Here is a 72,089-nt window from a genome sequence, read left to right on the forward strand (position 1 = left end):
TAAGTCGGGGTCCCCACAATCAGATCCAAACAAACGCACCGCACAAAAGGAATTACATCATATGGATCAAAGCGAAATGTAATAATCATTTTATTGAAAATCAATAATAGGTAGATTTCTATCTAGGTACTGACTATGGACCCATAGTTTTGTGGTGAACTAATTGCACATCATCGTGAGGGCATCTAGGTTGATGAAGAGGCCCTGCGTGATTGACCCCCCTCTGACAGGGTGCTGGAACAAAGCTCCAAATGACTTCCCATTGGAACAAAGACTTGTGGCGGTGTAAAAAGTGTTTTGGGACTCCCTCTGGTGTTTTTAGGGTAGATGAGAATTTATAAGCCAAAGAACGGAGTTGGGAGGGCCACGAGGGAGGCAAAATCCACCAGGGCGCCCCCACGCCGCATCCAATTGGCTGGTGGATCCCTCATTAGGCCTCGCGCCTTCTTACGATGCTGGCCTTCTTTTGGTCTAGAAAAGATCACCAAAAAGTTTCAGGGTAATTAGACTTCGTTTGGTATGGAAAACCTGAAAAGTGAAAAACACGCATGAAACAACATCTAGCACCGGGCATTGGTTCAATAGGTTAGTGCTCAAAAATAATATAAATTGGTAAATAAATACCCCAAAAGTATTAGAGAATGATAATGTCGGGACGCCGATCCTAAGTCATAAGAATCCAACCCGTAACACATCACATCACTTTGCAGCCACAAGCACGGTAAACTCCATGGCAGCCACCTTACCTTGGCCGGGACCATTTGCGTCTTTTGGCTCACGTATATGAATGTGTCGCTAGCATTCAAACGACAAAGAACCCGGGTCGACATGACTAGTTTTAAACCCAAGTGGTACATCCATACATGGACATGCATACATAACCCAGCAAAGCAGGTGTCGGTCATCAGCGTGTGTAGTCGAGTCATAGCAAGCTACAAAGACTCCATTACACCGCGTGACATTTCCGCGAAGGGACAAACACAACAACAAAGAAGGATACATGCCGGTCAATCAATGTGCCCGGAGCAGTAGCAAGCTACCAAAGCTCGATGGAAGCACAAAGAGGCATTTCCCCGTAAAGAGTACTACTAAAGGCACACAACTAGGTGTCGAATCCCACACATATAATGAATTTCATAATATACACACAATATGCACAATATGTAAGGATACAACATGGCATCACAACATAACTCTATGGCTCAAGCTTTTATTAAAGACTCATAAGAGTCAATATAGTATGATATTACAAACGGGGGTCTCGTGAACCGACACTCAATTCATACAAACATCAAGCGGAAGCAAAACATGTATGGGTACACACATTTATTAAAAATGGCTGGAAGAGCGTGAAAAGTGACCACGACCCTACCAAAGGAACCAAACCTCTGTCTGGGATTCCCAAGCTATACCGGTCAACATCAAACACATCGTGTAGAAACCTTTAATGAGACTAAAATCTTGTCTGCGAAAACATAAAAAAGCAACCGTGAGTACAAAGGTACTCAGCAATACTTACATCTGAACTATCTACATATGCATCAGTATCGATGAAAGGATTGTGGGGTTTGATTGTAGCAAGCCAGCTTTGACTCTTGGCCTACCTATACTACGACTACAAGTTCTTTCTTTGAGGTGGGATAGCGCACACGAGTCCACATATTCACCAATCAATATACCACCATGGATCCACTCTCGTCTCCCTACGAGAAGGCCATCCATAGCACTCACACTTATCTTGCATATTTTAGAGTATCCATTTAAATTGTCTATGTACCACGTAATGTTTCCAATTAGTCCATATCTGAGGATGCGGCTATTCGAACAGATTAATTCACCCTGCAGGGGTATACTTCTTCACACATGCTCTCACCACTTAGCACCATATGCACGTCATGCATCTCGGTAACCTTCAAGCGGAAGCACTGGCGTGGGTGTCGGCCACGACCGTTAACCACACAAGACCCTACTCCAGGTTTATCGTGTCGGGACCCCGATCCTAGGCCATAGGAATCCAGCCTGTAACACATCGCATCCCTTTGCGGTCTCACGCATGGTTAACTCCACGACTCCAGCCATACCTTAGCCGGGACCGTTTGCGTCTTTTGACTCACGTATGCAATAGTGTCGCTAGCATTCCAATGTCAAAGAACCCGGATCGACATGTCTAGTCATAAACCAAAGTGGCAGTACCGTACAAGGACAGACATACATGACCCAACAAAGCAGGTGTCGGTCATCAGCGAATGTAGACGAGTCGTAGCAAGCTACAAGGACTCCATTACATCGCGTGGCATTTCCCCAGAGGGGACAGACACACAGCTAAGAAGGACACATGCCGGTCAACCAATGTGCCCGGAGCAGTAGCGAACTACCAAGGCCCATTGGATCACAAAGGGGCATTTCCTTGTAAGGAGTGCTACTAAAGTTCACGACTAGCTAATCGAACCCCATACATATCAAGCACGACACACGTACGCATGGCATACCGATATGTATAGATACATCGATGGAATCACAACATAACCATAAACATACAAGCTTTATTTAAGAGGGTCGGAAGAGCCACACACATAATATTACACATTAAGGGTATCACGACCCATAATAGCAGTCATTCAATTACAAGCCAGCGGAAGAGTTTAAAAATGTCTGTGTACAGACAGGGCAACTAGACGGCACAGGGCCTGACTATACTACAGATCCAACGTAGGGCCAGATCGTAGCTGGGACACCAGCTACTCGTCGTCGTCGATGTCTACGAAAAACCCTCCATTAGGGTCATTAGCAACCTCTGCAACATTTATTAAGCAAACATGAGGACGAAGGTACTCAGCAAGACTTTAGGATAACTAACTACTCATGCAAGGTATCAAAAGGTATTGTGGGGTTTCATGCGGAAAGCCAGCATTTGACTCGTGGCTAGACAACTTGCATTTTTAAATAATTTTGACAACTTGATTTCTCACACACGAGTCCACTAACACCACAACAATACACTATCGTGGAATCATTCCGTCTCCATACGGAAATGCCATCCACGACACTCACGCTTATCTTGGCAATTTTATGAGTAGCCATTGAAGTTATCTATGAAGAACATATGTCTCCAAGTAGTCCATATCCGCGGACGCGGCTATTCGAATAGATCATAACCCTGCAGGGGTGTACTTCATCACACACGCTCTCGCCACTTATCGCCATGTGCACGTCATGCACCTCGGCAACCTTCGAGCGGAAGCCTAGCGAGGGAGTCAGCCACGACCGTTAACCACGCTAGTACCTAGTCCAGGTTTATCGCCTATCTGAGAGTAATCCGTACGGAAGTCCGGCCGAGGTTTCCGCCACGGCCTCAAACAATGTGCGCAGGGTTCCCAAGCCCACCATCCGGGTGCCACTTGGTACACCGTGCCACTGCCTACCGCATCACGGCCCACCTCTCAGGTCAGCACCATGCACGACCTCCAGCATTACTATAAACACGAGAAACTACTTGCAACTCCTGGATCGAGTACTAAGCGATTAATAAGTCGAGAGGGTCAATTAAGTATCCCAACGTGTGGTAGTATCTAGTCTTGGATTACATACACGGAACTCAGTTCCTAAGGACGGTTCCAATGAAACAACCCGCCATGTACTCCTACACAGCCTTTCACCGGTACCTTTACCAAATCGGGTTCAACACACAACCTTTTGCTTACCGAACACATTCTCACAATTCTGTTCATCTCCCAGATGACAGACCATACACAACTCTAAGCATAGCATGCATAGCAGGATAAGGCACATCAAGGCTCAAGCAACTACCAGGTATGCTAGGTTGCAAGGTTCGGCTATTTACTGTGACAAGGTTAGGTCATGCAAAGGAAGTGGGTTCAACTAATCGTGGAAAAAACAGTTGAAGCATTTGATCCTAATGCAATAAATAAGTGCAGGAGCAAGAACATGGGATTTATCGGGATGATCAAAAATGGTTGCTTGCCTTGTTGCTCAGAGGAGGGACAATATCCGTCAGACGGATATTCGGTGGAATCCGGGGGTGCGGAGCCTACCGAAATGAATGGCAACAATCAATAACAATCATATGCAAACAAGATGATGCATGAGCATGGCATGAGAATGCAAGGTGACAAACTATTAAAATCAACATGTGTTAGGTTTGAAGTTGATTTGAATCACCTTCAAATATCAATTCAAACGAGGTATTCTCGAATACCGATTTAATTGATTCGACCTGATGCTCAGATCAACTTGTTGTTAACATGCATGAGATGTCATGTTAGGGTACTGATTTGTAATTAGGACAGTGTGTGATCTTGACATTCATGATGAAATTTGAATATTTTCCAAATTCCTTTTATAAAGTATTTATAAGAATTGGCTTATTCATTAATCTACATGTTTGGGTTCTGTAACTTTTTCAAACATGAATGAAAATAGCATATTCAGATTCCTTGAATTTTTCTGATACTTTTTCATATATCAATTATTTTCATTGGAGTTACTGATTAATTTCTATGAATTTTTGAAGTTTTAAACGTTTCTGGAATTTTTTTTATACTGGAAAATACTTTTATTGCATCAGCATGACATCAGCAGGTCCATCTGGCCGTTGAAAGTCAAACCTGACTAGTGGGACCCACTGGTCAGTCTCTCTGGTCAATTTTAGATTAAGTTTAAACTTAATTAACTGATTAACCTTACTGGACCCACATGTCAGTGACTGATTAACTTATTTGATTTATTTTTATTAACTTTAAACTTGCCAGAGGCTGGCCCCACCAGTTAGTGGCTTAGGCCAGCCGAGATCCACCGGCGGCGAGGTCGTCCTCGCCGGCGGGGAGCTTCCGGCGAGCATCAGAACCTCGGGGGGGGGGGGGGCTCGGAAATGGCGCACAGAGGGCCAATCGCACGGCTGAGACCATGGAAGGAACGACCACTCGATGGCGCGCACGATGGGACAAGCCCCAGGGGCTGGGGTGGCCGGAATCAACGCCGGCGACGAGCTTGGCGGCGACCAAGTTCAGTCATCGTCGTGGCCATCGGATACGGGGTCAAAACGCTCGGGGTTGGGCACCTAACGCACCTACACGACGTCCTGAGGCTGTCGGTAGCCTCAAACGGACCAGCACTTCACCGGAGGGTTACCGGCGACGAGCTGCAGCGGCGGTCCTTGTCGGGCTCCGGTGAAACTAGGGCTAGAGGAGGGGATCGACGGGGGAAACTTAGGGGAAAAGACCGCATGCTCACGTGGAGTGCAGTGGTGGCGCTAGTCTGCTCGGGGACGGCCTGGAGAGGGAGAACGACAGCGGCGATCTTCGGTGACCCGAGGAAGAAGACGACTGCTGCGCGTCGATTCACTGCATCTAGGCGTCGGGCTCGTGGCTAGGAAGCTTCAGGGGGTTGCGGCGGAGCTAAAGCGTGGCTCAGAAGGAAGGAAGGACGGCTAGAACGACGACGAGCTCGAGCTTTGCTCGGGCTCCAATGGCGGCAGAAGGAAGGAGGGGAGATCCGAGAGGAGGGGAGGAACTGACGCTGGGAATGGATAGGGGCGGCCTTGGGGAGCTTATCCCCGGCCTTGCCAGCACGAGGCGGCGACCAGGCAGGCGCACAGGTGCGTGGCCGCACCGGAGAACGCGGCGGCCACCTCCTGCTGCCTACTGGCGGGAGGAAGACGACAGGGCTTAGATGGGCTGGGCCAGGCTATAGGCGACAGGTAACCTCTTTTCCATTTCCTTCTGTTTTATTTCTGTTTTAATTTCTGACATTGATTTGCTATTTATTTCAGTTCCCAAACAAATTGTAAGAACTATGTTAAGCACCCTAGAATATTTGTTGGAATATTTCCAACCATTCCTAAAGTTTTCAACATTTTTGAAAGTTTAAAGTTTCTGATTTCAATTTTAAAATTTGAAACTAGTAGCTTTTAGCACTTATTTAAAATGCTTAAAGTGTCAAGAAAAATGCTTTCTTCATTGCTCATTTACTTTCATGATTTATGAGAAAGTTTGAACTTTTCTTGAGGCCATTTTGGATTCATTGATTTTGACTAGTTTGAGATTTCCTTTATTTAAAGTAATGGCTAGGGTTTTGAGTTTTTCCTTTGCCACTTTCTTGTTCTTGTTGACAATTTCTTAGATGCAATGCAAAGAAGACATGAGCACAAGACTAACTTGCTTAAGGGGTCAGGGATGTGACAACTCACCCCACTCAAAAGAATCTCGTCCCGAGATTTAGAAGTCGTCAGGAATAACAACGCAGGATATTCAAGTCGGAGAGGATCCTCTCTTTCCCAAGTTGCCTCCTTTTCAGAATAATTTGACCATTGAACTTTAAGAAACTTGAGGTTTCAACGTCGAGTGGTACGCTCAGCTTGATCAAGAATACGCACGGGGTATTCTCGGTATGAAAGGTTATCTTGGAGATCAAGCGTTTCGTGGTCCACTTCACGGATAGGATCCGAAAAGCAACGCCTGAGTTGCGAGACGTGGAAAACATCATGAAACTTGGAAAGATGCGGAGGAAGTTCCAACTGGTTGGCAACTTCTCCTCATTTGGCAAGAATGCGAAAAGGACCAATGTAACGAGGAGCCAATTTGCCCTTGATACCGAAACGATGGGTACCCTTCAAAGGTGTAACCCGAAGGTAAGCCTTCTCGTCAACTTCAAAGGTCACAACCTTATGATGACGATCATATTGGCTCTTTTGACGAGACTGGGCTGTTTTCAACTTTTCACGAATGATGCGAACCTGCTCTTCTGCATCCTGGATCATATCCGGGCCAAAGAGTTGCCTCTCTCTGGTTTCTGACCAATTAAGAGGTGTCCGACATCTTCGTCCATAGAGAACTTCAAAAGGGGCTTTGCCCAAGCTTGATTGGTAACTATTGTTATAAGCGAATTCGGCGAATGGAAGGCACTTCTCCCAATTCATACCGAATGAAATAACACAAGCTCGGAGCATATCTTCTAGGATTTGATTCACTCTTTCTACTTGACCACTTGATTGGGGATGGAAAGCAGTGCTAAAAGATAAGTGAGTCCCCATGGCATTCTGAAAACTTTCCCAGAAGCGAGAAGTAAAGATACTACCACGGTCCGAGTTAATCTCCAGGGGAACACCATGAAGAGACACTATTCGGGATATATATAACTCTGCTAGCTGGCTAGCTGTTATACTCTCACGAACAGGAAGAAAATGAGCCACTTTGGAAAGACGGTCAATGACCACAAAGATAGCATTATTTCCTTTCTTGGTCTTGGGAAATCCGGTAATAAAATCCATGCTAACTTTATCCCATTTCCATTCAGGAATAGCTAGAGGTTGAAGGGTGCCAGCAGGCCTTTGATGTTCTCCCTTAACTCGATGACAAACGTCGCAGTTTGCAACGAACTCAGCAATTTCTCTCTTCATCCTAGTCCACCACAACCTCTGGCGTAGGTCCTGATACATCTTAGTACTACCGGGATGAATGGTGAGAGGAGAATCATGAGCCTCCTTAAGGATCAATTGCCGCAGACGTTTGCTCTTGGGAACCACTAAACGGATCTGAAAGAACACAACACCTTTCTCATTGATGGAGAAATCCCTAGCGTTACCGCTAGCAATATTCTCCTTGATCCGGGATATACCTTTATCATAGGCGTGCACGGCTATGATTTGATCCCTAAGAGTAGGCTTCGCCACGAGGGTAGAAAGGAATCCTTGAGGAACAATATGAAGATTCAGCTTCCGAAAGTCCTCATAGAGATGTGGTTGACCTTGTTGTAGCATCAAATTGTTACAATAAGCTTTACGACTCAGTGCATCGGCCATAACATTGGCCTTCCCCGGGGTGTAAGTTATCCCTAAGTCATAATCCGAGATCAACCCAACCCACCGTCTTTGCCTGAGATTCAAATCTGGTTGGGTGAAGATATATTTCAGACTTTGGTGGTTAGTGAATATTTCTCAACGATTACCCAGAAGGTAATGTCGCCAGGTTTTTAGAGCATGGACCACAGCTGCAAGCTCAAGGTCATGTGTGGGATAATTATCCTCATGTGGACGCAACTGTCGAGATGCGTATGCGATCACATGACGATCTTGCATGAGAATGCAACCTAATCCTTGTCGCGAAGCGTCGCAGTAGATAACAAAGTCCTTAGAAAAATCTGGTGGTAGCAACACAGGTGCGGAAGTCAGGCGTCTTTTCAGTTCCTGAAAACTATGCTCACACTATGGTGTCCACTTGAACCTTTTATCTTTCTTGAGGAGTTCAGTTAGAGGCTTTGCAACCTTGGAGAAATTTTCGACGAAGCGGCGACAATAGCTCGCTAGACCAAGAAAACTCCTAACTTGCTTAACCGATTCAGGTTGAGTCCAATCAAGGACAGCTTGAACTCTCTCGGGATTGACAGCAATACCCTTACCAGAGATTACGTGACCCAGATAGGTCACTTCTGGTAACCAGAATTCACATTTTGAAAATTTGGCATAAAGGCGATGCTCTCGAAGTTTCATCAATACCAGCCTTAGATGCTCGGCATGTTCTTGTTCATTCTTCGAGTAGATGAGGATATCATCGAGGTATACCACGACGAATTTATCCAAATACTCCATGAAGATTGAATTCATCAGTCGAGAGAAGGTGGCTGGGGCATTGGTTAAACCGAAGGACATGACGGTGTACTCGTATTGGCCATAACGAGTAACAAAAGCCGTTTTTGGAATGTCCCCGTTCTTGATCTTGATTTGATGGTATCCCAACCTCAAATCCATTTTGGAGAAGACTGAGGATCGAGCGAGCTAATCGTTTAGATCGTTGATCCTGGGGAGCGGATACTTGTTCTTTATGGTGACCAGATTAAGTGGTCGATAATCTACAACCATCCGATCCGTTCCGTCTTTCTTCTTGACGAAGAGGACGGGACAAGCCCAAGGAGAAGAGCTAGGACGAATGAAACCTTTGTTCAAGGCCTCATCTAGTTGCTTCTTAAGTTCGGCTAGCTCCAGGGGTGCCATCTTATATGGTCTTCTGGCTATTGGGACAGTTCCCAGAACAAGATCTATCACGAACTCTACATCTCTGTCAGGTGGAATTCCTGGCAGTTCCTCTGGAAAAACATCCGGGATGTCACGGACTACCGGAATGTCTTCAAGTTCCGGAAGAGGGTTGGCATTCAAGGAATAGAGTTGGCATTTGGCAACTCGAGTAGAGACATTTACTATCTCACCAGAGGGATGGGTAAGCTGGACATTTCTAGAATGAGTATCAATCTTGGCATAGTGAGCTGACATCCAGTCCATGCCCAAGATGATATTAATATCCGAAGATTTCAATGCTATCAATGAGGCTAGAAAAACTAGCCTGTCTACTAGAATTTCATTGTCATAGGTTATCCTAGAGGTTTGCCATTTACTACCAGGGGTTTGGACAACCAATGGGATTGGCATATCACAAAAAGACATGTTATGCAACTGTGCATAATTTTCTGAAATGAAGGAATGAGAAGACCCAGTGTCAAAGAGAACGGACGCTGGGTGATGATTAACAAGAAGCGTACCCAGCATGACGTCGGGATCCTCTGCAGCTTCTTCTGCTGACACATAGTTCACATGGCCACGTGCAGGAGTTGGCTTCACATAGTAAGCTTTGCCCGACTTGGCCTTCCCGACGGACTTTCCGGGTTGCTTGGCACCCACATTCTGAGGACACTCACGGGAATAGTGCCCTAGTTCTCCACACTTGTAGCATATCACTTGGTTGGCACGTCATGCAGCATTACTAGCTGGACCACCATAAGCTTTTGCTGGAGGGTTGGCCTTATTCGTCTGCGGCGCCACGTAGGATGGCCTCGGAGTATATCTTGGCGGCAGAGAACTGTTCGGAACCCACAGCCTATGTTTGGGAAACGCGGAACCAGAAGACGAGCCAAAGTCACGGGAGTGCTTCCTTGTGGCTTCGAAGTCGGTATGACCAGTCTTGGCACTGATCGCCTTGTTGACCAGGGCTTGAAAGCTTGCACACTCATGGAGGCGCAGGTCACGACGGAGCTCAGGGCTCAGACCCTTACGGAATCTTGCTTGCTTCTTGGCGTCGGTAGACACCTCCTCTGTTGCATAGCCGGCGATATTACCGAACTCGCGGCTATAGGCATCCACAGACAACTTGCCCTGAGTGAAGGCACAAAACTCCTCTCTCTTTCTGTCCATCAGGCCCTCTGGAATATGGTGCAGACGAAAAGCTGCACTAAAGTCTGCCCATGTGGCTACTGGTTCAGCGGGACGCATAGCTTCAAAATTCTCCCACCACAGATTGGCGGGTCCTTCCAGGAAATACGCCGCAAAGGTCACCTTGTCGGCCTCAGACACATTCGCAGAGCGAATCTTGCGTGAGATGCTGCACAACCAGTCATCAGCGTCGAGGGGATCGACGGAATGATGAAACTTTGGAGGATTCAGCTTCACAAAGTCATTAAGGGACACTGGAGCATTCCTATGCTGACGAGCCGTATTCTGCTCAATACGCTCTAGCAGGCGGTTGGTCTCCCTTTTATTTCTCTCTGCCTCAAGCATCACTTCCACCAGAGAAGGCGGGTGAGGCAGGTCTTCCTGCGACGCTTGACTACCCTCGCCTTGCTCATGAGCAGGGGCACGGTTCAACCTGGTGAACACCATCCTGACAAACAAACTCACAGCTTAGACCAATATCATATCAATACTAGCTATGGATTAAGAATGTACTGAACACACGGAATGCGGAAATGAATATCCGAACAGCATGGTAACAAGCAACTTCTATATATACACCATGGTTCATACACACCCTTACATAGTTCAGTACAACCTTAACCGAAGAGCAAACTACTGAAATTATGAAACTACTCATCAGAAGCCTACAAGCTTCCTATACATTATTTATCTAGGCCTCTGGAATTCATTTCACATCACCGGCATACTTCACAAGTCACGCAGGACTGTGAACGTACGGCTACTACCATGCTATCCTTCCGCTCACAGCTCAGGCATCCGCATAGAACATCTCATAGAGATTACCTCCATGACCTGGAAGCTCAACCTGCGGATCAGGAAACACTCTTGCCTGAGATCCCTGGGATCCATAAGGACACGGATGTGGCCTTGGTCCCCTGACTGGTGGTAAGAGGGGTCCCCGAAGAGGTGTGACTCCTCCTATAGCTGGCCAGTCAACGTGAGCCGGAAGATGGGTCCTAACAGGGTTCAGCATCTCCATATCTCCATACCCTGTCTGGACTACCGGTGTCAGCTGCGTCAAAGCCGTCCACAGACGGGCACGGGTAGCATAAAGCTCCATGCGGAGAGCACGAGCATCCCTGTCTCTATTCTCTAGCATCTCAACAGTGGACGGCAGTAGTGGATCCTCCATAGAAGAATCAAAATAGACTCCACTGAGGTATCCCTCTTCACTAGGCTGAGAGGCCGGAACATAGCAGAACTCTGAATTCTGCAGCAGTGCATGTCTCGCTCTCATAATGGTCAGCATTGAATAGGCATCATCCTGTACTGCCATGTCAACAGTGACTCCCAACCCATAGGACCAATGGATTGGCTTCTCAGCTCCAGGGTAGTCTGGAAATACCCTAACAGTGCAGATGTACTGGCTCTGGTTGAAGTCTCGGTACTGTTCCTCCACTATGTACTCGGGGTACCAGCGGTAACCGCACACCGACATCACCCTGACCAGCATGGCCGTATGACCCGGTACATCAATGCACCTGGTCAGACGTACCACCTAACAAGAAGGACGGCCAGGCATCTGTAAATAGAGAGTAATGCAAAAGCATTAGACCTCTGAATGCAAAATTGGGCAGCATAACGGCTGTAAATGCTCAAAACCAAATTTTGAGACAACCCAAAATGGAATAGCGTAACCACTCAACTATCAAGTTCCACTCTCTGATCATCAAACTTACCTCTTTTTCCCAGGAATGACGGAAACCCAATATCTCTTGACTCGTAGTCCTATAATCTACCGATCAGAAACACGAGCCTAGAAGAAGATGAGTAACCTAGTCCTTAATTCCCGCAGAAAAGACGAGGATGACCAGAATAGAATAACTTGAGAAGAGAACAAGAGTCTTACGTTCCCTCCCACAAACAATTCCCTTATATATAACTAAAGCAATTCTAGACTCAACTTCGACCAGTTTGGCTTAGTAATCCTACAGTCAGTCAGGGTCTGATACCAACGCTGTCGGGACCCCGATCCTAGGCCATAGGAATCCAGCCTGTAACACATCGCATCCCTTTGCGGTCTCACGCACGGTTAACTCCACGGCTACAGCCTTACCTTAGCCGGGACCGTTTGTGTCTTTTGACTCACGTATGCAATAGTGTCGCTAGCATTCCAATGTCAAAGAACCCGGATCGACATGTCTAGTCATAAACCAAAGTGGCAGTACCGTACAAGGACAGGCATACATGACCCAACAAAGCAGGTGTCGGTCATCAGCGAATGTAGACGAGTCATAGCAAGCTACAAGGACTCCATTACATCCCATGACATTTCCCCAGAGGGGACAGACACAGCAGCTAAGAAGGACACATGTCGGTCAACCAATGTGTCCGGAGCAGTAGCAAACTACCAAGGCCCATTGGATCACAAAGGGGCATTTCCTTGTAAGGAGTGCTACTAAAGTTCACGACTAGGTAATCGAACCCCATACATATCAAGCACGACACACGTACGCATGGCATACCGATATGTATAGATACATCGATGGCATCACAACATAACCATAAACATACAAGCTTTATTTAAGAGGGTCGGAAGAGCCACACACATAATATTACACATTAAGGGTCTCACGACCCATAATAGCAGTCATTCAATTACAAGCCAGCGGAAGAGTTTAAAACTGTCTGAGTACAGACATGGCAACTAGACGGCACATGGCCTGACTATACTACAGATCCAACGTAGGGCCAGATCGTAGCTGGGACACCAGCTACTCATCGTCGTCGATGTCTACGAAAAACCCTCCATTAGGGTCATTAGCAACCTCTGCAACATTTATTAAGCAAACATGAGTACGAAGGTACTCAGCAAGACTTTAGGATAACTAACTACTCATGCAAGGTATCAAAAGGTATTGTGGGGTTTCATGCGGAAAGCCAGCATTTGACTCGTGGCTAGACAACTTGCATTTTTAAATAATTTTGACAACTTGATTTCTCGCACACGAGTCCACTAACACCACAACAATACACTATCGTGGAATCATTCCATCTCCATACGGAAATGACATCCACGACACTCATGCTTATCTTGGCAATTTTATGAGTAGCCATTGAAGTTATCTATGAACAACATATGTCTCCAAGTAGTCCATATCCGCGGACGCGGCTATTCGAATAGATCATAACCCTGCAGGGGTGTACTTCGTCACACACGCTCTCGCCACTTATCGCCATGTGCACGTCATGCACCTCGGCAACCTTCAAGCGGAAGCCCAGCGAGGGAGTCGGCCACGACCGTTAACCACGCTAGTACCTAGTCCAGGTTTATCGCCTATCTGAGAGTAATCCGTACGGAAGTCCGGCCGAGGTTTCCGCCACGGCCTCAAACGATGTGCGCAGGGTTCCCAAGCCCACCATCCGGGTGCCACTTGGTACACCGTGCCACTGCCTACCGCATCACGGCCCACCTCTCAGGTCAGCACTATGCACGGCGTCCAGCATTACTATAAACACCAGAAACTACTTGCAACTCCTGGACCGAGTACTAAGCGATTAATAAGTCGAGACGGTCAATTAAGTATCCTAACGTGTGGTAGTATCTAGTCTTGGATTACATACACGGAACTCAGTTCCTAAGGACGGTTCCAATGAAACAACCCGCCATGTACTCCTACACAGCCTTTCACCGGTACCTTTACCAAATCAGGTTCAACACACAACCTTTTGCTTACCGAACACATTCTCACAATTCTGCTCATCTCCCAGATGACAGACCATACACAACTCTAAGCATAGCATGCATAGAAGGATAAGGCACATCAAGGCTCAAGCAACTACCAGGTATGCTAGGTTGCAAGGTTCGGCTATTTACTGTGACAAGGTTAGGTCATGCAAAGGTAGTGGGTTCAACTAATCGTGGCAAAAGCAGTTGAAGCATTTGATCCTAATGCAATAAATAAGTGCAGGAGCAAGAACATGGGATTTATCGGGATGATCAAAAATGGTTGCTTGCCTTGTTGCTCAGAGGAGGGACAATATCCGTCACACGGATATTCGGTGGAATCCGGGGGTGCGGAGCCTACCGAAATGAATGGCAACAATCAATAACAATCATATGCAAACAAGATGATGCATGAGCATGGCATGAGAATGCAAGGTGACAAACTATTAAAATCAACATGTGTTAGGTTTGAAGTTGATTTGAATCACCTTCAAATATCAATTCAAACGAGGTATTCTCGAATACCGATTTAATTGATTCGACCTGATGCTCAGATCAACTTGATGTTAACATGCATGAGATGTCATGTTAGGGTACCGATTTGTAATTAGGACAGTGTGTGATCATGACATTCATGATGAAATTTGAATATTTTCCAAATTCCTTTTATAAAGTATTTATAAGAATTGGCTTATTCATTAATCTACATGTTTGGGTTCTGTAACTTTTTCAAACATGAATGAAAATAGCATATTCAGATTCCTTGAATTTTTCTGATACTTTTTCATATATAAATTATTTTCATTGGAGTTACAGATTAATTTCTATGAATTTTTGAAGTTTTAAACGTTTCTGGAATTTTTTTTATACTGGAAAATACTTTTATTGCATCAGCATGACATCAGCACGTCCATCTGGCTGTTGAAAGTCAAACCTGACCAGTAGGACCCACTGGTCAGTCTCTCTGGTCAATTTTAGATCAAGTTTAAACTTAATTAACTGATTAACCTTACTGGACCCACATGTCAGTGACTGATTAACTTATTTGATTTATTTTTATTAACTTTAAACATGCCAGAGGCTGGCCCCACCAGTCAGTGGCTCAGGCCGGCGGCGAGGTCGTCCTCGCCGGCGGGGAGCCTCCGGCGAGCATCAGAACCTCAGGGGGGGGGGCTCGGAAATGGCGCACAGAGGGCCAATCGCACGGCTGAGACCATGGAAGGAACGACCACTCGATGGCGCGCACGATGGGACAAGCCCCAGGGGCTGGGGTGGCCGGAATCAACGCCGGCGACGAGCTTGGCGGCGACCAAGTTCAGTCATCGTCGTGGCCATCGGATACGGGGTCAAAACGCTCGGGGTTGGGCACCTAACGCACCTACACGACGTCCTGAGGCTGTCGGTAGCCTCAAACGGACCAGCACTTCACCGGAGGGTTACCGGCGACGAGCTGCAGCGGCGGTCCTTGTCGGGCTCCGGTGAAACTAGGGCTAGAGGAGGGGATCGACGGGGGAAACTTAGGGGAAAAGACCGCATGCTCACGTGGAGTGCAGTGGTGGCGCTAGTCTGCTCGGGGACGGCCTGGAGAGGGAGAACGACAGCGGCGATCTTCGGTGACCCGAGGAAGAAGACGACTGCTGCGCGTCGATTCACTGCATCTAGGCGTCGGGCTCGTGGCTAGGAAGCTTCAGGGGGTTGCGGCGGAGCTAAAGCGTGGCTCAGAAGGAAGGAAGGACGGCTAGAACGACGACGAGCTCGAGCTTTGCTCGGGCTCCAATGGCGGCAGAAGGAAGGAGGGGAGATCCGAGAGGAGGGGAGGAACTGACGCTGGGAATGGATAGGGGCGGCCTTGGGGAGCTTATCCCCGGCCTTGCCAGCACGAGGCGGCGACCAGGCAGGCGCACAGGTGCGTGGCCGCACCGGAGAACGCGGCGGCCACCTCCTGCTGCCTACTGGCGGGAGGAAGACGACAGGGCTTAGATGGGCTGGGCCAGGCTATAGGCGACAGGTAACCTCTTTTCCATTTCCTTCTGTTTTATTTCTGTTTTAATTTCTGACATTGATTTGCTATTTATTTCAGTTCCCAAACAAATTGTAAGAACTATGTTAAGCACCCTAGAATATTTGTTGGAATATTTCCAACCATTCCTAAAGTTTTCAACATTTTTGAAAGTTTAAAGTTTCTAATTTCAATTTTAAAATTTGAAACCAGTAGCTTTTAGCACTTATTTAAAATGCTTAAAGTGTCAAGAAAAATGCTTTCTTCATTGCTCATTTACTTTCATGATTTATCAGAAAGTTTGAACTTTTCTTGAGGCCATTTTGGATTCATTGATTTTGACTAGTTTGAGATTTCCTTTATTTAAAGTAATGGCTAGGGTTTTGAGTTTTTGCTTTGCCACTTTCTTGTTCTTGTTGACAATTTCTTAGATGCAATGCAAAGAAGACATGAGCACAAGACTAACTTGCTTAAGGGGTCAGGGATGTGACATATCGCCTATTTGAGACTGAACCCGCAAGGAAGTCCGGCTGAAGTTCCTTAATGGCCCCAAACGATGTGCACAAGGTTCCTGATACGTCTCAAACGTATCTATACTTTTTGATGGTTTCACGCTTTTATCTTGTCAACCTTGGATGTTTTGTTTACCTTTTATATATTTTTGGGTCTAACTTATTAACTCAGTGCCATGTGCCAGTTCCTGTTTTTTCTGTGTTTTTGACTCTCTTCAGATCTGATTTTGGAACGAACTCCACACGGAATAAAATCCCCGAAATAAATTTTTCCAGAACGGAAGAAGATCGGGAGGCTTGAGGGCCAAGCAAGTGGCCCACAGGGAGCCCACAAGCCCTGTTGCCGCGGCCAGGGGGAGGCCGCGACAACCAAGCACTTTTCCCCCTGGCGCTCCCCTACCCTAGGTCTTTGGCCTATAAATTCCCTAAAAATCCATAAAAAATCATGCCATCCACGAAAACACTTTTCCGCCGCCGCAAGCTTCCGTTTCCGCGAGATCTCATCTGGAGACCCTTCCCGGTGCCCTGCCGGAGGGGACTTTGGAGTTGGAGGGCTTCTTCATCGTCATCATCGCCCCTCCAATGACTCATGAGTAGTTCACTTCAGACCTACGGGTCCGTAGATATTAGCTAGATGGCTTCTTCTCTCTCTTGGATCTTCAATACAAAGTTCTCTAGGATCTTCATGGAGATCTATCCGATGTAATCCTCTTTGGCGGTGTGTTTGTCGAGATGCGACGAATTGTGGATTTGTGATCAGATTATCTATGATATGTATTTGAGTCTTTGCTAATTTCTTATATGCATGATTTGATATCCTTGTAAGTCTCTCCGAGTCTTGGGTTTTGTTTGGCCAACTAGATCTATGATTCTTGCAATGGGAGAAGTGCTTGGTTTTGGGTTCATACCGTGTGGTGACCTTTCCCAGTGACAGAAGGGGCAGCAAGGCACGCATCGTGTTGTTGCCATCAAGGGTAACAAGATGGGCTTTTATCGTAGATATGAGATTTTCCATCTACATCATGTCATCTTGCTTAAGGCGTTACTCTGTTCTTTTGGACTTAATACACTAGATGCATGCTGGATAGCGGTCGACGTGTGGAGTAATAGTAGTAGATGTAGAAAGTATCGGTTTACTTGTTTTGGACGTGATGCCTATAGATATAATCATTGCCATAGATGACGCCACAACTTTGCGCGGTTCTATCAATTGCTCGACAGTAATTCGTTCACCCACCGTCTACTTGCTTTCATGAGAGAAGCCACTAGTAAACACTACGGCCCCAGGTCTATTCACATCTATCGTTTCCACCTTCATTTTTACTTTGCTTTGTTACTTTGTTGCTTTCAGTTCTCACTTGGCAAACAATCTATAACGGATTGACAACCCCTTCATAGCGTTGGGTGCAAGCTCTTTGTGTTTGTGCAGGTACTTGTGATATTCCTTCATTGGTTCGATACCTTGGTTCTCAAAACTGAGGGAAATACTTACCACCGCTGTGCTACATCACCCTTTCCGCTTCGAGGGAACAACAACGCAAGGCTCCAAGGCCATGGGGGAATCCTTTGCATATTTGCCAAGGAAGTCCCTAAAGGCGTAGCCGTAGCAGAAGGATTCCTGGTGCCATTGCTGAGGAGTATCAAGATAATAATAGTCTCCCGTCAGCACGCTTGTTTCTGGTGCCGTTGGAAGGTCTTTTGGTGCACCAACAGAAGTATTTCTGGCGCCGTTGCCGGGGAAGGAGAGATCTATCCAAGTAGGTCTCACAAACTCATTTCTTGCATTTACCTTTTTAGCCAGTTGCCTCTCATTTTCTTCTCCTCCGCTTCACATTTGCCGTTTTCATTTGCCTTTCTCCTTATCCTTTTTCGTTTGCCTTTTTCGTTCACCCTTTTCTCTCATTTGCCTTTCCGTTGCTTGTGTGCTATGTGCCTTCAATATGCTTGCATCTTCGCTTGCTGAAAATCTAGTGATATGGATCCTCATCCACTTGCTAATCTCTTTAAGAGATCCACTTATGTGGAACCAATTGCTAGTGAATTGAGTGCACTTGACTATCTTTATGGAGTTTTGCTTGAGATGCGTGAATCTAAAAATCGTGATGAAGAAACTTATGAAGTGATTCACGAGGGCTCCTTGAATGAAAAGCATGATTGCAATGGTTTCACTATAAATCCTATTAGTGGCAATCATGCTAAAAATATGCAAAACCCTAAGCTTGGGGATGCTAGTTTTGCTTTGTCCCCTACTTGTTGCAATAATCATGATTGGGGTGATGATCTTTCTTATGATCTTGAAAATTTGTTCAAGCCCCATGATGATTATGATATTTGCAACTATATTGAAAGTGGGATTGGAGAACTCATGACTTTAGTTGATGATAATCCCACTATTTTTGAAGAGCGTCAACTTTGCATGCATGTGGATCATGAAAAGAATATCCTATGTGATAGTTACATTGTTGAATTCGAATATGATCCCACATGTAATTATTATGAGAGAGGGAAATATGGTGGTAGAAACTTTCATATCACTAAATCACCTCCCGTGATGTTGAGATTGCTCTTGTCACTTTCTTCTTCCTTGCATACGGCAGCTATTGGTTGTCTTGACAATTTGTTTTTCTATAAAATGCCTATGCATAGGAAGTATGTTAGACTTAAATGTGATTTTCACATACTTTAGGATGCTCTCGTTGTGCATCAATTCTTGCCTTTTGTGAGAGCATCATTGAATGCCTAGCTAAGGACGTTAAACAATAGCGCTTGTTGGGAGGCAACCCAACAAATTATCCTTTTTCTTTTTGTTTTGTGTTTTCCACACTTTCATAATTCTGTTATGATTGTGTTTTTTGTGTCTCTTTTTGCGTTTGTGCCAAGCAAAACCGTTATGATTAATCTTGGGGATGATCGTTTGGTCATGCTGGAAAAGACAGAAACTTTCTGCTCACGAAAATAGTTTTCATTTTTTTTCTGTAAGAGGTTTTGAGTTGATTCTTTTTTCTTCTGATTGGTACGCAAATTATTCAGTCTGTCATAAGTTTTCAGAATTTTTGAAGTACGAGAAGTATACGAAGTATACAGATTGCTACAGACTGCTCTGCTGTTAACAGATTCTGTTTTTGTTGTGTTGGTTGCTTATTTTGATGAAACTATGGATAGTATCGGGGGGTATTAGCCATGGAAGATTGAAAATACATTAACCCAACATCAACATAAGTAGAATTTAAGTTTGCTACAATACCTAAGGAAGTGGTGGTTTGCTTTCTTATACTAATGTTATGACGAGTTTCTGTTTAAGTTTCGTGTTGTGAAGTTTTCAAGTTTTGGGTGAAGTTCTTATGGACAAAAAGATAAAGAGTGGCAAGACCTCAAGCTTGTGGATTCCCAAGGCACCCCAAGATGATTCAAGGATGCCGTAAAAACCTAAGCTTGGGGATGCCCCGGGAAGGCATCCCCTCTTTCGTCTTCAATCCATCGGTAACGTTACTTGGGGCTATATTTTTATTCACCACATGTTATGTGTTTTTGCTTGGAGCGTCTTTTATCGTAGGAGTCTTTTATTTTTGTCGTGTCACAATCATCCTTGCTGCACACCTAGAGAGAGAGACATGCACTCACCGTGATTTTGTCGAGCTTCACTTATATCCTTTGGTTAGACAATTCAGCTCACATGTGCTTCACTTATATCTTTTGAGCTAGTTGATTTTGCTCTATGTGCTTCACTTATATCTTTTAGAGCACGGGGGTGCGTGGCTTGGTAGCTGATCTATGCTATGAAAGTAGTCTCAAAAGGGGTAGTTATCCAAAGGGATATGAAAACTTCCACCTTCATGTGCATTGAATAGTTAGAGAAGTTTGATTCATCTCAACTAGTTTTGAGTAGTGGTTATGGTAATATTGAAGTTATATTAGTAAAGTGTTGTGGATCTAGAAATACTTGTGTTGAAGTTAGTGATTCCCATAGCATGCACGTATGGTGAACCGCTATGTGATCAAGTCTGAGCATGATTAGTCTATTTATTGTCATCCTTTGTGTGGCGGTCGGGATCGCGCTATAGTTTATACCTACCAACCCTTCCCCTAGGAGTATGCGTTGAATGCTTTGTTTCGATTACTAATAATTTTTTTGCAACAAGTATATGAGTTCTTCATGACTAATGTTGAGTCCATGGTTTAGATGCACTTTCACCTTCCACCATCACTATCTTCGTTAGTGTCGTGCAACTTTCGCCGGTGCACAAAACCCACCATTAGCCTCCCTCAAAACAACCACCATACCTACCTACTATGGCTTTTTCAAAGTCATTCCGAGATATATTGCCATGCAACTACCACCAGGACATGTGCCACCACTTCTACATTGCCATTTCATGATCGTAAGATAGCTAGCATGATGTTTCCATTAATGTCTATGCCATGCTAGATCATTGTCACGGTACACTACCGAAGGCATTCCATATAGAGTCATCGTTGCTCTAAGTTTTGAGTTGTAAGTGTGATGATCATTATTGATGGAGCACTGTCCCATGTGAGGAAATAAAAGAGGCCAAAGATGCCCACCAAAAAAAAAGAGGCCAAAGAGCCCATTCAAAAAAGAAAAAAGAAAAAGAGAGAAGGGACAATGCTACCATCTTTCCACACTTGTGCATATTAAGCACCATGATCTTCATGATTGAGAGTCTCTCGTTCTGTCACCACCATATAGCTAGTGGGAAATTTTCATTATATAACTTGGCTTGTATGTTCCAATGACAGGCTTCCTCAAAATTGCCTTAGGTCATCATGAGCAAGCAAGTTGGATGCACACCCACTAGTTTTCTTTAAGAGCTTTCACATACTCTTAGCTCTAGTGCATCATTTGTATGGCAATCCCTACTCATTCACGTTGATATCTATTGATGACCATCTCCATAGATCATTGATATGCCTAGTCAATGTGACCATCTTCTCTTTGTTTGTCTTGCAACCTCCACCACACCCCACACCACTTATAGTGCTAAAACCATGGCTCACGCTCATGTATTGCATGAGAGTTGAAAAAGTTTGAGAAAGTAAAGGTATGAAAACAATTACTTGGCCAATACCGGGGTTGTGCATGATTTAAATTCGTTGTGCAATGATGATAGAGCATAGCCAGACTATATGATTTTGTAGAGATAACTTTCTTTTTGCCTTGTTATTTTGAAAGTTCATGATTACCTTGCTAGTTTGCTTGAATTATTATTGTTTCCATGTCAATAGCAAACTATTGTTACAAAGGATCTGAACATTCACGTCACATAAGAGGAGTTACAAAGGACATCTATGCTAGGTAGCATAAAAGCATCAAAAATTCATTCTTTATCACTTCCCTACTCGAGGACGAGCAGGAGTTAAGCTTGGGGATGCTTGATACGTCTCAAACGTATCCATAATTTTTGATGGTTTCACGCTGTTATCTTGTCAACTTTGGATGTTTTGTTTACCTTTTATATCTTTTTTGGGACTATCTTATTAACTCAATGCCAAGTGCAAGTTCCTGTTTTTCTGTGTTTTTGACTCTTTTCATATCTGATTTTGGAACGGAGTCCAAACGGAATAAAATCCCCGAAATAAATTTTTCGAGAACGGAAGAAGATCGGGAGGCTTGAGGGCCAAGCAAGTGGGCCCACAGGGAGCCCACAAGCCCTGTTTCCGCGGCCAGGGGGGAGGCCGCGGCAACCAAGCTTGTGGCCCCCCTGGCGCTCCCCTGCCCTAGGTCTTTGGCCTATAAATTCCCTAAAAATCTAGAAAAAATTAGGGCATCCACGAAAACACTTTTTCGCCGCTGCAAGCTTCCGTTTTCGCGAGATCTCATCTGGAGACCCTTCCAGGTGCCCTGCCGGAGGAGACTTTGGAGTTGGAGGGCTTCATCATCATCATCATGGCCCCTCCAATAACTCGTGAGTAGTTCACTTCAGACCTACAGGTCCGCAGTTATTAGCTAGATGGCTTTTTCTCTCTCTTGGATCTTCAATACAAAGTTCTCCGTGATCTTCATGGAGATCTATCCAATGTAATCCTCTTTGGCGGTGTGTTTGTCGAGATCCGATGAATTGTGGATTTGTGATCAGATTATCTATGATATATATTTGTGTTTTTGTTGATTTCTTATATGCCTGATTTGATATCCTTGTAAGTCTCTCCGAGTCTTGGGTTTTGTTTGGCCAACTAGATCTATGATTCTTGCAATGGGAGAAGTGCTTGGTTTTGGGTTCATACCGTGTGGTGACCTTTCCCAGTGACAGAAGGGGCAGCAAGGCACGCATCGTGTTGTTGCCATCAAGGGTAACAAGATGGGCTTTTATCATAGATATGAGATTGTCCACCTACATCATGTCATCTTGCTTAAGGCGTTACTCTGTTATTTTGTACTTAATACACTAGATGCATGCTGGATAGCGGTCGACATGTGGAGTAATAGTAGTAGATGCAGAAAGTATCGGTCTACTTGTTTTGGACGTGATACCTATAGATATAATCATTGACATAGATGACGCCATGACTTTGCGCGGTTCTATCAATTGCTCGACAGTAATTCGTTCACCCACCGTGTACTTGCTTTCATGACAGAAGCCACTAGTGAACACTACGGCCCCTGGGTCTATTCACATCTATCGTTTCCACCTTCGTTTTTTACTTTGCTTTGTTACTTTGTTGCTTTCAGTTCTCACTTGGCAAACAATCTATAAGGGATTGAAAACCCCTTCATAGCCTTGGGTGCAAGTTCTTTGTGTTTGTGCAGGTACTTGTGATATTCCTTCACTGGTTCGATACCTTGGTTCTCAAATCTGAGGGAAATACTTACCACTGCTGTGCTACATCAACCTTTCCGCTTTGAGGGAACACCAACGCAAGGCTCCATGGCCACGGCAGAATCCTTTGCATATTTGCCAAGGAAGTCCTTAAAGGCGTAGCCGTAGCAGAAGGATTCCTGGTGCCGTTGCTGAGGAGTATGAAGACAAGAATAGTCTACCGTCAGCACGCTTGTTTCTGGCGCCGTTGGAAGATCTTTTTTTGCACCAGAAGTTCCCAAGCCCACCATCTGGGTGCTACTTGGTACACCGTGCCACTGTGTATCTACCGTAGAGAAGCCTACCCCGTCGGGCAGAGCTAAACACATCCTCCAGCACTTTTCCTACAAACACCATAAACTAGTTGTAACTCCTGGACAAAGATCTAGGCGATTAATAAGCCGAGAGGGGCACTTAAGCATTCCAATGCGTGGTAGTTTCTTGTCTTCGATAACATACACCAAAATCAGTTCTTAAGGATGGTCCCAATGAGACAACCCACCATGTACTCCTACATGGCCTCTCATCGCTACCTTTACCAAATAGGATTCACACCTTTACTCTCACACTCTAGGACATAAACACAACCATTTCGATTCATCATCCAGATGGATCAGACCCGACACGACTCTAAGCATAGCAGGCATTGTAAGCAAGCATGGATGAGTAAGCACAACAAGGCTCAAGCAGTTGCACTCATGCTAAGTGGTTTCCACTATTTACTGTGGCAAAATCAGGTCATGCAGAGGAAAGGGTTCAACTACCGAGAACATGTAACAGTTTAATCATGTTTGTCCTAATGCAATAGAAGAGAGCAGGATCGAGAGAGTGGGTTTATATCAATATGCTCAAGGGGGTTTGCTTGCCTGACAGTTCTGAAGATAGCAATGAGTCTTCAACAGTGTCAATGATCACATCATCGGAACCATCGTCTACTGAGAGGGAACAACACCGACAAACAAGAAAGAACAATATTTACTTCACGGAAATGCAACACTATGGTTCATAATCACGATATGAAAATGAGAAGTGGCAAGGTTAATGTAGCTACCATTTCTTAAGTTGAAGCTGGTTTGAATTAGAATTCAAATATCACTTCAAACAAGGTATTTTTCAGATACCCTTTTAATTGATTCGACGTGATGCTCAGGCATAACTTGTTTTATCATGCATGAAGATGGCATATTGAAGTACTGAGTTTCCTAGCTCAATGTTTGGTCTTATTAATTGAAGTGGAATTCAAATATATACCAAATTCGAATTCCAAACTATTTGTTAAATTTACCCTAATCATCATCTATACTTATACTAATTAGAGAGTCTCTAAAAAATCCCACGTTAATTAGATTTTACAAGCCGTCCATCTGGTGGGACCGAATTATTACGGTGTAGATCCAATCTTAACATAAGTCATTTTTTCCGTTCAACTTATGTTACTATTGAACCTAAAAAAAACTATGTTACTATTGCGGTGGAAACTGAGCCAACCTGACCCAAACTACACGTAATATATATTTCCAAGTGTGCATGTTAATTACACCGAGGACCGGCCTCTTTCAAAATTACTATTGCGGTGGGAAAGACTGCCAACCTGACCGAGTCTATACGTAACAAAATCTCCATGTTACTTAAGACTCAATGAATCATAGAAAAAAATCTATAACCATAAATTATTTCCATCAGACTCAGCTATAAAAAAAACCAACCAGATCGGCCTCTTCCAAAACTAACAGGGTCGTCATCTATTTTCCCTACCTTACCAAAAAGATTGACATCTCAAGCGATCGTCTCCAGTTAATCCCTGATGTAGAGTTCTTGGACTAGGCCTCCATCGCCCCTTTCATGGCGACCTGGTGCCAATCTTAGGGGGCAGGTGGTAGGCATGTTCAAGTGACATGTCTTTCCTTTCATCGGCGACCTGTTTGATCTAGGTGCAAATCACATCTCCCGACGGAATCTATCTGCACCACAGCACCAGATCAAGACGGGTAGGCCTTGGTCTCTTCCTCCCGGTGCAATTAGGCATCAGCCTCTGCCTCTTTTTGTGTTTTGCATGTGACGAAGAGATCACAGTGTGTTATATCCAGCGGCAAATAGGGAAGCCAGATTTGCATGTACAAGATAAACATCATCAGTTGATTATATAACTGGCTGCCTTCACACACTATATAAAATTGGGCGACAAAGTGGACCTTTGATTATGCACTGGGTAATATTTGAAACATCGCCCTGCCCATCCTCTTGATTAGATGAACACAATGTGTCTTCTCTCCATGCAGTGTGTTCACGCGAGCACTATCTAGACTACACAACCATGATACATATGGGAAGATCTTCTTGGCCGCGTCACCATCGCGGCTAAGGACGAGGCGACAAGCTCAGCATGGGGCAAATGGTCTGATTTTGATCTGAGGTAGTATGATATATTATTCTTACTGTATATAATTACAATAACTTTTTAACATGCATCTCTCTATGATATTTAACATGGAGATTTGCTCAAGTAAACAAGTTTCATATTTTTATGGCACATATGAGCTCTCTTTTTTTGTCTCGGTTTTTCATAATTTTTACCACCAGTATCCCTTGAACCTCTCCCTTATTCGTCATCTCTGACACATAGCATAAAATATCCAATTCTATTGATAAGATCGGTGTCTCCCTTGATCATACGGACCTCTGAATCCAAGATTATTCAATCCAGCCCATAAAGTTCTCCATCAAGGAACTACCGATGCCCATGGTACAAATAAAAAACCTATGTTTTAATCCAGTTTGTTTTTGTGATGTTTTATACTTTGACCAAGTTTCATATTTTTATGGAACATATGAGCTCTTTTTTTGTCTCGGTTTTTCATATTTTTTACCACCAGTATCCCTTGAACCTCTCCCTTATTCGTCATCTCTGAAACATAGCATAAAATATCCAATTCTATTGATAAGATCGGTGTCTCCCTTGATCTTACGGACCTCTGAATCCAAGATTATTAAATCCAGCCCATAAAGTTCTCCATCAAGGAACTACCGATGCCCATGGTACAAATAAAAAACATATCTTTTAATCCAGTTTGTTTTTGTGATCTTTTATACTTTGACTGTGCTTTTTACGTCCTATCCTATATGTGCATTTTGTTATCACATTTGATTTTGGGCCTGATTTCATGCGTATTATCAGAATTTGAATGGATTCAACTTTTTTTCCAGGTTCCATGCATAATATGCAACATAATATGCAACCAATCAATTATTTCCCAGGGTAGCATAACTGTTGGGTAGAGGTTATTATATGCAAGAAAGAAAATGTTCATGTTCAATGAATAGACTCTGCATCTAAATATTTTTTTTACCTTAACAACAAAAGCCACTCAGATCGCGGTACTGGCGGTATTCTAGTTAACCGTTTCTGAATGCCCAAGACTTAATTAGAGTGGAGCTATCACAACCCCGCCTTGCAGAATAGGCCATGCATGAATCATATATCTCATCCGGTCTGCAAAGACTTCACATTGCCTAATGCGTCCAAGGTTACAGTTGACTATCTTCTCTCAACTATTTTTTCTGGTTGTTAGGGTACTCAATTTTTATTGTTAATGAGCAACAATTAGATGTGGCATTACTCCATGAACTATAACCTTTGTAAGTTCATATTTCTTGAAAATATGATAAATGCATGTTTGTTTAGAGAGGACGGTTATGTTAGACATGTTTCGATCGAGACTTTACTGCATAATCAGATTATTGGACGGAAACGAATTCCAGACTACTAAGTTATAAAGGTCAATCTTACATGGAAGCAAGAAAACTAAACATGTACATAAGAACAATCTATATTCAAAACGATATTTACTTATTTTGTACTGTTCATTTTCTAGGACATTATCGTGATAAGGTTTTTTGTTAATGCCATGTAACAACCATAATCGCCGAATTTGCCGAGTTTCCAGAATACTCGGCAAATCCTAGAAACAACTCGACATTGTGTTTGTCGAGTTCTGTTCTTGGAAAAAATTACTCGGCTAGACGGACGTGAACAACCATCAACTTTGCCGAGTTCTTACAATCGGGCACTCGACAAACATTTAAATAGTCATTTTCTCGAGTTCCGGAAAATAAGAACTCGGCAAACTACCACCTTAGGAATTATCTGCATATTAGTTTGTAGCCACACCTATATTGGGTGGTAGATAATGGATAATGAGGCATGTGTGTTAGTTTGTTTGATTTGATAAATACAATTTTAGGTAAATATTGTATGGGTATTATGGTAAATACAATATCGTATCAGTATTTCAGTAAATAAAATATTGTATCTGTATTTCCCTAAATACAGTATGTATTCCAATAATGTTTTGTATATACCATATTAGTCAAAGTTCTTGTGAATTAAAAATAGAGTCCCAAACAGTTTAAATTGGCTATGGCAACATTTGGATGGTACCTAGGCCAGCCACGCAAAATCGCAGGCGAGCCAATACAGTGATGATAAAATTTGCCGCCATGAACAACCCAGCATTGGCGCCGGAAATGAACTAGCGACATTTGTTTCTGGTGCGCGTTAAAAAATTTAGCTGCCAGCCAAAGGCACCAACGCTGGTGGTCAACCCCATATTCTGGTAATGTGAGCATCAGCTGCCATCCAAACAGCTCATATGTGTTAACATATTAGTACTTTTACATTTAGGAAATGACTAATATAATAAAGGTGAATATATTTAGATCAATACATTAGGATATGATTGAAGCAAAGGATATGCCCAAAAGAATATCCATCGAAAGATCTACAGAAGCTCAACCCAATGACTATTTTTTCTGTGCATGATTATATCAGTTGGAGTCTAGCCTTTTGTCTTTTGTGTGAAAAGTATGGAACAAAAAAAAAGTAATAAAAATGGACTCTCATGTGTGCATGTATTCCTCATCTATGTAAAAGGGCCTAATTGTTTTTGTTGTTGATTCCGTGAGGCTCTTTAATCTTATATATGAAGTAAATTCTTAATGACTCTAGAGGACGGGCCCAAATAGTTGTCAAGTGAATGAACAATTGGAGAAGAAAATAAATTCAAAGTGTTGAAGGAATTGTATAGCAAGATTAGGGGAGATTGAATCATATCATTTTTATGTTGATAGAGAATATCGGAGTGTATGCGTCATTTGCTATACTATTATTTGAACATTTAAATTTGAACTATGATAAGACTTGAATATTTGTTCCAATCAAAATTTAGGATACATTTCCATACTCGTAGTAAATGAAAGGTAGTCTGAGAACTTCATCCCATTGTAGGTTACCAAACTAGCCTGTGCGAATGCACGGGTTGACGACTAGTTTTGCCTAATTGGTGATGTTAACTTTCTCAAATATGCATGAAAATGCCATAATCTGATTCCTTGAATTTTTCTGATCTTTTTTATTTAATTTGGAGTTATATTTTATTTTATATGATTTTTGAAAGTTTACAGCATTTTCTGGAATTTATAATTCATTTTTTATTTATTTTATTTCCAGAAAAGCTTTACCGCGTCAGCCTGACGTGAAGATGAGGTCAGCAGGTCAACTAACCTCGGCCAGGTCAAACGTGATGTTGGGCCACACGTTAGTGTCACAGTTAACTAACAGGGTTAACTTAATTTATGCATGTTGGGGCCCACTGTCAGTGTGTAAGGGGGCTAATTAGTTGTTAGTTAGGGTCTAAACTAATCCCTGACCGACCAGGGCCACATGGTGACCAACAGAGCGACGGAGGCTCACCGAAATCGCGGCATCGACATCCATTCAAGGCACGGATGGGTGGAATGGGTTCCTGGGGTTGCGTGGCTTCTTTTGGTGGCAGCTAGGTGGCCGGAGGGGCACCAGAGGTACGCCGGCGACGAGCCCAAGCGGCGGCGGGGTTTGGCCGTGGCGGGGAACGGGGCTACGGGGTTCGGGAGTGCGTGGTAGGAGAGGGGAAATGACGATGAGCTCACGGCGGTTCCATTTGCGGTGATGGGGAGGTCGGGGTCGTCCTCTAGCCGGCGAATCGACGTTGGGAAGCTGTGGCCGGAGAATAAAACGCCGGCAGTGGAGGCGCTCCGAGGTTCCTGGGCCCGATTCCAGTGGCGAGGAGGAGTAGAGCGATGAGGCGGTCCTTCTGGTCTTCTCGAGGAGGCGAGGGGAGGCCGGAGGGTACGGCCACGACGGACGGCGACGACGACCTCGCTGGGATCCATGGGGGAGGGAGAAGCAGAGAGATGGGGAAGAGACCAGAGAGGGGGATAAGCTCGAGGGGGTCTAGGTGCGTCTCCTGGTGAGGAGGATGAGGACGGGGAGGCAGCAAGAGGTGGAAGCAGGAGGAGGCCGTGGTTGCTGCGCTGCTGCCAAGCAGCTGCTCGGGGAAGACGATGAGCAGGGGAGGCGCTGGTGGGCTGGGCTAGAGCTTCGCGACAGGTAAGGGTTTTCTACATTTTTTATTTTGATTCTTTTTTGTTTTCTAATTCTGACATTTGTGTTTGAATTTAATAAAATAACAAACCAATTTGTAAAACCCTAGAAATAAATATGGGGTATATTTGGAATATTTCCAAACTACACAGAAAATTTCAGCATTTTTGAAATACCTAAAACATTTATAGCTAATTGCTTTATCCAACTTTGTTACTTTCGAAGATTAATTAAAATTTCAAAATTGTTTTAAAAATGAAAGTCATCACTGAAATGTTGTTTCCAACATTTATCAGAAAATATGAACATTTTGAAAACCATTTTGGGTTCATTGAAAATAATCTTTGTTGAACCTATTTGAATTTTATTTGGGGCTAGGGTTTGATTATCCCCATTTTTTATCATCCCCATTTCAAAATCAAAATAAAAATAAAAATGCATGCATGAATATGCAACGGCAAGCAAGGTAAACTTGGGCTGTGACAACTCACCCCCACTAAACAAGAATCTCGTCCCTAGATTCAAGTGTAGTCGGGAAGAAGAAGAGGGGACACTAAACTACCATAATCTTCATGATCCAATTGCCCTTCTCGAATATGTTGATTCATTGCATCATGTTGATCTTGACATCTTTGTCTTCGAGGTCTTCATCTAACATGACAACAAAAGAACAGGAAGACTCTACCAGATTCCATCTCCTCGAAGATCAAGCAACTCACGATCAACTCATAGAATGAGACGTAGGAACGTCCCTTGAGCTGAGACACCATACACATAACAGGGATGAGGAAATGAGGCATATGATAGAGGTTCAATTGATAGGCAACAATTCCACACTTAAAAGAGATGGGGACAAGGTTTCAAAGTAGCGAGGAGCTAAGTTGCCCATCGTACCATAGCGGGGCACCTTAGTAGACGACTCGCAGAGTTATTCCCTTAAGTGGCAAAAAGAATTACTTTTGATCTAAAGATCATTGAAACTCTTCATACCAAGGTAAGGAAAATCACAACTGATTTTTTGAAGGAATTTGAAAGAATGGCATACTCAGTTTGAAAAGAAACTAGAGTTATAGGACAACTCGGCAAACAGAAGGCACATTCCAATTGATATCGAGGATATAACCTAGTGTCTGAGTGTGCTCTCAAGAACTTGAGCATTTCCATATCCATCAAGGTTTTACCAATATCCATGCCAAGATCTTGGTGACACACATACTACCATGATGAATAATGGTAGAGAATGCAGATGCAAAGGAGGACAACATTTTCTCAGATTCACCTGAGCTATGCCAAGGAAACGATATCTGGATGATCGACCGAGAGACATTTAGCACTTCGCTTCTAATGTTCTCCTTAATGCAATAGAGTAACTCAACTTCTTGGTATCTAGAACATCAAGTAAAGGTCGGACTTTGGGGCACGAAGGGGTCCATGAGGAACAACTTCCAAAATAAGTCATACAAAGTCCTCACGGGGAGATGGCTAGGATTGCTGATGCGAGATATTATAATATTAAGTCTTTCGGATAGGTGTGTTAGCCACGACATAACTTTACCGGGTTATAGAGAGACCAATATTATAATTCTTGGGAAAAGTTCCAACCATTATAACTGCCTGAGATTCAGCTCTGGTTGGTGACATGATGTTTCAGGCTCAACATGTCTGAAAGAGAAGGTCTACAACACGACTCGTCGAGATAAAGTTGCGAGATTCTCAGAAGATGATCTACGGAGGCCAACTCCAAAATATGAGCTGGATTGCAAGACACACCTGATCACAGTGTCCAAGACAAATGTGAACACATATAAATCTTACAACAAAACACTACCGAGTTCTGGTTTGGGAACCGTCATTGCGGATAACGAAGCCATGTGCAAGTCCGTATGGACCCTTCGGGAATAACACTTAACTTCTTTTCCTTGAACAAATCAATTAGTGGCTTGGTGTGCTAGGAAATACATATGTAATGGAGGTAGCTAATCTCTCGGACCATAGAATACTTCGCACGTGCATGACTGGCTTGGGATGATTCCAGAGGAAGCAAAATAACTTTTCTCGAATTCACGTCGGTAACTTGCACCAATTACACGTGAATGGAGAGGAAGTCACTTCTTACACCTAACTTATACTTAATGAATATACATGAAAACAATGTCTACAAAGTTTCCAGCACTAGCTTAATGTCCAACATAAATCATGGAACAAATGAAAATGTTGCCGATGGGCTCAACAAAAATTCACCAAGATACCGATATAAATGGATTTCTATAACTATGTGAGCAAGATAATAGCATTGGTCAGATCAAAGAATATAATGGTGTATGCTCAAGGAAATCCACGAGTAAGACACCGTTATGAAAATCTTTGGCTCTGAGTTTGATTTGACAATAGCCCATACTCAAATCAAATTTGGACAAGATAATATATGCAACAATTGATCACACGAATCAACTGATGACAATATCATCTTTCTTAAAGACTCATACAACAGAAAAGACATCCCTTTAATATAAACTAAATTTAGGCGAAGCTTTTATCTTCCAACTCTCCAAGTTGTTGTTTAGCTTAACCAACTAGTTTCAGGGGTATCCAACACGGATTCTTGGAGAAGGGTGGCTTATAGGGAAACCAACTTGATCACGAGCTCTATCATAACAGTCAGGAAACAACCTGGTAATATTTTCGAGAAGATATTCGGAAAATCACGAACCACCGATATGTTATTAGGCTCGGGAACAATGTCGTTTTTCAGGGCAAGATGATATGATAAAAAAGCGAAGGATTGACACAATCCTAGCTCATTGATTGAAAAGTGCACCATTAAAAATGGACTAGGTAACATGGTCAATCTTAGGATGACGATTCAATCACCATCACCATAAGAGTGCAATTATTGTCCATTAGCTACCAAGCAATAACATTGCTAGGAGTATTGATTTCACACATCATGGTTCACTTGTCGATATTCCGGTTACAACCAACACGGAATCCAAGGGATGAATAATGATAGCGAAAAGTATCACTACATCAAGAGCTCATAAGAGATGGTGCAATTCTCATGACATTCTTGACAAAAGAGGGTAATACTCCAAGATAGAACAGAGCAGAAGCTAGATTGGCATTTCGATCTGTGGAATACAACTACTTCTACCCAATCCAAGAAATGGATGTGGTACTAGAGTTTGCTTCTCCCACTCATTTTGAAATAGAACAACTTGATAGACCACAGGAATAATAGGCATCGATGACATGGATGCACAACTACTCTTAACTATCCTCTCATAAATTAAGGTCAGAAAACAACTAGATAGGACGAACTCAAGACCACATGATTTTTTTAAGTTGTGGATGCATAGATTAGCATGTCGAACGAGTTCAACATAATTCTTCCAGATAACCCATGCAGAAGGGGAGAATTGGCATAATCACAATATGGAGTAGAGAACTCATCACGAGCACTCTTGTTATGATCTTTAGTTCATGAAGAACTTCTGACAGAGATGATCCATGGTATTGGAAGAATGATATACCAAGAACCTTGGAAACTACAACAAGGTTACTAATCATTCTAAAGGAGCAATGAGCAGAATGATCCTTCGGTTCAAGAAACCATAAATAGAATACCTACTAGCTAAATAACATCACGGGATGTTTTTTCGAAAATGATGGCTAGAATTATCACACTGGAACATAGAACACATCTAGACTATTGGGTAGTTTTCACAGGTAACATGGTTTCCTAATACTTCAACAAAACGTAGAGGTAATAGAGTGCCTCAACACAATAATTAGTGTGCTTTGTCCGGCCAAAAGACATTGGAAATAAGAGGAAGGAATTTGCAATTGCACCAGATTGTTTAGAAACTTTGGAAAACTCGGACAGTATAACAGCTGTACGGGCATGAAATATGAGGCAACCTGCAAGAAAACTGACAACATAACAACTGAATTCTTATGGAGACATTGATCCTTGAAGACAACAACTTTCCTATAAATCTCCGGCATAGTAACTCGTCATCCTAATAGATAGATGAGAAAGCCTAATTCTTAAAGCCGATAGAATAAAGAAGAGGGTGACTCAGAATAAGAATGACACAATGAAAGGAGTAAAAAGAGCCTTACGTTCCCTTCCACAAACAATTCCCTTATATAAATAAAGAGTTGCTAGACTCAACATCGACCAGTTTGGCTTGGTTATCCTACATGCAGCCAACCTCTGATACCAAAGCTGTCAGGATCCCGATCCTAAGTCATAAGAACCCAGCCTATAACACATCACATCACTTTGCGACCTCACGCACGGTAAGCTGCACGACAACCACCTTACCTTGGTCGGGTCCGTCTGCGTCTTTTGGCTCACATATATGAATGTGTCGCTAGCATTCAAACGACAAAGAACCCGGGTGGACATGACTAGTTATAAACCCAAGTGGTACATCCGTACAGGGACATGCATACATAACCCAGCAAAGCAGGTGTCGGTCATCAACGTGTGTAGACGAGTCGTAGCAAGCTACAAGGACTCCATTACACCGCGTGACATTTCCCCGAAGGGACAGACACATCAGCAAAGAAGGATACATGCCGTTCAATCAATGTGCTCGGAGCAGTAGCAAGCTACCAAAGCTCGGTGGAAGCACAAAGAGGCATTTCCCCGTAAAGAGTACTACTAAAGGCACACAACTAGGTGTCGAATCCCACGCATATAATGCATTTCATAACATACACACAATATGGACGATATGTGTAGATACAACATGGCATCACAACATAACTCTATGACTCAAGATTTTATTAAAGACTCATAAGAGTCAACATAGTATGATATTACAAACAGGGGTCTCGTGAACCAACACTCAAGTCATACAAACATCAAGCGGAAGCAAAACATGTCTGGGTACACACATCTATTAAAAATGGATGGAGGAGCCTGAAAAGCTACCACGACCCTACCAAAGGAACCATACCTCTGTCTGGGATTCCCAAGCTATACCGGTCAACATCGAACACATCGTGTAGAAACCTTTAATGAGACTAAAATCTTCTCTGCAAAAACATAAATAAAGAAACCGTGAGTACAAAGGTACTCAGCAAGACTTACATCAGAACTATCTACATATGCATCAGTATCAATGAAAGGATTGTGGGGATTGATTGCAGCAAGCCAGCTTTGACTCTTGGCTAACCTGTACTACGACTACAAGTTCTTTCTTTCAGGTGGGATAGCGCACACGAGTCCACATGTTCACCAATCAATACATCACCATGGATCCACTCTCGTCTCCCTACGAGAAGGCCATCCGTAGAACTCACACTTATCTTGCATATTTTAGAGTATCAATTTAAATTGCCTATGTACCACGTGATGTTTCCAAGTAGTCCATATCCGAGGACACGGCTATTTGAACAGATTAATTCACCCTGCAGGGGTATACTTCTTCACACATGCTCTCACCACTTAGCACCATATGCACGTCATACATCTCGGCAACCTTCAAGCGGAAGGACTCGCGTGGGTGTCGGCCACAACCATTAACCACACAAGACCCTAGTCTAGGTTTATCGCCTATTTCAGACTGAACCCGCAAGGAAGTCCGGCCGAAGTTTCCTTAACGGCCCCAAACGATGTGTGCAGGGTTCCCAAGCCCACCATCCAGGTGCCACTTGGTACACCATGCCACTGTGTATCTACTGCAAAGAAGCCTACCCCGTCGGGAAGACCTAAACAAGGCCGCCAACACTTTTCCTACAAACACCAGAAACTCGTTGCAACTCTTGGACAGAGATCTAGGCGATTAATAAGCATTCCAATGCGTGGTATTATCTTGTCTTAGATAACATACACATAACTCAGTTCTTAAGGACGGTCCCAATGAGACAACCCACCATGTACTCCTACATGGCCTCTCATCGCTACCTTTACCAAATCGGATTCACACCTTTACTATCACACTATAGGACATGAACACAACCATTCCGATTCATCATCCAGATGGATCAGACCCGACACGACTCTAAGCATAGCAAGCATTGTAAGCAAGCATGGACGAGTAAGAACAACAAGGCTCAAGCAGTTGCTACTCATGCTAAGTGGTTTCAACTATTTACTGTGGAAAAATTAGGTCATGAAGAGGAAAGGGTTCAACTGCCGAGAACATGTAACAGTTGAATCGTGTTTGTCCTAATACAATAGAAGAGAGCAGGAGCAAGAGATTGGGTTTATATCAATATGCTCAAGGGGTTTGCTTGCCTGACAGTTCTGAAGATAGCAATGAGTCTTCATCAGTGTCAACGATCACATCATCGGAACCATCGTCTACCGAGAGGGAACAACACCGGCAAACAAGAAAGAACAATATTTACTTCACGGAAATGCAACACTATGATGCATGATCATGATATGAAATTGAGAAGTGGCAGGGCTAATGTAGCTACCATTTTTTAAGTTGAAGCTGGTTTAAATTAGAATTCAAATATCACTTCAAACAAGGTATTTTCAGATACCCTTTTAATTGATTCGATCAGATGCTGAGGCATAACTTGTTTTATCATGCATGAAGATGGCATATTGAAGTACTGAGTTTCCTACCTCAATGTTTGGTCTTATTAATTGAAGTGGAATTCAAATATATACGAAATTCCAATTTCAAACTATTTATCAAATTTACCCTAATCATCATTTTGCCTACTTGGTGATGTTAACTTTCTCAAACATGTATGAAAATGCCATAATCACATTCCTTGAATTGTTTTGATCATTTTTGATATATTATTTATTTAATTTGGAGTTATATTTTCTTTTCTATGTTTTTTAAAATTTACAGCATTTTCTGGAATTTATAATTCATTTTTGATTTATGTTATTTTCAGAAAAGCTTTACTACGTCAGCGTGACGTCAGGATGAGGTCAGCAGGTCAACTGACCTGGGTCAGGTCAAACCTGACGTGTGGGGGCCACACGTCAGTGTCACAGATAGCTAACATGGTTAAATTAATCCTAATTTATCATTTATGTGCATTGGGGCCCACTATTAGTGTGTAAGGGGGCTAATTAGTGGTTAATTAGGGTCTAAACTAATCCCTGACCGACCGGGCCCACATGGCAGTTGCTCAGGCCTGTGAGGTCGACGCTGATGACCAAAGGAGCGACGGAGGGGAATGGGTTCCTGGGGTTGCGTGGCTTCTTTTGGTGGTAGCTAGAGGGGAAATGACGACGAGGTCACGACGGTTCCATTTGCGGTGATGGGGAGGTCGGGGTCATCCTCTAGCCGGTGAATCGACGCCGAGAAGCTCCGGTGTCCGGAGAATAAAACAGCTGCGGTGGCGGCGCTCCGAGGCTCTCGGGCCCGATTCTAGTGGCGAGGAGGAGCAGGGCAACAAGGCGGTCCTTCTGGTCTTCTCGAGGAGGCGAGGGGAGGCCGGAGGCTACGGCTGCGATGGATGGCGGCAACGGCCTCGCAGGGATCCGTGGGGGAGGGAGAAGCAGAGAGATGGGGAAGAGACCAGAGAGGGGGATAAGCTCGAGGGGGTCTAGGTGCGTCTCCTGGTGTGGAGGATGAGGACGGGGAGGCAACACGAGGTGGAAGCAGGAGGTGGCCGTAGCTGCCGCGCTGCTGCCATAGAGCTGCTTAGGGAAGACGACAAGCAGGGGAGGCGTTGGTGGGCTAGGCTCGAGCCTGGCGACAGGTAAGGGTTTTCCACCTTTTTTCTTTTGATTCTTTTTTGTTTTCTAATTCTGACATTTGTGTTTAAATTTAATAAAATAACAAACCAATTTGTAAACCCTAGAAATAAATATGGGGTATATTTGGAATATTTCCAAACTCCACAGAAATTTTTTGCATTTTTGAAATACCTAAAACATTTATAGCTAATTGCTTTATCCAACTTTGTGAGTTTTGAAGATTAATTAAAATGTCAAAATTGTTTTAAAAATGAAAGGCATCACTGCAATGTTGTTGCCAACATTTATGAGAAAATATGAACATTTTGAAAACCATTTTGGGTTCATTGAAAATAATCTTTGTTGAACCTATTTGCGTTTCATTTGGGGCTAGGGTTTGATTATCCCCATTTTTAGATCATCCCCATTTCAAAATAAAAATAAAAATAAAAATGCATGCATGAATATGCAATGACAAGGAATGTAAACTTGGGCTGTGACAGATAATATATCAGCATGGAACAATCAAAAATTGTAGATACGTTCATTTTATGGTGGGATCATTTGGCCTCCCACATTTTTATTTCGTCACTAAGACAATGCTCTAATAGTAATGATCATCACGCTCTTATTTAATTACAACTCAGTATGAAAACTGATAAGAAGATATGACTATGAATGAATGCCACTAGCAGTGTACCAGGATGTGCAAAGACCTAGCGTTACATCTATCAAAAATATGGTGAACGGTGGCTTTGCCACAAACACTATGTGAGCTCTATATGATCATGCAAGTCATTATGATGATGAACGAGCTAGTCATGTGAAGTGACGATGGCATTTGCATGGCAATATATCTCGGAATGGCTATGGAAATTCCATGATAGGTAGGTTTGGTGGCTGTTTTGAGGAGAGTATAAAAGGGTTTATGTGCAACAGAGCATGTCATGTCATTGTTGGAGAACGTCGCATGGGACACAAAAGTTTTCCTACGCGCACGAAGACCTATCATGGTGATATCCATCCACGAGAGGGATGAGTGATCTACGTACCCTTGTAGATCGTACAACAGAAGCGTTAGTGAACGCGGTTGATGTAGTGGAATGTCCTCACGTCCCTCGATCCGCCCCGCGAACAATCCCGCGATCAGTCCCACGATCCAGTACCGAACAGACGGCACCTCCGCGTTCAGCACACGTACAGCTCGACGATGATCTCGGCCTTCTTGATCCAGCAAGAGAGACGGAGAGGTAGAAGAGTTCTCCGGCAGCGTGACGGCGCTCTGGAGGTTGGTGATGACCTTGTCTCAGCAGGGCTCCGCCCGAGCTCCGCAGAAACGCGATCTAGAGGAAAAACCATGGAGGTATGTGGTCGGGCTGCCGTGGAAAAGTCGTCTCAAATCAGCCCTAAAACCTCCGTATATATAGGTGGGAGGGAGGGGACCTTTCCTTGGGGCTCAAGGAGCCCCAAGGGGGTCGGCCGAGTCCAAGGGGGGAGGACTCCCCCCCAAACCGAGTTGGACTTGGTTTGGTGGGAGGGAGTCCCCCTTCCTTCCCACCTCCTCCTTTTTTTTCTCTTGATTTTCTCTTCTTGGCGCATAGAGCCCTTTTGGGCTGTCCCACCAGCCCACTAAGGGCTGGTGCGCCACCCTCAAGGCCTATGGGCTTCCCCGGGGTGGGTTGCCCCCCCCCCCCGGTGAACTCCCGGAACCCATTCACCATTCCCGGTACATTCCCGGTAACTCCGAAAACCTTCCGGTAATCAAATGAGGTCATCCTATATATCAATCTTCGTTTCCGGACTATTCCGGAAACCCTCGTGACATCCGTGATCTCGTCCGGGACTCCGAAGAACATTCGGTAACCAACCATATAACTCAAATACGCATAAAACAACGTCGAACCTTAAGTGTGCAGACCCTGCGGGTTCGAGAACTATGTAGACATGACCCGAGAGACTCCTCGGTCAATATCCAATAGCGGGACCTGGATGCCCATATTGGATCCTACATATTCTACGAAGATCTTATCGTTTGAACCTCAGTGCCAAGGATTCATATAATCCCGTATGTCATTCCCTTTGTCCTTCGGTATGTTACTTGCCTAAGATTCGATCGTCGGTATTCGTATACCTATTTCAATCTCGTTTACCGGAAAGTCACTTTACTCGTTCCGTAATACAAGATCCCGCAACTTACACTAAGTTACATTGCTTGCAAGGCTTGTGTGTGACGTTGTATTACCGAGTGGGCCCCGAGATACCTCTCCGTTCACACGGAGCGACAAATCCCAGTCTTGATCCATACTAACTCAACTAACACCTTCGGAGATACCTGTAGAGCATCTTTATAGTCACCCAGTTATGTTGCGACGTTTGATACACACAAAGCATTCCTCCGGTGTCAGTGAGTTATATGATCTCATGGTCTTAGGAATAAATATTTGACACGCAGAAAACAGTAGCAACAAAATGACACGATCAACATGCTACGTCTATTAGTTTGGGTCTAGTCCATCACGTGATTCTCCTAATGACGTGATCCCGTTATCAAGCAACAACACCTTGTTCATAATCAGAAGACACTGACTATCTTTGATCAACTGGCTAGCCAACTAGAGGCTTGCTAGGGACGGTGTTTTGTCTATGTATCCACACATGTAAATGAGTCTTCATTCAATACAATTATAGCATGGATAATAAACGATTATCTTGATACAGGAATTATAATAATAACTATATTTATTATTGCCTCTAGGGCATAATTCCAACAGTCATGGGGTTTGGATGCACCGGCAAAAGTTGCACCGATACTCAACGTGAGAACGGGTGATGCACGGTACCGCAGAGGCAAGCAAATATGAGGAGGTGAGATTGCGTATGTCCATGGTGTCACACTATTCATGAAGAAAACATATTCTTATTGCAAAGTTATATTAGTTTTATCACAAAAAATACTACTCGCATGCCCTGAGGGAGAGGGTTGCTAGGAATTAACCATCGTGTGACTCCGACTCAAAATAACACTATGATTTCAACGAGGAATAGAAATGCTGAGACATAATCACCATGCCTTATTAATTTTTTAGATGAAAAATAAGTTTAACATCTCTTAATATTGACACCTATATGAATTAATAATAATGCACTCACACCTTTTTCATATCACCACATCAATATCATTAACCCACAATTTCTCTATATGTGCTACATGATGGTTTTAATTATCACTCATTGAATAGTCACTATTTTTCATCTAGTCTTATGACCCATGCAAATTACCATCACTATTTGTCCAGATCTGAAAAAATATAAGTGAAGAACTAGAGAATAATATTTCTATAGAATCTACACACCACCGTGCTAAAAAAACATATAAGTGAAGTACTAGAGCAACTGCTAAGCTCAAAAGATATAAGTGAAGCACATAGAGTATTCTAACAAATTGTGATGACATGGTATCTATCTCAAATAGGTGTGTACAACAAACAATGATTATGGTAAACTTAAATTAAAATCAAACAAAAGCAGAAGACGCTCCAAGCAAAACTCATATCATGTGATGAATAAAAATATAGCTCCAAGTAACATACCGATGGGTTGAGACAAAAAGGGGGGATGCCTTTCGGGGCATCCCCAACCATAGATGCTCAAGTATTCCTATAATATTACCTTGGGGTGCCTTGGGAATCCCCAAGCTTAGGCTTTTGCAGCTCCTCAATAATTTGTCCATCGGGACAATACCCAAAACTTGAAAACTTCAATCACATAAAACTCAACAAAACATTGTGAGATCCATTAGTATAAGCAACATATCAAATACTTTCATGTAATTTTACAAGTTGATTATTATTTTATTTTAGCATTGGGTACTGTATCCTAAATCTACTTTGTCTTATACCCCCCATACTATCCATGGCATCATCAAAACAAGCAAACTACACATGCAAAATGAGAATCTGACTAAAACAGAATAGTCTATAGTAATTTGTAATGAATCTATACTTATGTAACTCGAAAAATTATAAAAAATTAGGATGATCTGAGGAATTTTTATAGAAATATTGTTTAAAACATTCAGCTTAAAATACTTTCCTGTAAAATCATAGAAATTCTGCACTTGACATCAAAGTTTTTGTTTTTGCACCGTATCAATTCTACTCATCATGCAAATCATCCCAAAGGCTTTACTTAGCACAAACACTAATGGAAACATAAAATGCCATAAATACAGAGTAAATAATCATGTTATCACATACTAACAGAAAGTATGAAGAAAAAGTAAAAAGAACTATTGGGTTGCCTCCCAAGAAGCGCTATTGTTTTATGCCCCTAGCTAGGCATATTGCATAGTTTCAAGTGTTGTCATCTTTGTTCATAATGGGTGTAATCTCATTCCTAACCTTGTTTTCCCTAGCACAAAGAACATCAAGATTTTGTTCCATGGTATAAAGCCTTCTATTGCATAGCATGACATTTCCGTTGATCTTAGAGGTAGAGTTGAACACCCCCTAATATTAGACTCAATACTAGTTCTAGCCTCTTGGATTAGCTTAGTTTGGCGATGTCACACTAGTATAGCCAATTCAATGGTTTCTATTTTAGGTCGCCCAAATATATTTTTCATGTTATCATAAGTGTCAAAATCATTGTTTCTAAGAAAATCTTTTTCGAACATAGAATCCAAGACACGTCTATGGGAAAGAGATAAACCAACATAAAAACTTCTCAGAAGCAAATTAATATGACTCTTAGGATTAGATCTAGCTTGTTTTGTTAGTAGTCTGTCCCAAGATTCCTTGAGATAGTCATCACCTACTTTCTTAATATCCAAGCTTGAGGAACCCTCTCCAAAGTAAGGAGGAAGAGGCATATAAGTAGTGAAGGTAGTCATGACATCAAATAATTACACTAGAGAAGGAAGATGCAATCTAGCGACAAGCAAAACAAGCAAAGATAAATATTTTTGTATTTTTATTTTTTATGATACAAACTAAATATACAAGCAAATAAAAAGAGGAACAAGTCGATGAAATTTTGTGTGGGTTACTTGGTAGTTGGTGATGATATTCCCCAACAACGGTGCCAGAAATCCTTCGTGATACTTGTCATTTGCGTTGGGTTTTCCGTGAAGAGGAACGGGTTATCGTAGCACAATGTGGGTAATTATTTCCGTCATTTATGGAACTGAGGTTTATCAAACCAATAGGAATATCAACCATAACCGTCTTCATCGGATGGACACAAAAGAACAAACAAGTTGCACCCAACGCGGGCAAGAGGGTTGTCAATCCTCTTGTCTTATTATTTGCAAGCAAGTGAGGTGTGTAGATAATTGTAGATAGCAAGATATAATAAAAAAAATTAAATGAAACCAAGGTAATGAAAGTTCTATCAATATGTTTTGAGTAGACCCAGGGGCCATAGCTTTTCCTAATGGCAACTCTCATCAAAAATAGCATACGGTGGGTAAAAAATTACTGTTGGGCAATTGATAGAAAAGCGGGTAGTTAAGCAATATTCACGGCAATGATCATATGTATATAGGCATCACGTCCATAAAAAAATAGGCCGACTCCTGGCAGCACCTATTACTATTACTCCACTCATCGACCGCTATCCAGCATGCATCTAGAGTATTAAGTAAAGCTGAGTAATGCATGGAGAAGGATGGCATGATGTAGAAAAAGTAAACTCAAGAAATATGAATAAACCCCATCGTTTTAGGCTTAGTAGTAGCAACACAAAGATGCATCTTGTCCCCTTTGTCACTGGGTATAGAAATCCGCTAGGTTGAACCTACCACAATGCACATCTCACTGAAGAAATATCGATCTATTTGGTAAAACTATTATAATAGATCAGAGAGAATTATGAAGCTATCATAATCATGCACATAAGAATCATATAAGTATTAAGAGGAGACTCCAATATTTATCATGAATAATCTGAACATAAACACACAAATCATCGGAACCCAACAAACGCACGCAGAAAAGGAATTACATCATATGGATCAAAGCGAATAGGCGATGATCATTGTATTGACAATCAAAGAGAGAGAGAGAGAGATTGCCATATAGGTACTGAGTATGGTCCCGTAGACATAAGGTGAAGTACCCACACCTCATCGTGAGGGCAAAATGGTTGATAAAGAGGCTCTCCGTGATCAACCCCCCCCCCAACAGGGTGCCAGAACGGAGCACCAAATGGCCTCTCGTAGGAACAGAGACTTGCGGCGGCGTAAAAATTGTTTTGGGACTCCCTCTGGTGGTTTAAGGGTAGGTGAGAATTTGTAAGCCAAAGAACGGAGTCGGAAGGAACACAAGGGAGGCACAAGCCATCAGGGTGTGACCCCCCTAGGCTGCGCCCTGTTGGATTGTGGGCCCCTCGTGAGGCCTCCAGCCGTCTTTCGATGCTCGTTGGTTTTCTTTTGGTCCAAAAAAAGCACCAAAAAGTTTTAGGGTAGTTGGACTTCGTTTGGTATGGAAAACGTGAAAAGTGAAAAACAAGCAGAAAACAACATCTGGCAATGGGCACTGTGTCAATAGGTTAGTGCTAAAAAATAATATAAATTGGTAAATAAATACCCCAGAAGTATTCTAGAATGATAATATATCAACATGGAACAATAAAAAATTATAGATACGTTGGAGACGTATCATTATTTGCATAATGAACTGTTTTGGCCCCCGTGTAAACTTCTAACCTCCAACGGTCAAACTCCTCCAACATTTCTTTGTTCCCCAAGAAGGAAGGGATGGAGGGCATCTCTGATGTCAGACACATTAGCTTAATTCATGTCATCGCCAAGATCGTTGCTAAAATGTTTGCAATCCGATTGGGGTTCCACATGGATAACCTTGTCTCCAACACCCACAGTGCATTCATGAAGAAGATAAATATTCCTGACAATTTCATGTATGTGCACAACCTTTGCTCACCCTCTTAACAACCTGAAAGCACAACTTCTCCCTAGGTGGTTTTGGTAATTAATAGTAACATATAGTCCATTGACCTAAGAGCCTATCAAGTATATTTCTGGAAAAGTTCAATGAATGGATTGTCTAGGATTGTGAGGAGGATTCCCTAGATGCAAGGAATATCATTTGACAAGAGCGTGAAGAATCTACATTTTATCTTATGTGAGAAAAGACAATTGAGTCTACAGGAAAGACAATACTATTAAGAGGGGATGAGGTATTGATAATGATCCGGTTGCTCAAAGTACTTAGAGATTAGCCACCAAAAACCTTAGTCAAACTCCCACAAAATTTTCTGTCCAAAACACAAATATAAAATTCAATCTCTCTCAGCCTTGACGAGTTCCACCCTAGACAGAACCCAAGCTACACCCTAGCAACTCGGTACAACTGAGATTTCCTTTGATACAACCGAAAATCAGTGACCACCTTGCTGGTATCTAATTGTCAAAAATCAGAATTTATGAGTTTTGCATTTTGGTGCCACCAAGTTAGTGCAACTACCTAGGCCAAACGAATAGTCCCACCGAGATGTTATCTTTCGGTCTACTGAAACACAAAAAGTTAGGACATTTTGCGCTAGTCGATAGAACCGAGTTTTTACTTGTGTTCCACAAAGTTGGGTAATAATGTTGTAATAGTTGGATTTTTGGAGAAGTCTATATATACCTCTCCACATCCCTCTCATTCGTAGGGAGAGCACTCAGAAGAAGCATACTCTTCTACCATTCATTTTCTGAGAGAGAGAACCAGCTACTCATGTGTTGAGATCGACATCTTACACTTCAACTATATGATTCTTGATTTTTAGCCTCCCAAGTTGCTTTCCACCCAATCAATCTCTTCTACAAAGCCAAATTCTATGAGAAAGTGATTGGGTGTTGACGAGACTATCTTTTGAAGTAGTAGAGCAAGGAGTTCATCATCCATACCATATCTATTACCGTTTGGATAGTGGTGTCTCCTAGATTGGTTAGCTATCGCTTGGGAGCCTCCAAATCATGTGGAGTTGAAACAAGAAGTTTTTAAGGGCAAGGAGATCACCTACCTCGCGAAGATCTACCCTGATTGAGGCTAGTCCTTCGTGGATGTACGCCATGGTGAAATAGACCAGGTTGCTTCTTCATGGACCCCTCGTGGGTTCATCCCTCTATGGACTCGTGCATTTGTTACCCTTCGTGGGGTCAGGTCCGCATCAACATGGACGAGCACCACATATCAAATCCATGCCAAAAAGATATGTGTGTTCATTGCGTTTTCCATTTCTATCCCTACCCTCTTCTAATGCTTGCATGTTTTTAATTTTTGGTGCTATACACGTATACTTGCATGTGTAGGCTGTGCTAGATTTGGTAAAATTGCTAAAACTTGCCAACCGATAAAATTGGGAAAAGGTTAAGTTTTTATTTGGTTAAGTAGTCTAATAACCCCCCTCTAGACATACTTTTCATCCTACCAAAGGTATCAGAGCATTAGTCTCCATTGCATTAGTTTCACTACCTAGGAGGGAATGGTGTCTAGTGAGGGAAATTGCCATCACAGAGGTCCATATTTTGATGGTAAAAACTTTGCTAGTTGGAAGCGTAAAACCGAAATGTATATTCTTGGTCATAACCCCGCTATTTGGGATGTTATTCATGTTGGCTTGCAAGGTGAATTCTTTGGTGATGGAAAGGAACCAGAACGTGAAGCGGCATGAGAAGAACTGAAGATATTGCAACACAATGCTCAAGCATGGGACATTCTATCCAACTGTTTTTGCCCCGAAGAATTCAACCAGATAAGCTGTATTGAAAATGAAAAGTAAATTTGGGATGCTTTAGTTTATATGCACGAAGGAACCGAATCCGTCACAGAATCTAAATTGGATGTTCTTGAAGTTCACATTGACAAGTTCAAGATGAAAGATGGCGAAGGAGTCACAGAAATGAACTCTAAGCTTGGCCTCATCAACAATGAGATTGCCAGCTTGGGAAGCAAAGAGGTGGCCCACAAATTCATCATCAAGAAGATACTTAGAGGCTTGGATGGAATTTATGATATCATGTGCACACTGATCCAAATGATGCCAAACTAGAAAGACCTCAAGACCACGAAAGTCATTGGAAGGATTGTTCCTCGTGAAATGTCAGTCAAGGACAAAGATGAGCTTCACAACAAGTCAAGAGGTGCCTACAAAGACACAAATGATACTCCCGTAACTTCATGTGACAATATTTTTACCAATGAAGAGATAATCCTCATGGTTAAGAAATACAACAACTTCTACAAGAATAGAGGCAAAGATAGAAGCTCCAACTCAAGATACGAAGAAAAGCGTTCTTCTAGTCATGAACGAAATTGCTACAATTGTGGAAGGCCCGGATACATTTCCAATGAGTGCACAACCCCTTCCAAATGGAGATATGATTCACCTGGGAGAAGAAGCTCAAGAGATGAGTCACCTCGAAGAGAGAGAAGGAGTATAGAAGATCAATATGAACAAAGACGCTCCCGAAGAAGCAATGACTCAAAGAAGAAGGACAAGTACACCAAGAGGTATACAAGAAGAGTACATCAAGATCATGTTGGTGAGTGGGTTTACGGCTCTAAATCCGACAACCAATACTAGATAAGTTACCACTCCAACTCCAACTATAGTCAAGATGAAGGTGTTGTCGGACTAGCACTCATATCCTACAGCTCCTATGATTTATTTGATTCATCAAATGAAGGGATTGGAAGTTGCTTCATGGCTAAAGTCTCCAAGGTATCACGCCCGGAATACATTGACTTTAATATTGATGAGGATGAATTACTAGGAGATGATGATATTCTCTTTGATAAAACTAGTGATGTTAGTCAAAATGAACTTGATAATAATCATGCTAGTCAATATGAATCGTTTAATGATGCCAAGAAGGAGATTGAGCGCTTAACTAAAGAATTAAACACTCTTAGGTTAGATCATGAATCTACTCAAGAAGATCATAGAGAGATTCTAAGACCGATGACAAGATAAACTCCGTTTCGGTAAATTTAGAGCAAGAGCATGAGTTTCTTAAATCTATCAATGATGATCTTTGAGAGAAGAGTTCTTCTTATCTTCCCAAATGATTACTCTTGCTTTCTTTTGTGCTATAGGTCAAATCTAAGCAAACTTGTAAAAAATGCAAGCAAGGTTCTTCATCTAGTAACAACAATAAGAATGCCAATTCTAAAGATGTTGCTCCTAGTATTTCTATTGATTCCACTAATGATTCTATCAACCAAGTTACAATTGAGAAAGCAAACGATTTGTTGAAATGAATTATAGAGAAATATATCTACAACACTCTTGTGAGAAGCAAACAATTTGAGGAGATTGTACACAACAAAGGATGGCACCACAAAAACCAAGGTGTTTGTTTTGAACGGAACTTCAATGCCAATGGAGTTGAACGGGAAGAAGATCAATAACCAAAGATGAAGTTTGTTTCCCAAACGGACAAGTATGATTTTACTCTCTTTAAGGCCAAAGAAGATCAAGATGATCTTCCACCACAGGACCACAAGCTAAAAGGCAAGGGAAAGCTTCAAGAAGAGATTGTCTCATTTGAAGAAGAACCTCAAGCAATGGTCAAGTGGGTTCCCAAGGCCACAACGAGATCGACTTCATCAAGTGCTACTTCAACTCCAAGGATGCCCATCAAGTTGATGTGGGTCCTGTCGTGGTTTTGTCATGACAAATGTCCTAGCGAAAGGACTAAGTCTAGGAGCCATCACACCTAGGTGGTTGCTTGGATGGGGTTTTTCATGGTTTTGTCATGGCAGATGTCCTCATGAACGGACTTAGTGGTGAGGATATTGTCGCGGTGTGGCTACTCGAAGGGGTTGATTGGGAAACGAGAGGCGGATTTACCTAGGTTAGGCCCCTCCAATGGAGATAAAAGCCTACATCCTGCTTGCTGTTTGTATTGATGGGAATCTCGATTACAAGGGTGCAGAATTGCTAACTGATGACCCACAAGTATGGGGGATCAATCGTAGTCCTTTTGATAAGTAGGATTGTTGAACCCAATGAGGAGCAGAAGGATCTAACAAGTGGTTTTCAGCAAGGAAATATCTGCAAGCACTGAAATTTTAGGTAACAAGTAATTGTGTGGTGAGATGATTCGTAGCGAGCAACAAGTAACAAAAGTAGCAACGGTGCAGCAAAGTGGCCCAATCCCTTTTGTAGAAAGGGACAAGCCTGGACAAAGTCTTATAGGAGGAAAAACGCTCCCGAGGACACACGGGAATTTCTGTCATGCTAGTTTCATCATGTTCATATGATTTTCGCGTTCGTTACTTTGATAGTTTGATATGTGGGTGGACCAGCGCTTGGGTACTGCCCTTACTTGGACAAGCATCCCACTTATGATTAACCCCTCTCGCTAGCATCCGCAACTACAAAAGAAGAATTAAGACAAAGTCTAACCATAGCATTAAACTAGTGGATCCAAATCAGCCCCTTACAAAGCAACGCATAAACTAGGGTTTAAGCTTCTATCGCTCTAGCAACCCATCATCTACTTACTACTTCCCAATGCCTTCCTACAGGCCCAAATAATGGTGAAGTGTTATGTAGTCGACGTTCACATAACACCACTAGAGGAAAAACAACATACAACACATCAAAATATCGAACGAATACCAAATTCACATGACTACTATTAGCATGACTTATCCCATGTCCTCAGGAACAAAAGTAACTACTCACAAAGCATAATCATATTCATGACCAAAGAGGTAATAAGTAGCATCAAGGATCTGAACATAAACTCTTCCAAAAAGTAATCCAACTAGCATCAACTAAAAAGAGTAATCAACACTACTAGCAATCTTACAAGTACCAATCGGAGTCGCAAGACGGAGATTGGTTACAAGTGATGAACTAGGGTTTGGAGATGAGATGGTGCTGATGAAGATGTTGATGGTGACGAGTCCCCTCCGACTTGAGGAGTGTTGGTGATGACGATGGCGACGATTTCCCCCTCCGGGAGGGAAGTTTCCCCTGCAGGATTGTCCTGCCGGAGCTCTAGATTGGTTCTGCTCAAGTTCCGCCTCGTGGCGGCGGCGAAACCACGAAAAAGCTCCTCCTTGATTTTTTTTCCTAGACGGAACCCTTCATATAGAAAAAGAGGGGGGCCAGTGGGCCAGTGGGCTGCCCACAAGCCCTCATAGCGCGGCCTGGGGGGGGTGGCCGCACCGTGCAGGCTTGTGGGCACCCCCTGGTGCCCCTCTGGCATTTCTTCGGCCCAGTATTTTTGATAAATCAGGAAAAAAATCCTCGTTGATTTTTATGGCGTTTGGAGTTGCGTAGAATAGGTATCTCAACTTTGCTCCACTTTCAGGCCAGAATTCCAGTTGCCGGCATTCTCCCTCTTCTTGTAAATCTTGCAAAATAAGAGAGAAAAGGCATAAGAATTGTACCGTGAAGTGAAATAACAGCCAAACAAGCGATAAATATCAACATGAAAACATGATGTAAAATGGACGTATCAACTCCCCCAAGCTTAGACCTTGCTTGTCCTCAAGCTAAAGCCTATCTCAATAAATATGTCCACATGTTTAGGGAGAGAGGTGTCGACAAAACAAGATACAAACATGCATGCATCATGATCAAGATCAGAACAACAATACCAACATATAGTCTCTCATGCTAAAGTGATAATTCCTTCACAAAGTAAAGCATGGATCAAGAACTTTACCGAGAAGTAACAACCGATAGCCTTGAGTCATTGAAGCAATTGCAATTTATCACAACATGAGAAAGAGTCAAATAAGAGCTTGTAATGCAAATCCACATACTCAATCATTCTTTCGTTCTCCACAATTGCTACAACTGACGTGGTACTCATGAGATCAAATTTCAGCTGGACATAGAGAAAGATAGGGGCTTATAGTTTTGCCTCCCAACTGCTTACCTCAAGGGTAAAGTCCATAATAATAATTCATGAATACTTACCTCCAAGTTGACATATGAATATAGATCTTTCCCAAGCATATGACGATAGCCAAGATAAAGGCGAAAAAGGGAATTGGTGAAGATCACCATGACTCTTTCAAGGGCAAAAAGTAAAGGTACAAGATCGCAGAGGGAAGAATAGGTTGTCATACGCTTTTGAGGTTTTGATGTGTGTCCTCTTAGTGCAGAGGAACGTCACTTTATATTGCCTCCTGTGATAAAGAACTTTATTATGCAGTCTGTCACTTTTATGCCTTCCTCATCACACGTTCGTATAAAGCTTATTTTCCACACACTAATAAATCATACATATTAGAGAGCAATTTTTATTGCTTGCACCGATGACAACTTACTTGAGGGATCTTATTCAATCCATAGGTAGGTATGGTGGACTCTCATGGCAAAACTGGTTTGAAGGTTTATGGATGCACAAGTAGTATATCTACTTGGTGCGGGAGGTTTGGCTAATATGAGGTGGAAGCAATCGTCACATGCTAAGGGATATCTAATCATATAACGTTGCTCAGAGGCAAGCAAACACAAATCATTACGTTGTCTTCCTTTTCCAACATCTACTTCTAGGCATGCAATAGTTTAGTGAGTGTTCACAATCATAGATGGTGTCGTAGATGATATATTTATATGTGAACCTCTCCTTCTTTATTACTACCTATTAATTGCAACAAGTTTCAATCATCATTCTTTTTATATATGAAGCCATCACTTCCCATAAGATCGTTACATGATCTTTCATGCTTTTGTTCTATTCTCACTCTTTTGATCATGGCAAGAGGCAAAGCCCTTCAACTAAGACACTCTTTATTATCTGGCTCACGAGTTCGAATACATCGGGGATGACACAAAGAAAAACTCAAGACTAAAACACTAAGACTTTTAAACTACTAGAGAAAGAGAAAACTGAAAAGGAACAAACTAAAACAAAGGTAAAGGCAAAAGATGTGATGGTGATACGATACCGGGGCAACTCCCCCAAGCTTGGCACAAGCCAAGGGGATTCCCATACCAATGCTCAGTTGTCTTTCTTTGGAGGTGAAGGTGGAGTTGTTGCAACATGAGTTTGATCCTCCGTCTTCCAAGGCATAGGTGCTCCATCATGGCAAGATGAACGAGTCTACGGAATCCTCAAATCTGCAGCCAACCGTATTGATTTAAATCTATACTCATACTCACAGTTTTGGTTCTGCAGGTCATAGATCTGGGCCTGGAGTTGATCAATCTTGTCATAGAGCCTCGAGAGGTTCTTCCCAATGTCATTGGCATCAATCCTGTGCTTGTTGGTGAACTCCATGATCATCATGTGGTTGGCGTTGAGTCCACGCTCCACCATCCCTTGGCACTTGAAGACTTGTTGCTCCATTGCTTCGAGCCTCGTCTCCATGCTTCCGGTCTTCTTAGGCCCCTCAACATCACTGATGTGCAACGTCCCCTCACACATCTCGATAGATTGAGGGTGTTGTAGCACTTCTGTGAGGTAGGGATTGATGACCTTCTCGAAGATCGTGTCCTTCAGAGATTTTGGGGAAGTCATAGCGATCTAGATCTGCAACAGAAACGTGCTCGAAACGAAAAACAGAGGAAATCTGCGTGATGCAGGGGTGAGACCAAACGGAAGTATATATAATGATTTTTTTAGACCAGAAGGAGTACCCCGCACAAAAACGGAGTCCGGGAGGCGCACGAGGTGGCCACAAGCCCTCACGGCGCAGCCAGAGGGTGGGTCCGCGTCGTGCAGGCTTGTCGCCTCCTCGCGCACTTTCCGGACTGCTTCCAATTTTTGCATTTTTTTCAAATATTCCAAAACAGAGAAAATTTCCTACTAGAAAAGTTTTGGACTCTGTTTTCTTACCAAAGACATACCTCTTCGTTTTCGGAGTCTGAAACAGGCTGATAAACATCCCTTAGGTATTGCTCCGGAGTTATGGTATTGATGATATTGCTTTCAACATTTATGAGAGTACCTGAGATATAATGATTGATTCTCTGCCCATTTACCACTCTCGGACAATTACCTTCCGTGTTGTTGATCTTGATAGCACCGGAACGATATACTTCCTCAACAACATAGGGACCTTCCCATTTAGAGAGAAGTTTGCCTACAAAGAATCTTAAACGGGAGTTATATAGTAAGACATAATCACCTACATTGAACTCACGCTTTTGTATCCTCTTGTCATGCCACCTCTTAACCTTCTCTTTGAAAAGCATGGCATTCTCATATGCCTGAGTTCTCCACTCATCAAGCGAGCTAATATCAAATAACTTCTTCTCACCGGCAAGTTTGAAATCAAAGTTCAGCTCTTTGATTGCCCAATAAGCTTTGTGCTCTAGCTCAAGAGGTAAGTGACATGCTTTCCCATACACCATTTTGTACGGAGACATGCCCATGGGGTTCTTATAGGCAGTTCTATAAGCCCACAGTGCATCATCGAGCTTCTTAGACCAATTATTTTTAGACCTGTTGACAGTCTTTTGCAGAATCAGTTTAATCTATCTATTACTTAGCTCTACTTGACCACTTGACTGAGGGTGATAGGGAGACGCAATTCTATGGTTGACATCGTACTTAGCAAGCATTTTATGGAAAGTACCATGAATGAAGTGTGAACCACCGTCGGTCATTAGATATCTAGGGACCCCAAATCTAGGGAAGATAATTTCTTTCAGCATCTTGATAGAGGTGTTGTGATGAACACTACTAGTGGGGATAGCTTCTACCCACTTAGTGACGTAATCAACAACAACTAAGATGTGAGTACACCCATTGGATTTTGGAAAAGGTCCCATATAATCAAAGCGCCAAACATCAAATGGTTCAATGACAAGTGAATAGTTCATAGGCATTTCCTAATGTTTGCCGATATTACCTACTCTTTGACATTCTTCACAAGACAAAACAAACTTACATACATCCTTGAAGAGAGTGGGCCAATAGAAACCTGATTGCAATACCTTGTGTGCAGTTCTATCTCCCGCAAGGTGTCCTCCGTAGGCCTCAGAGTGACACTTCTGTAGGATCTGTCCCTTTTCATGTTCAGGTACACAACATATAATAACACCATCTACTCCTTCCTTATAAAGGTGAGGATCATCCCAAAAGTAGTGTCTCAAGTCAAAGAAGAATTTCTTCTTTTGCTGGTACGTGAAACTAGGTGGTATATATTTGGCAACGATATAGTTTGCATAATCAACATACTACGGTGCACTACGCGAAGCATTGATGACATTCAATTTCACATCAGGAACGCTATCATCAATACGTTGTGGGTCATCAAGAACGTTCTCCAACCTAGACAAGTTATCTGCTACAGGGTTTTCAGCACCCTTCCTTTCGACAACGTGCAAATCAAATTCTTGTAGCAAGAGAACCCATCTGATAAGTCTAGGTTTAGCATCCTTCTTCTCCATTAGGTACTTAATATCAGCATGATCAGTGCGAATAGTGACTTTGGAATCAACTATGTAAGACCTGAACTTTTCACATGCAAACATGATCGCTAAAAATTCCTTCTCCGTAGTAGCATACTTTCTCTGGGCACTGTCTAGAGATTTACTAGAGTAGTGAATAACATTCAACTTCTTATCGACCCTTTGCCGTAGAATAGCACAAACAACATAATCGCTAGCATCACACATGATCTCAAAAGGCAAGTTCCAATCAGGTGGTTGAACAATAGGTGCAGTTATCAAAGCCCTCTTAAGTTTTGAAGGCTTCCTCACAATCATCGTCAAAGACAAAAGGGATATCCTTTTGCAAGAGATTGGTAAGAGGCCTAGAAATCTTAGAGAAATCTTTAATGAACCTTCTATAGAAACCAGCATGACCACGAAAACTTCTTATCCCTTTGATATCTGTGGGGTATGGCATTTTCTTGATTGCATCAACCTTAGCCTTATCGACTTCAATACCTCTTTCAGAAATTTTATCTCCTAAGACGATGCCTTCATTAACCATAAAGTGGCACTTCTCCCAATTCAAAACAAGATTGGTTTCTTTACATCTCTGCAAGACTCGATCAAGGTTGCTGAGGCAATCATCAAAGGAAGACTCGTAAATGGAGAAGTCATCCATGAAAACCTCGACAATCTTTTCACAAAAGTGAGAGAATATAGCCATCATACATCTTTGAAAGGTGGCAGGTGCATTACATAAGCCAAAGGCATACGTCTATAAGCAAAGGTACCGAAAGGGCAGGTGAAAGTGGTCTTCTCCTGATCAGATTGTGCAACTGGTATTTGGGAGAAACCAGAATATCCGTATAGAAAGTAGAAGTGTGTGTGTTTAGACAGTCTTTCTAGCATTTGGTTGATAAAAGGCATAGGGTAATGATCTTTCCTAGTGGCTTTATTCAATTTCCTAAAATCGATCACCATCCTATAGCCAGTAATAATCCTCTGTGGGATCAATTCATCCTTATCATTAGGGACAACGGTAATGCCTCCCTTCTTATGGACGCAATGCAACGGATTCACCCAATCACTATGAGCAACAGGATAGATGATACCTGCTTCCAGGAGCTTCAGTATTTCTTTTCTCACTACTTCTTTCATCTTAGGATTTAATCTCCTTTGATGATTAGCATCTGGTTTGAAATCAGGATCAATTTTAATCTTGTGTTGAAATACAGTAGGACTAATGCCCTTAAGATCATCAAGAGTATATCCAATAGCAGCACGGTGCTTCCTCAGAGTTTTTAGTAACTTCACTTCTTCAGGCTCTTAGAGGCTAGCATTAATTATAAGAGGATATATCACTTTTTCATCAAGATAAGCATACTTAAGAGTATCAGGCAACTGTTTAAGCTCGAACACAGGATCACCCTTTGGTGGGGGTGGATCCCCAAGCAGTTCAACAGGCAAGTTATTCTTAAGGATAGGATATTGTTCTAAGACAAATCTATCTATCTCATCCCTTTCATCCATATGCATATCATTTTCATGCTCAAGCAAGTATTTCTCTAAGGGATCAGTAGGAGGCACGGCAATAGAAACTAAGGCAATAGTTTCATCCCTACTAGGAAACTCTTTTTATGAGGTTGTCTACCAAACTTAGAGAAATTGAACTCATGTGACACACCTTCAAAGCCAACAGTGACAGTTTGCTTCTCACAATCAATATGAGCATTGACAGTATTGAGAAAAGGTCTACCAAATATGATGGGACAAAAGCTATCTTGTGCGGTAGCAAGAACGAGGAAATCAGCAGGATACTTTGTTTTACCACATAAGACTTAAACATCCCTAACAATTCCCATATGGCAGATAGTATCTCTATTCGCAAGCTGAATAGTGACATCAATAGGCTCTATCGCAACAGGTGCAATCTCATCTTTGATTTCATCATTTAAGGATTGAGGTACTGCACTAACACTAGCACCCACGTCACATAAGCCATGATAACAATGATCTCCTATCTTAACAGAAACAACAGGCATGCCAACAACATGCCTATGTTTGTCTCTAACGTCACGTTTAGCAATTCTAGCAGCATCTTCACAGAAGTGAATATTATGTCCCTCAACATCGTCGGACAGAAGATCTTTGATAATAGCAACGCTAGGTTCAACTCTAATTTTCTCAGCGGGTGTAGGTGTTCTAATATAGCCTCTACGTATCACAGTTGAAGCTTTAGAATGATCCTTTATCCTAACAGGGAAAGGTGGTTTCTCAATGTAAGCACTAGGAACAACAAGATCATTATAGGCAATGATTTTCTCTTCAACTGGAGTGGTTTTACCTAAATTGACTTCTAAAGGAGGATGATATTTAAACCACTTCTCTTTGGGGAGATCAATATGAGCAGCGAAAGATTCACACAATGAAGCTACTATCTCAGAGTCAAGTCCATACTTAGCGCTAAAATCACTCAAGGTATTTGTCTCAACAAAGGATTTAACGCAATCAAACTTGAAATTCATACCTGACTCCTTACCTTCTTCAATCTCCCAATCTTCAGAGTTGCATTTAATTCTCTCCAATAAATTCCATTTGAAGTCAATATCTCTCTTCATAAAAGAACCGGTACAAGAAGTGTCAAGCATGGTGCGATCATCATGAGAAAGCCGGGCATAGAAGTTCTGAATGATAATTTCTCTCGAGAGCTCATGATTGGGGCACGAATATAGCATTGATTTAAGCCTCCCCCAAGCTTGAGCGATTCTTTCTCTGTCACGAGGCCAAAAATTATAAATATAATTCCGATCACGATGTACTAAATGCATAGGATACAACTTTTGATGAAATTCCAATTTCAACCGATTGTAGTCCCATGAGCCAGTATCATCACATAGCCTATACCATGTCAACGCCTTATCCTTCAAAGATAAAGGAGAGACCCTCTTCTTGACCTCATCCTCGGGCAAACCTGCAAGCTTAAATAGACAACAAACTTCATCTACATAGATTAGATGCAAGTCTGGATATGATGTTCCATCTCCTGTAAAAGGATTAGCCAGCAGTTTCTCAAGCATACCCGAAGGAAATTCAAAGCAAATATTTTCAGTAGGTGCAGCAGGTTGAGGAGCAACTCTTTGTGCTTCCGTTCGAGGTGAAGATACCCAGAACAAGACCCTCAAAGGATTAGTATCCATAGTGACAAGTGACAATAAATTTCAGCACACTATATGAATGTTTCCTTACCAAAGGTGCTTCATTCCCCGGCAACGACACCAGAAAAGAGTCTTGATGACCCACAAGTATAGGGGATCAATCATAGTCCTTTCGATAAGTAAGAGTGTCGAACCCAACGAGGAACAGAAGGAACTGACAAGTGCTTTTCAGCAAGGAAATATCCGCAAGCGCTGAAATTGTCAGTAACAAGTGATTGTGTGGTGAGATGATTCGTAGCGAGCAACAAGTAACAAAAGTAGAAACGGTGCAGCAAAGTGGCCCAATCCCTTTTGTAGCATGGGATAAGCCTGGACAAAGTCTTATAGGAGGAAAAACGCTCCCGAGGACACATGGGAATTTCTGTCATGCTAGTATCATCATGTTCATATGATTCACGTTCGTTACTTTGATAGTTCGACTTTCATATTTGGACCGACGCTTGGGTACTGCCCTTACTTGACCAAGTGGGTCTTTTTATTTGGTGACATTTTGAATGGTCAAACCATATCAGGACCCAGACTAGGAACGACCACGTGAATGGGATCATGCACAATTCTTGAGCTGGTATGTGAGCTTGCCGCGCAAATTTTTGAAAGCCACCGCATTTGCGCACAAGAGCTTCCGCATCTGCATGAGCCGTCAACCAATAAAACCTATGTCAAAAAGCTTTGCTACCAAAGATCTTGAGTCGGCGTGATGCCCACAATCACCAGCCTGATTTTCAGTTAGAGTTTATTGCCCCTCTTCAGGAAAGACACATCTCTGGAACACACAAGTACTGCTCCGCCAATGTAGCTCGCCTTTCATGATAGTTGTTGGGGAGATTACCCCGCCGTATAACCCGCCCTATGGGGCCGGGTCATGATTATGGCGCCTTACGATTGTATGCAAGATGGGCCTTGGCATACAAGACCAAAGATGCAAGGCGGCCAGATCCAATAAGTCGTGTGGCGGCTCTCTATTACGAAGATGGTGGAACAAGGCCCATGAGGTAGAAGGTTGGCAGAATATATCCTTGCTTGAAAGGCAAGGCGAGTTAGAGATGTGCTAGGTCACGAATCATAGCACGACCGGTATCTTATAAAATCCTGGGTCTTGACCTGTATATAAACGCAAGCCCGTGAGGTTGATAGGGTTAAGTTACAATCTATCGATTGCTAGGTTAGGCGATTCCGCACCCTTGAAATTGATTTCATCATCAATACAGTCAAAGAAGGACGTAGGATTTTACCTCCATCGGAGGGACCGAACCTGGGTAAACTCGTCTCTCGTTCCCGATCAACCCCTTTGAGTCGCCACATAGTTGCGATGGCATCATCACTAAGTCCTTTCACGAGGATATCTGTCGTGACAAAGCCACGATAATTGGTGCCCACCATGGGGCCCACACATGATAGAGTTGATTTCTCAATGGGAGCCCTTCCAGGGTTCGGGAGCTACGCGGTTGGTATGATGGCCAAGAGCCACTGTGGAAAGCGCTACATCAACAATTCGAGCTGGGGTCCCAAGGCGTATTCAATCAAGTATGGTTACCGGATCACCTTCCGCAAGATGCACGTCTTCACCACCAAAATCGGCGCGTCTATCCCCAAGCCGGACATATGCACCGACATCGTCGATCCGGCTCGGCTCACTCAACCCGCCAGCGTCAAATCACGCGGCTTCGCATCTTCGTCAGCTTCACGCAAGGAATCATCGTCCCAGATGAGCCGGTGGCCGGTGGAGATACCCCTGTTAACTATGATGGCGAGTCATCCATGGGGGACACGAAGTCGATCTGCCCTCTCTATTATGGGAGGCTCAAGGGCCTCCGTGAGGTAGAAATCTCCGAAAAACTGCAAGAGCCGCCTAGCCAGGTCACCATCTACACGGTAGGGGCCGTGCCGGCTCAGGATCTGCCTGGAGCAACCACTCCAATGGAGCCCGTGGGTGTGGCAAGACGCTGGCTCAAGCCATGATGAATTTGATGGGGGAGATGACAAAACTTGCAACAACTCCAGTTACAGCCGAGAATCAGGAGGATATCAACACAGAGTTAACAAAGCTTCGTGAGGAGATGGCAAAAGTACAGCGGGAGATTGACATGGGAAACACCTGGATAACAGGACTGCAGGCTCGAATCAATGATAAGTCGGAGCGCTTGAAGGCCGAGGCTTGGTAGCTGGAGCATCGCCGAAATGCCTCTGATGCGGTACACTAGAGGAGACATCAAACTTGGCTTCCGGCAAATCTTGACTCGGCTCGCTTGGTTGACAGTCGACGTAGGTTGGGCGTGGAGCGGGACCCCCCTGACAGACATACCGGCAGACCGAGCTGGCTCATCCTCCACCGGCCGAGTCGCTCACTGAGTGGTTTTGGATGCTGCAGGGCCACTTCTCCAACCCTGTTGATAATATGCTGGCTGCCACACGTAACATGGAGTCGCTCCCAATCCATGGAAACACCCCGGTCGAGGTGGACGCCAGGAACGCCATCGAGATGCTGAAGACTGCAGTGGTTCAACAGGCCCAATTTCTTACAGCCGTGGTCGTTTCCACTCCATGCCGCATGCCAGCCGCACCAAGAGTCACCATGAGGAGTCTCCGGCAGTTTCCAGCAGCGGTCGCCGACAGCAGCCTCAAGGTAACTCGCCCGAGCCCCCGATGTCGAATGCACATACTCTCATGAACACGACCCATGCCACTCGTCAGGCGGAAGCAAATGTGGCAGCGGCACTGGCGGCTCAGGTGGTTCCCACTTACCCTCAGCCGACGCCCACGCATGAGCACATGCCAAAGGACTTCAAGGGCCCTCGCAAGGTTCCTAATTACACGGCGGATCTTGAGCCGGCCGCGTGGATTGAGAGTTACGAGCTCGCTATGGACATGCTTGATGCTAGTGATACGGTGTGTGCCAAGTACCTTACGATGATGCTGGAAGTGCCGGCACGAACATAGTTCAAAAAACCTACCACCCAATTCCATCAACACTTGGGTAGAATTAAAAGAGTGGTTCATTAAAAATTTCTGAGGAATCTGCAAACGCCCAATGACGATTGTGGATCTACAACACTCTGTTCAACGCATCAACGAGTCGGCTCGCTACTGGACATGTTAGGTTGTAGAAATCATTCATTATCAGATGGTATCACTGCCACCCAGGCTGTTCTGATCTTAGAGAAGAACTGACATTTTCAGTCGCTAGTCTTGAAGCTTGGACGGTTGAAGCGAAAGGTACATGACATGGGCCAGTTAATGGATACTTTCAACAGATATGTCGAGTCAGATGGCACGAAGGACGCTAGTTCAGACGATGACGAGACCAATAAGGGTAATCAAGGTGATAGCGTTGATACATCCATTTTGCATCATGCTTTCATGTTGATATTTATCGCTTCTTGGACTGTTATTCCACTTCACGGTACAATACTTATGCCTTTTCTCTCTTATTTTGCAAGGTTTACATGAAGAGGCAGAATGCCGGCAGCTGGAATTCTGGCCTAAAATTGTAGCAAGTTTGAGATACCTATTCTGCGCAACTCCAAACGCCGTAAAAATCAACGAGGATTTTTTTCCGAATTTATAAAAAATACTGGGCCGAAGAAGCGCCAGAGGGGCGCTAGCAGGTGGCCACAAGCCTGCTAGGCGCGGCCACCCCCTGGCCGCGCCTAGGGGCTTGTGGGCACCCAGCTGGCCCTCTAGCCCCCCTCTTCTGCTATACGAAGGGTTTCGTCCGGAAAAAAATCAGGAGGAGGCTTTTCGGAGGATTCGCCGCCGCCACGAGGCGGAACTTGAGCAGAACCAATCTAGAGCTCCGGCAGGACGAGCATGACGGGGAAAACTTCCCTCCCGGAGGGGGAAATCGTAACCATCGTCATCACCAACACTCCTCTCATCGGAGGGGACTCATCACCATCAACATGTTCATCAGCACCATCTCATCTCCGTCTCCCGACTCCGATTGGTACTTGTAAGGTTGCTAGTAGTGTCAATTACTCTTTGTAGTTGATGCTAGTTGGATTATTTGGTGGAAGAGTTTATGTTCAGATCCTTGAAGCTACTCATTACCTATCTGGTCATGAATATGATTATGCTTTGTGAGTAGTTACTTTTTTTCCTGAGGACATGGGATAAGTCATGCTAATAGTAGTCATGTGAATTTGGTATTCGTTCGATATTGTGATGTGTTGTATTTTGTTTTTCCTCTAGTGGTGTTATGTGAACGTCGACTACATAACACTTCACCATTATTTGGGCCTAGAGGAAGGCATTGGGAAGTAGTAAGTAGATGATGGGTTGCTAGAGTGACAGAAGCTTAAACCCTAGTTTATGTGTTGCTTCGTAAGGGGATGATTTGGATCCACTAGTTTAATGCTCGGGTTAGATTTTGTCTTAATTCTTCTTTCGTAGTTGCAGTTGCTTGCGAGAGGGGTTAATCATAAGTGGGATGCTTGTCCAAGTAAGGGCAGTACCCAAGCGACGGTCCACCCACATATAAAACTATCAAAGTAACGAACGCGAATCATATGAACATGATGAAAACTAGCATGACAGAAATTCTTGTGTGTCCTCGGGAACGTTTTTTCCTCCTATAAGACTTTGTCCAGGCTTGTCCCTTGCTACAAAAGGGATTGGGACACTTTGCTGCACCGTTTCTACTCTTGTTACTTGTTGCTTGCTAAGAATCATCTCACCACACAATCACTTGTTACCGATAATTTCAGTGCTTGCATATATTTCCTTGCTCAAAACCACTTGTCAGATCCTTCTGCTCCTCGTTGAGTTCGACACTATTACTTATCGAAAGGACTATGATTGATCCCCTATACTTGTGGGTCATCAAGAATCTTTTCTGGCGCCGTTTCCAGGGAGTGAAGCGCCTTTGGTAAGTGGAACTTGGTAAGGAAACATTCATATAGTGTGGCTAAATTTATTGTTACTTGTCACTATGGAAACTAATCCTTTGAGGGCTTGTTCGGGGTATCTTCACCTCGAACGGAAGCACAAATAGTTGCTCCTCAACCTGCGGCACCTACTGAAAATATTTGCTTTGAATTTCCTTCTGGTATGCTTGAGAAACTACTGGCTAATCCTTTTACAGGAGATGAAACATCACATCCAGACTTGCATCTAATCTATGTACATGAAGTTTGTGGTTTATTTAAGCTTGCAGGTTTGCCCGAGGATGAGGTCAAAAAGATGGTCTTTCCTTTATCTTTGAAGGATAAGGCGTTTACATGGTATAGGCTATGTGATGATACTGGATCATGGAACTACAATCGGTTGAAATTGGAATTTCATCAAAAGTTTTACCCTATGCATTTAGTACATCGTGGTCGGAATTATATTTATAATTTTTGGCCTCGTGACAGAGAAAGCATTGCTCAAGCTTGGGGGAGGCTTAAATCAATGTTATATTCATGCCCCAACCATGAGCTCTCGAGAGAAATTATCATTCAGAACTTCTATGCTCGGCTTTCTCATGATGATCGCACCATGCTTGACACTTCTTGTGACGGTTCTTTTATGAAGAGAGATATTGACTTCAAATGGAATTTATTTGAGAGAATTAAACGCAACTCTGAAGATTGGGAGCTTGAAGAAGGCAAGGAGTCAGGTATGAATTTCAAGTTTGATTGCGTTAAATCCTTTGTTGAAACAAATACCTTTAGTGGTTTTAGCGCTAAGTATGGACTTCACTCTGAGATAGTAGCTTCATTGTGTGAATCATTTGTTGCTCATATTGATCTCCCCAAAGAGAAGTGGTTTAAATATCATCCTCCTTTAGAAGTCAATGTAGTTAAACCCAATCCAGTTGAAGAGAAAGTCATTGCCTATAATGATCCTATTGTTCCGAGTGCTTACTTTGAGAAATCACCTTTCCCTGTTAGGATAAAGGATCATTCTAAAGCTTCAACTGTGATACGTAGAGGCTACATTAGAACACCTACACCTGCTGAGAAAATTAGAGTTGAACCTAGCATTGCTATTATCAAAGATCTTCTGTCCAACGATGTTGAGGGACATAATATTCACTTGTGTGAAGATGCTGCTAGAATTTCTAAACCTCACGCTAGAGACAAACATAGGCATGTTGTTGGCACGCGTGTTGTTTCTGTTAAGATAGGAGATCATTGCTATCACGGTTTATGTGACGTGGGTGCTAGTGTTAGTGCAATACCTCAATCCTTATATGATGAAATCAAAGATGAGATTGGAGCTGTTGAGATAGAGCCTATTGATGTCACTATTCAGCTTGCCAATAGAGATACTATCTGCCCTGTGGGAATTGTCAGGGATGTTGAAGTCTTGTGTGGTAAAACGAAGTATCCTGCTGATTTCCTCGTTCTTGCTACCACACAAGATAGCTTTTGTCCCATCATATTTGGCAGACCCTTCATCCATACCGTCAATGCTCATATTGACTGTGAGAAGGAAACTGTCACTGTTGGCTTTGAAGGTGTGTCACATGAGTTCAATTTCTCCAACCTTGGTAGACAACCTCATACAAAAGAGCTGCCTAGTAAGGATGAAACTATTGCCTTAGCTTCTTGGTCGTGCCTCCTACTGATCCCTTAGAGCAATACTTGCTTGAGCATGAAAATTATATGCATATGGATGAAAGGGATGAGATAGATAGAGTTGTCTTAGAACAATATCCTATTCTTAAGAATAACTTGCCTGTTGAACTGCTTGGGGATCCACCCCCACCAAAGGGTGATCCTATGTTCAAGCTTAAACAGTTGCCTGATACTCTTAAGTATGCTTATCTTGATGAAAAAGAGATATATCATGTTATTATTAGTGGTAGCCTCTCAGAGCATGAAGAAAAGAAGTTACTAAAAACTCTGAGGAAGCACCGTGCTTCGATTGGATATACTCTTGATGATCTTAAGGGAATTAGTCCCACTCTATGCCAGCACAAGATTAAAACCGATCCTGATGTCAAACTAGTTGCTCATCATCAAAGGAGGTTAAATCCTAAGATGGAAGAAGTAGTAAGAAAATAAATACTAAAGCTCGTGGAAGCGGGTATTATCTATCCTGTTGCTCATAGTGATTGGGTGAGTCCGGTGCATTGCGTCCCGAAGAAGGGAGGCATTACCGTTGTCCCTAATGATAAGGATGAATTGATCCCACAGAGGATTATTACTGGCTATAGGATGGTGATCAATTTTAGGAAATTGAATAAAGCCACTAGGAAAGATCATTACCCTTTGCCTTTTATCGACCAAATGCTAGAAAGTCTGTCTAAACACACACACTTCTGCTTTCTAGACGGTTATTCTGGTTTCTCCCAAATACTAGTTGCACAATCTGATCAGGAGAAAACCACTTTCACCTGCCCTTTCGATACCTTTTCTTATAGACGTATGCCTTTTGGCTTATGTAATGCACCTGCCACCTTTCAAAGATGTATGATGGCTATATTCTCTGACTTTTCTGAAAAGATTGTTGAGGTTTTCATGGATGACTTCTCCGTTTACGGGTCTTCCTTTGATGATTGCCTCAGCAACCTTGATCGAGTATGGCAGAGATGTAAAGACACCAATCTTGTCTTGAATTGGGAGAAGTGCCACTTTATTGTTAATGAAGGCATCGTCTTAGGACATAAAATTTCTGAAAGAGGTATTGAAGTCGATAAGGCTAAGGTTGATGCAATCGAGAAAATGCCATACCCCACAGATATCAAAGGTATAAGAAGTTTCCTTGGTCATGCTGGTTTCTATAGAAGGTTCATTAAAGACTTCTCTAAGATTTCTAGGCCTCTTACCAATCTCTTGCAAAAGGATATTCCTTTTGTTTTTGACGATTATTGTGAGGAAGCCTTCGAAATACTTAAGAGGGCTTTGATAACTGCACCTATTGTTCAACCACCTAATTGGAACTTCCCTTTCGAAATCATGTGTGATCCTAGTGATAATGCTGTTGGAGCTGTCCGAGGGCAAAGAGTTGATAAGAAGTTGAATGTTATTCACTATGCTAGTAAAACTCTAGACAATGCTGAAAGAAACTATGCTACTACGGAGAAGGAATTTTTAGCACTCGTGTTTGCATGTGAAAAGTTCAGGTCTTACATAGTTGATTCCAAAGTCACTATTCACACTGATCACGCTGCTGTTAACTACCTCATGGAGAAGAAAGACACTAAACCTAGATTCATCAGATGGGTTCTCTTGCTACAAGAATTTGATTTACATGTTGTCGACAGGAAGGGTGCTGACAACCCCGTAGCAGATAACTTGTCTAGGTTGGAGAACGTTCTTGATGACCCACAACCTATTGATGATAGCTTTCCCGATGAGCAACTGAATGTCATCAATACTTCACATAGTGCACCGTGGTATGCTGATTATGCAAACTATATTGTTGCCAAATATATACCACCTAGTTTCACATACCAGCAAAAGAAGAAATTCTTCTTTGACTTGAGACATTACTTCTGGGATGATCCTCACCTTTATAAGGAAGGAGTAGATGGTGTTATTAGACTTTGTGTACCTGAACATGAATAGGGACAGATCCTACAGAAGTGTCACTCCGAGGCCTACAGAGGACACCATGCGGGAGCTAGAATTGCACACAAGGTATTGCAATCAGGTTTCTATTGGCCCACTCTCTTCAAGGATGCTCGTAAGTTTGTCTTGTCTTGTGACGAATGTCAAAGAGTAGGTAACATCGGTAAACGTCAGGAAATGCCTATGAACTATTCACTAGTCATTGAACCATTTGATGTTTGGGGCTTTGATTATATGGGACCTTTTCCAAAATCCAACGGGTATAGTCATATCCTAGTTGCTGTTGATTACGTCACTAAGTGGGTTGAAGCTATCCCCACTAGTAGTGCTGATGACAACACTTATATCAGGATGCTTAAAGAAGTTATCTTCCCTAGATTTGGAGTCCCTAGATATCTAATGACCGACGGTGGTTCACACTTCATTCATGGTGCTTTCCGTAAAGCGCTTGCTAAGTACGATGTCAACCATAGAATTGCGTCTCCTTATGACCCCCAGTCGAGTGGTCAAGTAGAGCTAAGCAATGGAGAGATTAAGCTAATTCCGCAAAAGACTATCAACAGGTCTAGAAAGAATTGGTCTAAGAAGCTCGATGATGCACTGTGGGCTTATAGAACTGCCTATAAGAATCCCATGGGCATGTCTCCGTACAAAATGGTGTACGACAAAGCATGTCATTTACCTCTTGAGCTAGAGCATAAATCTTATTGGGCAATCAAAGAGCTCAACTTTGATTTCAAACTTGCTAGTGAGAAGAGGTTATTTGATATTAGATCACTTGATGAGTGAAGAACTCACGCATATGAGAATGCCAAATTGTTGAAAGAAAAGGTTAAGAGGTGGCATTACAAAAGGATACAAAAGCGTGAGTTCAATGTAGGTGATTATGTCTTGTTATTTAATTCTTTTTTAATATTTTTTGCAAGCAAGCTTCTCTCTAAATGGGAAGGTCCCTATATTGTTGAGGAAGTATATCGTTCCGGTGCTATCAAGATCAACAATACGGAAGGTAATTGTCCGATAGATGTAAATGGGCAGAGAATCAAGCATTATATCTCAGGTACTCCCATAAATGTTGAAAGCAATATTATCAATACCATAACTCCGAAACAATACCTAAGGGATATTTATCAGCCTGTTTCAGACTCCGAAAACGAAGAGGTATGTAATTCGGTAAGAAAACAGATTCCAAAACTTTTCCAGTAGGAATTTTTCTCTGTTTTGGAATATTTGATAAAATAGAAAAATTGGAAGTAGTCCGGAAAGCGCGTGAGGAGGCGACAAGCCTGCCAGGCGCGGGCCCTCCCCCTGGCCGCGCCTGGGGGCTTGTGACCACCTCGTGTGCCTCCCGGACTCTGTTTTCGTGTGGAGTACTCGTTCTAGTCTAGAAAAAATCAATACATATTCTCTCGTAAGGTTTGACCCTCGTATCACGCGGATTTCCTCTTTTTCGTTTCGGGCCTGTTTTCTGCTCAGATTTAGGTCAAGATGTCATCTCAGGATTCAGAGTGGAGAGCTATGTGGCTGATTACCTCGCTAAACCCATGGTCTATGGGGACTTGGATCCTTATGGCTGGACCACTGATGAGGAAGAAGATTATGATCCCAAGGGGAAGAAGCAAACAAGTTCCGATGAAGAGGAGGCTCCTCTACCTCAACCTGGACATACGCATGTGGATTTCAAGAAGTCGAGCCTCGCTGACTCAAGGAAGAAGCCTAAGAATTTGTTTATCCCTTCTCATTTCTTGCAGGAGAGTAAGCAGGAATTATGCCAGAGGGTGTTGAAGCTTGAAAAGGAAAATGATGATTTGAGGGAGCAGAATTTTATGCTCAAGTGGAAATTAAACAAGCTCAAGACCTCTGCAACAACTCCATCACCATCACCTCCAAAGGAAGACAACTGAGCATGGGTATGGGCAATCCCCTTGGTTTTGCCAAGCTTGGGGGAGTTGCCCCGGTATCGTATCACCATCACATCTTTTGCCTTTACCTTTGTTTAAGTTTGTTCCTTTTCAGTTTTCTTTTTCTCTAGTAGTTCAAAATTCTTAGTGTTTTAGTCTTGAGTTTTTCTTTGTGTCACGCCCGATGTATTCGAGCTCGTGAGCTATATAATAAAGAGTGTCTTAGTTGAGGACTTTGCCTCTTGCCATGATCAAAAGAGTGAGATAGGAACAAAAGCATGAAATATCATGTAATGATCTTATGGGACGTGATGGCTTCACATATAAAAAGAATGTTGATTGAAACTTGTTGAGGGTATACAAATGAAGACCTTGGTCATTATTGCAATTAATAGGAAGTGACAAAGAAGGAGAGGTTCACATATAAATATATCATCTTTGACACCATCTTTGATTGTGAACACTCACCAAACTATTGCATGCCTAGAAGTAGATGTTGGACAAGGAAGACAACATAATGAATTGTGTTTTCTTGGTTCCGAAGAATGTTATATGATTAGAGATCCCTTGGCATGTTACGATTGCTTCCACCTCATATTAGCCAAAACACCCGCACCAAGTAGAGATACTACTTGTGCATCCATAAACCTTCAACCCAGTTTTGCCATGAGAGTCCACCATACCTACCTATGGATTGAATAAGATCCCTCAAGTAAGTTGTCATCGGTGCAAGCAATAAAAATTTCTCCATAATATGTATGATCTATTAGTATGTGGAAAATAAGCTTTGTACGAACCTGTGATGAGGAAGACATAAAAGCAACAGACTGGATAATAAAGTTCTTTATCACAGGAGGCAATATAAAGTGACATTCCTCCGCACTAAGAGGACACGCATCCAAACCTCAAAAGCGCATGACAGCCTTTGCTTCCCTCTGTGAAGGGCCTATCTTGTACCTTTACTTTTTGCCCTTGAAAGAGTCATGGTGATCTTAACCAATTCCTTGTTTCGCCCTTATCTTGGCTAACGTCATATGCTGGGGAAAGATCTATATTCATATGTCAACTTGGAGGTAAGCATTCATGAATTATTATTGTTGACGTTACCCATGAGGTAAGCAGTTGGGAGGCGAAACTATAAGCCCCTATCTTTCTGTGTGTCCAGCTGAAACTTTGATCTCATGACTACCCCGTGAGTTGTAGCAATTGTAGAGAACAAAAAGATGATTGAGTATGTGGATTTGCTTTACAAGCTCTTATTTGACTCTTTCTACTGGTGTGATAAATTGCAATTGCTTCAATGACTAAAGGCTATCGGTTGTTACTTCTCGGTAAGGTTCTTGACCCATGCATTGCTTTTTGAAGGAATTGTCACTTTAGCATGAGAGATTATAGGTTGGTATTGCTGTTCTGATCATGATCATGATGCATGCATGTTCGTATTTTGTTTTGTAGACACCTCCCTCCCTAAACATGTGGACATATTTATTGAGCTTGGCTTTCTCTTGAGGACAAGCGAGGTCTAAGCTTGGGGGGGGGGGTTGATACGTCAATTTTGCATCATGCTTTGATGTTGATATTTATCGCTACTTGGGATGTTATTCCACTTCACGGTACAATACTTATGCCTTTTCTCTCTTATTTTGCAAGGTTTACTTGAAGAGGGAGAATACCGGCAACTAGAATTCTCGCCTGAAATTGGAGCAAGTTTGAGATACCTATTCTGGGCAACTCCAAACGCCGTAAAAATCAACGAGGATTTTTTTCCGAATTTATAAAAAATACTGGGCCGAAGAAGCGCCACAGGGGTGCCAGCAGGTGGCCACAAGCCTGCTAGGCACGACCACCCCCCTGGCCACGCCTAGGGGGCTTGTGGGCACCCAGCTGGCCCTCTGGCCCCCCACTTCTGCTATATGAAGGGTTTCATCCGGAAAAAAATAAGGAGGAGGCTTTTTGGAGGATTCGCCGCTGCTACGAGGCGGAACTTGAGTAGAACCAATCTAGAGCTCCGGCAGGACGATCCTGTCGGGGAAAACTTCTCTCCCGGAGGGGGAAATCGTTGCCATCATCATCACCAACACTCCTCTCATCGGAGGGGGCTCATCACCATCAAAATCTTCATCAGCACCATATCATCTCCAAACCGTAGTTCATCACTTGTAACCAATCTCCATCTCCTGACTCCGATTGGTACTTGTAAGGTTGCTAGTAGTGTTAATTACTCTTTGTAGTTGATGCTAGTTGGATTATTTGGTGGAAGGGTTTATGTTCAGATCTTTGATGCTACTCATTACCTCTCTGGTCATGAATATGATTATGCTTTGTGAGTAGTTACTTTTGTTCCTAAGGACATGGGATAAGTCATGCTAATAGTAGTCATGTGAATTTGGTATTCGTTCCATATTTTGATGTGTTGTATGTTGTTTTTCCTCTAGTGGTGTTATGTGAACGTCGACTACATAACACTTCACCATTATTTGGGCCTAGAAGAAGGCATTGGGAAGTACTAAGTAGATGATGGGTTGCTAGAGTGACAGAACCTTAAACCCTAGTTTATGCGTTGCTTCGTAAGGGGCTTATTTGGATCCACTAGTTTAACGCTATGGTTAGACTTTGTCTTAATTCTTCTTTCATAGTTGTGGATGCTTGCGAGAGGGGTTAATCATAAGTGGGATGCTTGTCCAAGTAAGGGCAGTACCCAAGCGCCGGTCGACCCACATATCAAACTATCAAAGTAACGAACACGAATCCTATGAACATGATGAAAACTAGCATGACAGAAATTCCCGTGTGTCCTCTGGAGAATTTTTCCTCCTATAAGACTTTGTCCAGGCTTGTCCCTTGCTACAAAAGGGATTGGGCCACTTTGCTGCACCATTGCTACTTTTGTTACTTGTTGCTTGCTACGAATCATCTCACCACAAAATCACTTGTTACCGATAATTTCAGTGCTTGCAGATATTTCCTTGCCGAAAACCACTTGTCAAATCCTTCTGCTCCTCGTTGGGTTCGACACGCTTACTTATCGAAAGGACTAGATTGGTCCCCTATACTTGTGGGTCATCAAGCGCCAAGGGTCAAACTCAGAATCCCTGACACAATGGCAACCTAGGGGGACAAGGAAAGCGGAGACACCCGGACGATGGGACTGACCTAGTAGCCAACACCAACACCGGGTTTAGGAACCAGCGTCAGGGGGCTCGACCTTACAGCGGGAGGAAGCCTTGCAATTATGAGGAGATGCTTAACGCACCTTGTCCTCACCATAGTACCCCGGATCTTTCGGCCACTCACTCCTGGGAAGATTGCTTTGTTTTGCAAGAATTTCGTCTTCAAGATTCAAGGGGTAATCAAGGAGGCAATTGTGGTGGACGACCGGACCAGCATGGTCCTGCTGGGTCACATGGGGGCTCGTCCGGTGGTTTCCGTGGATCCGGTTTTCAAAGTCAGGACGGCTCAAGCAACGGTAGAGGACAATAGCCTGGCTAGAATAACCAGGAGCATAATGACCAGGGCTGTTTTCAGAGAAACCCCAAGTAGTTGAATAGAGGTCAGTACCATGTTTTCACCACGAGCACTTGCAGGCGGGATATAAAACTCAAGCATAGAGTCGCCAATATGGCTGAGCTGGCGGTTCATAGATATCTCAATTGGTCTGAACAACTAGTCAATTGGAGTAGGGATGATCACCCGCCCGGGTTGATAACCCTGATGACTTAGCTCTTGTCGTGGCGCCTCAGGTTGGAGGGTATACCCTCACGAAGGTTCTCATGAATGGAGGGAGCAACATTAATATATTATATTATGACACCTTCCGGCGAATGAACTTTTCTAAGGATGACCTCATGCCAAAGAAGACAGTCTTTCATGGCATAGTCTTGGGCAAGTCGGTGTACCCACTTGGGCGGATCAAACTGAACGTTGCTTTTGGCGACGAGTCCAATTACACAACTGAAGCTCTGACGTTTGAGGTGGTCAAAATAAAGTGTCCTTACCATGCCTTGTACGGGCGGCCGGCTTACGCTTGCTTCATGGCCCGACCCTGCTATGTATATCACAAGCTCAAAATGCCGGGTCTCAAGGGCACCCTTACAGTCAATGGGAGTCGAAAGATAGCTCAGGAGTGTGAGGGGAGATGCTGCATATGTTGAGTCTGCGTGCTCAACCGAAGAGTTGAAATTCCACAGGGCCAATGTTGACTCGGCTGAGATGAGTCCTCCCAAAAAACCTATTGTTGATTCTAAGCCTCCGCTCAAGTTCAAGCCTACGGACGATACCAAGCAAGTCGACTTCACCCCTCGCGGCTCTTCTAACCAATTCATTATTGGCAACGGTTTGGATCCGAAATAGGAAAGCACGCTCATCGAATTCATCCGTGAGAATCGGTATATCTTCGCATGGAAACCTTCTGACATGCTTGGTGTGTCGAGATAATTCTCTCAGCACCACCTTAATGTGGACCCAAAGATGAAACCAGCGCGACCATACCTCTGTCGTTTTAACGAGGAGAGATGCAAGGCCATTGGGGAAGAAGTCGCCCGACTCATAGCTGTCATCATTGAAGTTTCTCATCCTAAGTGGCTGGCCAACCCGGTCCTGGTTCTAAATAAGAATGACACTTTTCGTATGTGTATCGATTACACTAATCTTAACAAGGCTTGTCCAAAGGATCCTTTCGCTCTCCCCCGTATCGATCAAATCATTGATTCTACGGTGGGTTGTGAGCGCTTGGGTTTCTTGAATGCATACTAGGTTACCATCAAATCAAGATGGCCAAGGAGGATCAG

The sequence above is a fragment of the Hordeum vulgare genome, chromosome 1H (assembly GCF_904849725.1).
Source record: "Hordeum vulgare subsp. vulgare chromosome 1H, MorexV3_pseudomolecules_assembly, whole genome shotgun sequence".
NCBI lineage: Eukaryota > Viridiplantae > Streptophyta > Magnoliopsida > Poales > Poaceae > Hordeum > Hordeum vulgare.